Source organism: Chionomys nivalis, chromosome 2 (assembly GCF_950005125.1).
Source record: "Chionomys nivalis chromosome 2, mChiNiv1.1, whole genome shotgun sequence".
NCBI lineage: Eukaryota > Metazoa > Chordata > Mammalia > Rodentia > Cricetidae > Chionomys > Chionomys nivalis.
This window is the reverse complement of record NC_080087.1, coordinates 110,485,067-110,555,938: the sequence shown is the minus strand read 5'-3', so window position 1 is coordinate 110,555,938 and position 70,872 is coordinate 110,485,067. Positions and strand designations below refer to the sequence as shown.

The 70,872-nt window shown below is 46.6% G+C and overlaps 2 protein-coding genes and 3 non-coding genes across 5 annotated transcripts; 1 reads left to right on the top strand and 4 right to left on the bottom strand.

Annotated features, from left to right (window-relative positions):
• The first annotated feature begins 1,464 nt into the window (after window positions 1-1,464).
• On the top strand, window positions 1,465-5,409 carry B3gnt7 (UDP-GlcNAc:betaGal beta-1,3-N-acetylglucosaminyltransferase 7). The gene is made up of 2 exons (XM_057762226.1): window positions 1,465-1,762; window positions 3,226-5,409. The coding sequence occupies exons 1-2, from the start codon at window positions 1,752-1,754 to the stop codon at window positions 4,406-4,408; spliced, it is 1,194 nt and encodes a 397-aa protein (XP_057618209.1). The 5' UTR covers window positions 1,465-1,751; the 3' UTR covers window positions 4,409-5,409.
• A 38,289-nt stretch (window positions 5,410-43,698) lies between these two features.
• On the bottom strand, window positions 43,699-56,336 carry Ncl (nucleolin). The gene is made up of 14 exons (XM_057762403.1): window positions 56,154-56,336; window positions 55,085-55,204; window positions 53,144-53,636; window positions 52,766-52,948; window positions 52,582-52,671; window positions 52,253-52,394; window positions 51,774-51,898; window positions 49,847-49,970; window positions 49,119-49,276; window positions 48,490-48,613; window positions 48,147-48,280; window positions 47,544-47,670; window positions 46,793-47,019; window positions 43,699-46,692 (listed from the first exon to the last, which is right to left on the bottom strand). The coding sequence occupies exons 1-14, from the start codon at window positions 56,169-56,171 to the stop codon at window positions 46,613-46,615; spliced, it is 2,145 nt and encodes a 714-aa protein (XP_057618386.1). The 5' UTR covers window positions 56,172-56,336; the 3' UTR covers window positions 43,699-46,612.
• On the bottom strand, window positions 47,355-47,487 carry LOC130870582 (small nucleolar RNA SNORA75). The gene has a single exon (XR_009056726.1). It is a non-coding gene; the product is annotated as a small nucleolar RNA SNORA75 (small nucleolar RNA).
• On the bottom strand, window positions 47,970-48,049 carry LOC130870588 (small nucleolar RNA SNORD20). Its single transcript, XR_009056732.1, has one exon. It is a non-coding gene; the product is annotated as a small nucleolar RNA SNORD20 (small nucleolar RNA).
• Window positions 52,462-52,535, bottom strand: LOC130870586 (small nucleolar RNA SNORD82). The gene has a single exon (XR_009056730.1). It is a non-coding gene; the product is annotated as a small nucleolar RNA SNORD82 (small nucleolar RNA).
• Window positions 56,337-70,872: the final 14,536 nt, after the last annotated feature.

Here is a 70,872-nt window from a genome sequence, read left to right as displayed (position 1 = left end):
AGAGGTCACACGGGCTGTTCTTCAGCAGGGCACCTTGTGAAGAGCCGAGACAGAGCACAGGCTCTTCCTCAAAGCCACGCATATAGCAAGGGTGAGAGGAGAGAACCCCAAAGCCTGGGTAATGCCAGCTGTGTTGGCACGTCTGTAACCCCACTGTTCGCGAGGCTGAGGCAAAAGTGATCTACAGTTCAAGGCCAGCCTGGACTGCGTGCCGAGACCCTGACTCAAAACTAGCAAAACACAACTTGTTAGTTCGTGGTAGACTGACACCAGTGCCAAGCCAGGATGATGAGAACTGGGACCAGGGGACTGCAGTGACTCCTAGGGGCAGGCAGACAGGCCAGTGAGACTCAGGCTTCAGGCCAGGGCTTCTTGGGAACTTCAAGAGGGCTTTGTCCCAGGATTCTCTACTGAAATTCTGGCCAGAAGGCCCTTCATCCTTCCTGACTAGAGCTTACAACATTCCAGAAAATTCCACCGTACGTTTAAGCACACACCCTAGCCAAGGAGCACTAAGGGAAGGTCAAAAAGAATCTTCACCCTTGGGACTCACTGGAGCTCTCTAGTCTCCCTTGTATTCCCTGGGGAAGGGGGAGGCACAGAAAAGTGGTTCCCCATTCCTGCAGTTTGAAAGAAAGTCGGAGGTAGGACTCAAGGACCACCTCCTGAGCCAGGCAGACCTCCTGGGTTTGCATATTTATCCACAGTGTTAGTTCTCTCCAGCCTGCCACGGCAGAGCAGATTACATCAGCACTCCAGAGCCTGGGCCAAGACGACCCCTCCCTCCTCTACTGTGACTGGGTGTCACCCACTCCCAAGAGAAAATGGTGTACACACAGCACATTAATAAAGGCCTGGAGACAAAAAAAAGAGAGAGAGAAAAAAAAGTATGTGAGGGGGGACGTTAAGTGAAAGATTTGTTGGCAATACAATAAAGGAGGTTTTTGTTTGTTTTGAGACAGTCTGACTGGGGATCCCTGGCTGCCTGGAATTCACCATGTAGACCAGAGAGGCCTCAAACTCACAAGAGATCCACCTGCTGGGATTAAAAGCATGTGCGGACACTCTAGTAAAAGATTGGAGTTTCTGCGGAGGCAAATAGGCTTTCTGGGGGCGGGGGGACGGGTAATGGAGAAAGAGTGGGGGACCCAGAGCCTTCCTAGGTGATCTAGGCTGGCTAGGGTCTGAGACGGGGAAACCCAGCCTCCCCCTAACATCATCTTCTCTTGAGATGGCCGACAGGCCTAAGCGAGCCTGGGAAGAAGAAAAGTCGACAGGGCAGAGAGAAGGAAGCATTAGGGAAAACAGCCTTATCTGCCTCCCTCGGCTCCACACACCCAGAACTACTCCAGAAGGAAGCCGCAAGGCCGCTAGGCGCCCGGTGGGCGTGAAGGTGGGCGGCGTCCGGCGTCCCCACGTGTCCTGGAGAGGAGAGGCAGGCGACCCGTGAAGGGCCAGCGGGGAAGTCACCGCCTCAGGATGTCGGCGATCCCCAAGGTTTCTGAGATTCCGTCTCTTCCCCTCGCGATCCTGCGGGGCGTGCCTCTGGAGTGACCTGGGCTGAGCGTCCCCACGGGGAACCAGGGCGCGAAGGGTTAACGTACCTGGGCCGCCGCCCCTGCGGCCCCGCCTCCAGCCGGGAAAAGAAAGTCTCAACGGGGGCGCGGCCCGGCCCGGTCCCGCCGTCTCCAGCCACGGCGCCCAGAGCTGTGACCCGTGCGCTCCGCTCAGCCATCCTGGACCGGGCGGCCATGTCTATGTGGTGAGTCGGGGTCCATGTCGGGCGCAAGGCACCTCCGGGCTTCTCCTCCTCTCAGGACCGCAGACCGCAAGGGATGCACGCTGGAAGTCGTGGGGCAGACCTCAGTTGCCCGGGGCAGCGCGGGTGGCGGGAGATGCGGAGCGGGACGCGGCGCCGGAGCGGCAGGTGGGATGTGGGAGATGCGGGGCGCACGCTCGGCTCCCCGGCCACGGCTCGGGCAGCCGGTATGCTACGTCTCGAGGCCCCGGGATCCCATCAAGAGTTGTCCCCCGGAGACTCCTCCGGTCGTTCTTCCCTCATGCGGCCTCTCCTCCGGACGTCTTAAGCCCTCTCCCTTCCCGGCTTTGCTCTTACGCAGTGGGCTGGTGCGTGCCTGCAAGCAAGGGGCCTCGCCACCGCCGTCCGGGACTGGTCTTTACTCGGACTCCGGAATTGGGGCTTCTTTATAACTCCTAGGGCTGGAGTACTGGGTCCGGGATCCTCTGCTTTGGTTCCCTGAAGGGTTCAACCTTGGGTCTCACCACCCAGCAGGGTATCTCAAGTGATTTCTTTCTCCATCCAACCTGGTGGCCAGGAAGTCTTGGAGCCTTTGGAAAAAATCTCGCAGTATGGAGGTGGGGGGCTTAATCTTCACTCACTCTGCGCCCCCGCGGGAGTAAAACCCGGGGGGAGGGGGTATCTCTACCTGCTTCATGGCTCCCTGGCTCTTGTACCTCCTGCCACGGAGGTGAGAGCCATCTCCCTGCTGCTCCAGCCCCTGGAATGTTCTTTCCCCCAGTGTGAGCTAAGGAGGGAAGTTTTAGGGGAACGGGGCCAGGCCTCTGAAAAAGGTGTGGTGAGGTTACCTGGGCAGGGAGGGTCCCTGGGGAGTGGGTTTCCTTCCCAGGGATGAAGGGCTGGGCATCTCATTGCTCCTTGTGGGATATTTAGATGGGGGTAAGGGGTCATAATGGCCATAAGAGTGGCTCATTTCTGTTGAATCGGCTGTGTTGGGGGATACTAAACCAGAACCCACACTCAGCTGCGCTCCACAAGGGAACTCCCCAAAAGCTGTAGTGAAGGCGCTTGCACTGACTTTTCCCATTTACATTGACTGTTTCAAAGTGATATGCTGTCCACACACCTTGGTCTGAACTAGAAATGAAAACCGGGGCATGGGCAGAGGTTTCTCTTCCTGGTAAAGTGGCAGCATTTCCCTTAGTGCAAGCCTGGTATTTTATCTTGTGTTCTGTCCCATTTTGAGTGGGAAACCAGTATCTTAGAGGAGTTAAATAAACCCCTTCCCAAAGTCATTGACTTTGGAACACCAGTAGCTGTTTCTCAGTGCTTCTTGAGTTGGGAAGTTATCATGAGGAAGGAATCAGAATCCTCTGACCTTCCAGGAAGTGGAGTCCACTGGCCCATCTGTGGCCACCTAATCCTCTGGAGTGCCAGCTCACCCTCTTCTCTACCGCTCCCCCTAGGAAGAAAACCCTCTACAGGAGCGTGTGCCTGGCTCTGGCCCTCCTATTGGCTATCACCGTCTTCCAGCGCAGTGTGACCCCTGGCCAGTTTCTTGAGGATCCTCTCCCACCCACACTGGAGCCACCCAAAACTGGAAATGGGGTCAATTCCAACAGCTTCTGGAAGAGCTCAAAGGATACAGCGGCTCCCACCCCCGTAGCCCCTCGGGGACCCCAAACCTGGGATGTGATTAGTTCTAACTGTTCCGCCAATGACAACCTGACCCATCAGCCCTGGTTCCAGGGTCTCGAGCCGCACTTCCGGCAGTTTCTGGCTTATCGCCACTGCCGCTTTTTCCCCATGCTGCTGAACCACCCGGAGAAGTGCAAAGGCGATGTCTACTTGTTGGTGGTCATCAAGTCAGTCATCACACAGCACGACCGCCGGGAGGTCATCCGCCAGACCTGGGGCCGGGAGTCCGAGTCAGCAGGTCCGGGCAGGGGTGCTGTGCGTACCCTCTTCCTGCTGGGCACAGCCTCCAAGCAAGAGGAGCGGACCCACTATCAGCAGCTGCTGGCCTATGAGGACCGTCTCTACGGCGACATTTTACAGTGGGACTTCCTTGACAGCTTCTTCAACCTGACCCTCAAGGAGATCCATTTCCTTAAGTGGCTTGACATTTATTGTCCCAATGTCCCCTTCGTCTTCAAAGGGGATGATGACGTCTTCGTCAACCCCACCAACCTGCTCGAGTTTCTGTCTGACCGCCAGCCCCAGGAAAACCTATTTGTCGGCGATGTCCTGAAGCATGCTCGGCCCATCCGCAGAAAAGAGAACAAATATTACATCCCCACCGTCATGTACAGCAAGGCCACCTACCCGCCCTATGCTGGCGGAGGGGGTTTCCTTATGTCTGGCGTTCTGGCTCGGCATCTCCACCATGCCTGTGATGCGGTGGAGCTCTTCCCGATTGATGACGTCTTCCTGGGCATGTGTCTGGAGGTGCTGGGGGTGCAGCCGACCGGCCACGAGGGCTTCAAGACCTTTGGCATCTCTCGGGTCCGAAGCAGCCGGATGAACAAGGAGCCCTGCTTCTACCGTGCCATGATTGTGGTACACAAGCTGCTACCTCCCGAGCTGCTGGCCATGTGGGACCTGGTGCACAGCAATCTCACCTGTTCCCTCAAGTTCCAGGTGCTCTGATCTGGCTGGGACGCCAGCACATTTGCCCTCAAGTCTTTGGGGGTCCCGGGGCTGGAGCTACAGTACATGGTATAGTCTTTGGTCCCATGTGGGAGAGGTAAAGGGTCTGGGCCTTCTGTGCCCCTGGGTGTGGTGTGGTACAGAGAGCCAGAGAGGAACTTCCTTGACTGAAGGTCATCTGAGGACCTGGATCCCTCCTAGCCTAGGCCTGTAGCCTGGCCCCTCTATCCTGGTAGGAGACCCTGGTGGCCTCTGCAGGGACATTTGCTCAGGTACCTGGGTTAGGCCTGGCCCCCATGGGTCTGTGGCTGCCTCTTGTCATCACAGGGAAGCCTCTTCCTGTGAAGTGGCATCTGTGGGAGCTCCACCCTGTGCTGGTCCACAGGTGTCCCTGGTCCACACCCCTAGGTCTCCCTTTCAGCACAGCCCCAGGCTTGCCTGGAATCCGCTCCAGGGCCGTGACTCCTGGCTCTGTCTTCTCCTGTCCAGAAGCCTGCCTGATTGGCCACTCTGACTACCTCAGCACGCCTCTAAACCTCAGTGTGGGCTCCAGCCCCACCCTCCACCCCGACACAGGGCAAGAGAGCAGTGCTCCTGACTCCCCCCAAGGCACAGTGATACCTGACCACAGCCCAAGCCAGGTCTCACCCTTGCACCTCACCGATACTGACTTCCTGGCCAGAAACTGGCCTGTTTGGCCCTACACGTTGACATTCTTCTATTACTGTGAAGTTGTATTTATGAGGAATTGGAAGGAGATCATTCCAGGCCTTGGGAGGTGGTAGACCCCCGATCTCTTTCTACACTCCAGCAGTCTCGTTCACGGCCTACACCTTTACCATTTATCCCTTGTCTTTCTGTCCCACTCCGAGCTCTCCCCACTGACGCCCCCTACTTGTCTGGGGCCTACACAGGTTACTTTTCCTGGGAAAGATTGCCACCTCCCACCTCGGACTGGGGTTACCTGGGAAAGATGGAGGCATCATTAGTTTCTCAATAAAACTGGACTGGTTGCTGAAGGTGTCTGAGCTAGTTGGTTCCTTGGTCTTGGCTAGTAGGTGTTTAAGACCTCTAGAGGGACCCTAGAGGAAGGGGGAGAGGGGGGTGCTGATGAAGGAAGCCTGCGCTCTTCAGGTGACCACATGGATGGCGGAGGCCTTGGTTTAGGTTTAGATTTGCCAAGGTCAAGGCAGGAGCCCAGGCCCAAGGCTGGTGTTCTAGTAACCTTAGGCAGAGTATGCAGAGCCTAGTAGGCTTCCTGAAGTCCTGCACCGTCAGCCTGGAGGCATTGGGGCTGCCACGTGCAGGACCTTTGCCCAAGCTGCTGCTTCCAGAGGAGGGAGGGCAGCTACTTCCAGGACAGCATCTCTTGAGACAGAAGTAGTGAGCAGCTCAGGGAGAGCCACCATAGGCCCAGCTACCCAGATCCAAGTCTTGGGACAACGAGGACAGGGCTGCTACCATTCCTCCCTAGCAAGGGTCTTCCCATGCCTCCCTTTGTCAACTGCAAAAAGAATCAGATGTGCAGAGCTCATCGCAAAGTGCATGCCCTGGTTCCCAGAAGTTAAGAACTGTGAGATTGCGACACTACAGGACCCTTTTGTGGAACCATGGCCTGAGGAGGCCCACCTTTCAAAGGTCACAGAAACCCACTGCCCCCAGAACAGTACCAGAGAGACAATGGGAGACAGAAGGGCCAGGTGGAGGCCCAGGGGTTATTTATGTATGTAGCCACCTCCAAGGACCAGGCAGAGGCAGGGTTCAATCAGAGGGCGAGGGAGGGAGGTGGATGGTTGTTTATTCAGCAAGGAGCCAAACAGGCCTGAATCTCCAGCCTTGAGGTTTTTAGGGAAATGCCTGGAGTTGACCCTGAGAATGGGGCAACCGAGATCAGTAGTTCTGAGGCCCCTGCACACTGGCTTACTTTGTCCTGGGTCCTGGGAACACTTATGTGTCAGTAGCCCCCCCCCCCCATGGGTCTTGAGTGCTTCTGAGCCTTGCTCAACCTCAGACAGAGTGTGAGGCTTTGCTTCCGACTAGGCTCCCTCACTTGGGCCCAGGGCTGGGCAGGCAGGTGAGGGGGCCCGCATTTGCAGAGCCAGAAGGAAGGCCTAGGAACCCCTAAGGGGGTGGGGAGGGATGCTCACGTTCCCCAACCCCCAGCACTAACCCTCACTGAGCCTTGCATCTGTGGTAGACTGGAATTTGGAGGAGGCTCTGCTGGTAGATAAGGAAGAAGTGCCCTGCTGAGTTTGTTAACCAATCCCCATTCTAGGGTCCAAAAGTGATGGAAACAGCAGACCCAGGGCTACACAGGCCAGACTCTTAGGCATCCACCACAGCTCCAACCAAGAGCAGGTTGGGCCAGTGGGGCGGGACAGAATGGAGCTACTTCAATGAGAAAACCCCTCCATCAGCTCTCAACCTGCTTATCTGATAGAAGGAGGGATTCAGAACCAGAACAGGTATTGTCCAGTCTTGACTGGTCAGTGTCCAGTCCTCCAGGCAAGAGTAAGATTTTAGAAAGAATCCGGTCCCAACTGGTCAGGGGCTGAGCAGAGAGAGGCTCCTGCGGCTCACTGATTAGCTGACTCTCAGAGACAGGCACTGGCGTCTCTGGAGACAGCCTTTACCCTACATCTAAGAGAATGAAAGGTTGTGTTTCTTAGCTCGAGGCTATGTGTAGCCCCTGGGTCGCTGAGAGCACCAACCAAACAGGATCCTCCCCGGCAGCCGCATCTGGGTCTCTCTCTCTCTCTCTCTCTCTCTCTCTCTCTCTCTCTTTCTAAAACACACCAAATGAATGAAGATCCAAATCCCGCTACACCAAACCGGATAGGAATATGGAATATAGCCCAACACTATATTCTGAGATGCTCGCCATGCCCAGCCTCCTACAGCCCCTTCAGCCATTCTGCTCAGTTGCCCTTGACTTATTTTTTTTTTCAGTTTGCCTAGTAAGTCTCCATCCAGGTTGCCTCTAAAGACACCTTTATTGCTGGCCATTCGGGAAACAGGCATAAAGATAAAGGTTCTTCTGGAAGACTCAGGCCTTTTCACTAACCCCTTGTTTTCCTAGTCGAGAGGCGTGACCCATCACCAAGGTTGCATAACAAAAGACAAGAAAAGTCCTACAGGTTTAATTAAAGGGTCCTTCCCCAGAAAGCCTCAGGTACCCCAGGCTGGATTTGAACTTCCCAACGGCTGGGGTTGCAGGTGTAAAGTCGGGACTGATGGAGGCGGTGTGGAAATCAAGGGAGTCAGGCACCTCCTGAAGCAGAACTGTCTTTAGTCAAGAGCAGCTGGAGGGCTACAATCTCTTCACGGGAGGGAGACTGTGGATGTGGGTGGCCTGGGGGTCTTGAGGTTTTATGGGATGTGAAAAGGTGAGAACTGGGCTGAAGGAGGGCAGTTCCTCCCCACCCCCGCAGTCTGGAAGTGGTGGGTACCAGCCTGTTGGCCTGTGGCTTTCCTTACCAGAAGCTTCCACAGGCGTTAGCCAACTCTCCGTCCAAGTTTCTCAATCCCCCTGAGGCTTTTAGATGATTATCCCTTTAACAGGCCCGCACTTACCTTGCCAAGTTTGTCCGGTGCTGAGGTCTGAACCCAGGACTTCCTGCGTGCTTAGGCAAGCCCACTACCGACTGAACGGGGAGGCGGAGCAAGGTCCAGCTCAGACTCCTCCTAACCTACCTGGTTAGCACTCCCGTAGTGAGCCACCCCCCCCCCCAAACAGAAGGGAACAGTGACCTTTCTAGCCTTTATGGTTTACTTCAGGGAAAGAGGGCTCTACCTTCCACGTCCTTTAGTTCAGCGTGACAAAGGACCAGTGTTTACTATCTTTTTCTGGGTGGACACTAGTAATAATGATGGAGCCCCAGTCAATATGCTCGTTGCTGGGAATATTTGGCATGTATAAGTTATATGCCTTTGACTTTAGTAAATAGGTTTACATTTCTATGTAAATTCTTTTATGTACCCTTGTCGGGCATCTAAGTGCCCTCTTGGACCTTACTCCCAAAATTTCCTTTGCAAAGTCAATTCCAGCTGTTCGCCATCGCTCCACACAGGGGCGCTGCTGAGCGGGACCTGCGCGGTACGGGAGCTTCTCAGGCCACACAGGCTACAGTGAAGCCTACGCTTCAGGCTTTAAAGTATTGCATCTCTTTCACACTTATCGCAATCATCCTCCGCCAAAGAGCAGTTGGATGCTGAGGACCTGGGTCCAGGGGTTTCGGGATGAACTGTATAAACTCCTTCATAAGTAGCAACTTTCAGGCTTTTGATGGCAGTAGATTTTAGCCAGTACCCAGACTGATTTGGGACAGCAATAGATGGTGTGTGTGTGGAGGCGGCGGGGAAGGGTTTCTTTACCTAGGACAGAAGGCCTCAACAGCAAAAAGTTCCTGTCCTCAGCTAACAGCTCGGTATTCAAAGGGAACTTGAAAGGGGGCAAAAGGCCGTCCCACGGTAGCCCAGAGCCGGGCTGCCTCCTCTGGCATATTTGCATACCTAAAGGAGACCACTTAAGGAATCCTACCCTTTACAAAGGAAACCTGTTCCTAGGTGTAGTACGGGGAGTAGGGAGAAGCTTCTGGAATTCCGTTCAACACTATATTGAAAGGAAGAAATGGAGGTTTCAGAAGAATCCCACAGCTATTGTGTGACAGGGATTGCCTGGAACCCTATGCTCCCAACCCCCACTCCAAATCATCTCCCCCAGCATTCGTCCCCGCCACTTCCCTCACAGATTCTTGGTGGTAAAATGTGCTTCTGTGTGAAAGCCAAAACCTGTTATGTCCAATGAGTGATAACTCTGGAGAATCTCAGAAGCATGGAACCTTATGGGGGAGGGGGAATCGGATATTATTTAAATATCGTGATGCTTTTCTGTTCCCATGAAGCCCTGGCCCAGTCATGAAATGTCTGCACCAAGTCGCATTTACCGTCCAGAGCCTCTTTCCACGATTTAAAAAAAAAAAAAAAAAAAAATTTGCTATTATGTTTGTTTATTTATGGGACGTGGCGTGCGTGTGCCGAGATCGGAGGACAGCTTGCAGGAGCCTGTTCTGGCCTTCCAGTAGGTGGGATCTGGGGGACAGGACTCCCGTGTCAGGCTTGGTGGCAAGCACCTTCCCGTGCTCAGTCATCTGGCCCCATTTTCTAAGCTGATGACTGTGCAAACTGCCAGTGTGGGGAGCACTTAGGTTGATTTCTCCCTCCTGTGGAAAAACCAGTTTTCCTCCGTTTGCAATTCAATTCTTTAGCTCTGCAAATGTGTGCTGTTGAATGGCTCCTTTAGCTGGTCACTGCCTTGTCCCCCTTGTACCAAGTGAGGAAAGTCACTAACACATGCTCATTTCTTTGTCTGTATGAAAGACACGAATTTACCTTCCCGCAGTGACTAAACCACTGTTTTCTTATTTAAACAAAACGCTGCAACTTTTACATCTGTTTCTGATACAAAACTGGAAATGTGGGAAGATAGGCGACAATTCGTTCTTAAGTAGGCAGCTGGCTAGAGAGATAGGTCTGAGATGTGGCGGCACTGACCTGAGCACTTCCGTTTTGGAGGGAGATGGGCCCTTGCACAAAAGAAACCCCGTAGCTGAAGCTTTTTTCCACTCCCGAAGGACCTCTGAGCTAACTCCCAGCCAGCAGGATAACTCCCTGTACCGTTCCCCAACCAACCACAGATAACCCAAAGGGTGGGCTTGGCTAAGCTAACTCCATCTCCCTCCCAACCGCGGGGCTGACTGCAGATAACCTGTAGGAGGGCTTGGCCGGTTTTTAACGGTCCCCACCCCTGTCGTACTCAGTCAGGTCCCTGGAGGCCTTTAAAATGACCCAACGGACTAAGTTTATCTGTGCCTGGTCCAATTTAAAAGGAACCCACCCCTGCTCCACACCCTATTAGAAAATATATTAACCCAGACCTGGGTGTGGTGGGGCACCCTTGTAGTCCCAGTATTTGGGAGGCAGAGACAGGTTTAGCTCTGTGGTTTCAAAAAACCAACCTGGAGCCGGGTGGTGGCAGGCGGATCTCTGAGAGTTCGAGGCCAGCCTGGTACACAAGAGCTAGTTCCAGGACAGGCACCAAAGCTACAGAGAAACCTTGTCTCAAAAAAAAAAAAAAAAAAAACACCCAAAAACCAAACTGGTCTACATTGTGAGCTCCAGACCAGCCAAGGCTACATAGACCCTGTCTCAAAAAAGCAATACACAGAAAGATAAGGAAACTTGATTACCTGGGAGCAAATTGTGCTTCTCTGACACCCATCCCCACTCCCCTTGTTAGGTACCGGGTTCTGCCTCCGCAACAAACATTGTGGGGTGGACTTCAACTTTCTCGTCCTATAATTCTTTACCTGAAAGAGCAACGTCCTCGAGACAGGAGAGCTAGAGAGCAACATAAACTTGGATGTAAATTTTACATTCACTATAATCCCTTCAATGTCAGGCAAGGCGTATATTTAGTCTCTTAGATGTGGCCCGAGTACCCCTAGGAGCTTGGAGAAAATACTGGACCAGGCCTTAAACCCGGGAGATTAAAAAGGAACTGGAAGGTTAGGAGTGGGCCCGACAGGAGTCTAGTGCCGGCAGCATCCTGGCAACACCGAGGGGCAGAGATTTGCTGACCCTACAAAACAGAAGGAGACTATCTCAAATCGTCTGGAGTTCCCCGGCACGGCCCAACCTACTAGAATGCCCGGAATTCCTTCCCGGTCCTGAGCTCTGCAGGCCTGGCGCCTAAGTCACCCGCGGCATAAGGGAGCCCCAGGTCGTCAGGATCTGAGACCCTGCAGGGGACAGGTGGAAGGCCCTGAGCGTCTGCTGGCTAGGATCCCGGAGAAGAGCCGGGTCGCGGCCGTGTGTGCGCGTTCCGAGCGATTGATTGTGCTGGGCACCAGTGGTGTGGGTGGCGAGGACGCGCGATGGTCCGCATACCCCTGGGCAAGCTGGGGGCGGAGTTCCCCACGAGAACCAAGGAGCAAGGGGTAGCAGGCTTCCCTGACCACAGTAGACCGAGAAAAGGCAGGGAGCGCCCCCTGCTGACCTCCGGGACAACTGGCGCTAGAAAGCTGAGGATACTTTGGGCCATTCATTAGTAAATGCAATCTGGAATTTAGCATCATTTGAACCCCTAAATTATTAGTGTCTCAGTAAAGCATTGTGTGCTTCAGTATTGGCTTCACACCCGTAGGTAGCGGGAATTTACCTCTGACAATGAAAACGGAGGGTTCTTACTCTTTGCATAACGGGACTGTATAATAAATAAGGTCTCTCTTGTACCCAGTTTGTAAAGCAAAAGCTCCGGCTCCATCCAGTGTTTCCAGCAAGGCTCTGCCACCTGCCCCAATATACAGGTTAAGAGTTATGGTGAAAGCCGGGCGGTGGTGGCGCACGCCTTTAATCCCAGCACTCGGGAGGCAGAGGCAGGCGGATCTCTGTGAGTTCGAGACCAGCCTGGTCTATAAGAGCTAGTTCCAGGACAGGCTCCAAAACCACAGAGAAACCCTGTTTCGAAAAAAAACCAAAAAAAAAAAAAAAAAAGAGTTATGGTGAAGCCGGGCGGTGGTGGCGCACGCCTTTAATCCCAGCACTCGGGAGGCAAAGGCAGGTGGATCTCTGTGAGTTCGAGGCCAGCCTGGTCTACAAGAGCTAGTTCCAGGGCAAGCTCCAAAACTACAGAGAAATCCTGTCTCGAAAAAAAACAAACAAAAAAAAAACAAACAAAACAAAAAAAGAGTTATGGTGAAGGTGGGGGTGGCGGCTCAAGTCTGGAATCCTAGCAGTTGGAAGACTGAGGATGGAGGATTCCACACAAGTTAGAGGCCAGCCTGAGCTACAGAAGAACAGATTTATTCAATGTGGCCGCATTGGGAAGAATAAACAAAAAGGTCCGGCGAGTATTGGCATGAGATTTAGGTTTAAAGAGAAAAAAAGCTGGGAGAGAGATGGCAGAGGTGTTCCAGTTAAGCAGACCTGGTCAACCTGCGGTCTGGTGGGTTGCTGTCTCAGTTCTGGTTGTAAAAGGTGGTCCTAGATTCTGTCATGGCTTGAGGGGTTCGGTCTGGGTCCTAGACTTCTGCCCCAGGTTGCAGTCTGCCCTCCCAGCTAATCAGCCTTGTCTCAGGGCTGGTTTATTTTTACAAGTTATGTTCTTCCGGGAGAGTTTAGGGTAATTATCTTTGTGCTTCAGCCAAAGGAAACACACACGAAAGGAAGGCAGAGATGCCATGTCCCCTCCTGCTTTAGTTACCTTGTGGAACCAAATCAGAAGGCCTCACCCAGGGGAGGAGGCGTACAGGGTTCTTAGGAGCGAGGGAGCTGAGTTCGCTGTACTCACTCAGACTCCCAGGTCCTGTGAGGTCAGAACGGAGGCCTTGGATGTTAGAGAATTGTGAGCTGTTGCAGTTGCATAGGGCTGCATACAGAAGGCAAAAGTTGCAGTGCTTAAATTGGATTAGATTATCTTCATTCACAGATGTAAATATACATCAAAGACCAAAATATGCAATTAAGAAAATGAAATTTGCTGGGCAGTGGTGGTGCAAAGCGTTAGTCCCTGCACTCAGAAGGCAGAGGCAGGGGGATACCTGAGTTCAAGGCCAACCTGGTCTATAGAGCCAGTTCCAGGACAGCCAGGGCTACACAGAGAAACCCTATCATGAAGAAAAATAAAGAAAGAAAATGAGATATATATATCCTATGGATTAAAAGTATATAGCATCATTCCTGGCTTATTATGTGTCATTTTAAGAAATAGATTCTTTTTTAAAAAAACAAACAAAAAAAATTTTATAAGGTACTAGAGAGATGATGGCTCAGCACACTGGCTGCTCCTTTTTTGATGGGGGTCATTCAAGACGGGATTTCTCCATATAGTTTAGGAGACTGTCCTGGAAATCACTCTGTAGACCAGGCTGGCCTCGTCCACCTGCCTCTGCCTCCTGAGTGCTGGGATTAAAGGTATACGCCACTGCCACCCTGCACACTGTTCTTGCAGAGGACCTGAGTTCAATTCCCAACACGCACTTGAAACTCCAGTTCCAGGGTATATGGCGCCCTCTCTTGGCTTCTGAGGGCACTATGCACACTGACAGGAAACATGCCCGTAAGTATACAATAAATTAAATCTTTTTTAAAATTATCCAATTTATGCATCTTATTTTATGCATGAATGTTTTGCCTGCTGTATGTATGTCCATCACTTGCATACTTCGTGCCCTCAGAGGGCAGAAGAGGGCATCTCCTGGAACTGAAATTGTGGCTTCCGGAGCTGGGAATCAAAACTGGGTCCTCTATAAGAGCAACAAGTGTTTTTTTTTTTTGTTTGTTTTTTTTTTTTTTGGTTTTTCAAGACAGGGTTTCCCTGTGGCTTTGGAGCCTGTCCTGGAACTAGCTCTGTAGACCAGGCTGGTCTCGAACTCACAGAGATCCGCCTGCCTTTGCCTCCCGAGTGCTGGGATTAAAGGCGTGCGCCACCATCGCCCGGCGCAACAAGTGTTCTTAAGCCCTGAGCTCTCTCTAGCCTCTAAAGAAAGTTTTTAAAAGTTGTTGAGCATGGTGGTAGATACCTGTAATCCCAGCATTTAGAGGGTAAAATAGAAGCATCAGGAGTTCAAGGCCAGTCTCAGATACATAGTAATTTCAAGATCACTAGAGAGAAAGCTCAGTGGTTAAGAGTAGTGGGTGCTCTTCCAGGGCCCTGGGTTCAATATCCAGCATCCATATCGTGGCTTATAACCACCTGTAACTCCAGTCCCAGGAGATCCAATGCCCGCCTGTGGCCTCTGCAAACACTGGCATACACAGACACACCTCTTGCTGGATGTGGCGACACAGGTCTTTAATCCCAGCACTTGGGAAGCAGAGGCAGGTGGATTTCTGTGAGTTGGAGGCCAGCCTGGGCTACAGAGAGAGTTTCAGGACAAGGCTGTATAGTAAGATCACTTGAGTTTGGAACCTTCAGACCCACATCAAGCTGCCATGTAGTAGATCTGTAATCCTAACTCTCCAACCAGAAAGAGAGCAGGGATGATGGAAATGAGGGACAGCTAGCCTGGCATTCGGGGCAGAGAAGCAAAGGTCTTCTTCAAACCAAGGGGAAGGTGAAGATTAACAGTCAAGGGTGTCCTCTGCTCTCCACACACACACCATGGCACATACATGCCCATGTGTATACACACACACACACACCATGGCACATGTATGCCCATGTGTAAGCACACATACCATGGCACATATGTGCCCATGTGTACACATACATACACCATGGCATATACATGCCTATGTGTACACACACCATGGCACATACATGCCCGTGTGTACACACACACACCATGGCACATACATGCCCGTGTGTACACACACACACCATGGCACATACATGCCCGTGTATACACACACACACACACACCATGGCACATACATGCCTATGTGTACACACACACACCATGGCACATACATGCCCATGTGTATACACACACACACACACACACCATGGCACATACATGCCTATGTGTACACACACACACACCATGGCACACACATTCCCATGTGACACACACACACAGCAACAAAACTGTGTCTGTATGCCACATAAAGGTGATCCTTTCTCTTTTGCACATAAAATCTTAGCATACGTGCACATGTGAAAGAAATCACCAAGTGCACCCAAGCCAGGACGTGGATAGGCCCAGCTCCACATCACAATACAATAAGCCAGAAATGACCCACAGGAGTGAATCAAACAGCAACAGCAATGACAGCCACCCTACTCTCCTTCTTAAATATCCTTGAGTCCAAAAGGAAATAAAAAATTATAATGACCAATTGTTTTGAAACGAGGAATACCATATGATTACATGTAAGGTGATAATGCCGGTTTGCACCATGCTATACTTTAGGCCCTTGGTCCTGAGTCTTTGGCTACAAAAGTTGTGAAATTTCACAGCTTTAAATACATTTAGTATTGTAAGATAAGACAATCCAAATAAGTAAACTAATCGCCCCAACGTGTCAGGAAATGACAATGTAAAGGCTAAGAAAAGAAATTCAATGTCTATTGAGTTCAGGCTATGGCCCGCCCTAAATTATGGTGTAAAACAGTAAAATCTACATCGGGGGTGGGGTGAGGCCGCATTGGGTAAAGCACTTGCTGTGCCAGTGTGAGGGTTTGAGTTCGGGTTCTGAAGCCACAGGAAGCTGGACACAGCAGCGAGTCCGTAATCCCAGCATTCCTACCAGGTAGACCAGTGCTGAGCATGGCCCTGAGTGCCTCCATTTTACAGCAGCTTCAGGATGACTGGGGAGGACACGTGAGCAAGGTCACATCTTTGTCACCATCCGTGAAACACAGATCCATAAATAACTTATTCCGAAGTCAAAAGGTAGTCACTCTATAAATTGATCAAAGTAAACTGGGATCATCAATGGCACAGTAAAATCACATCAGGAAGAACTGGGAAGACACTTCGGCCCGGGACCCACAACCTTCCACAACTCCAGTTCCAGGGGATCTTCTGACCGTCTCAGACGCCAAACCTGCACGTGAGGCACACACATGCACAGAGGCAACACACACATGCACAGAATTAAATAATAAATACTTTAAAAAGTCATATCAGAAAAATCAGGCCAGAGAGGTTACCAAATAGATGAAAGAAGGAAGCAAGCCTGTCCCCTGAGCCCCATAAAGAGGAGGGCACTCTAAATGGTGGAGACAGCACCACAAATCTGCCATCTGATCACCCGGTTTCTGTATCAAGGGATGGAAAGGCAGAGAACTCCCAGGCTTTCCCAGCTTGGTCCCCTCTGGTGATTCAGCCTCCTCCCATGGCTGTCTGTCCATCCACTTCACACATACACACACACACACACACACACACACACACGCATCTCTCTGACCCTGATTCTACAGCTTCCGCCTCACTTCTATGGCTCAGCTTCACCCTGTGGCCTCTTGGTTTGATTCTGCCACTGTCTCCAGCGTCCTCCAGTCTGGTTCCCTGTCTAACTCCCACAGAGGTTCACATCCTGTCTACCAGCATCTACTTCTGCCTCTCAAAGGCCTGAGTGGTGCCTCTGCCCCGCATGGGTTTTAACCCTTTGTAGTCATTCTGTAACACACACGTAGAGAAAGATGCGCTGTGGCCTGCTGTGTGACGTGGGTTAGTAGTGGCAGCTGAGACCAGAGTGGGAAAGCCTGTGTTGGCCAGCAGGCGGCTATCAAGGAGACAGGACGGCTTGGTAATTGCAGCCTGCAGAAGCAATGCAGCTTGTGAGTTCCATGTCACTGGATGTCGCCGACATTGTGGAAAGATACAGATGTATCTGTTTCTGACACAGCACTTCTTGACAGGTTTTGTTTTTTGTCTTGTTTTGTTTGCTTCAGTGCCAGGGATCAAAAGCACAAACTCTTACATGCTGGGGAATGTCGTGTCAAAAGTTAAATCACAAAACGATGATGATGGTGGTGGTGGCTGGAGATGACTCGGCTGGAGAGATCACTCAGCAGGTAAGAGCACACACTGCTCTCCCAGGGGACCTGCCTCGTATTCCCAGCACCCACATCAGGCAACTCACAACCAGCTCCAGGGGGATGAGACATCTCTGGCCTCAGAGACACATATATGCAATTAAAATACAAAAATAATTGAGCTGGGCGTGGTGGTGCACATCTTTAGTCCCAGCACTCAGGAGGCAGAGGCAGGTGGATTTATGTGAGTTCAAGGCCAGCATGGTCTACAAAGTGAGTTCCAGGACAGTCAGGGCTACACAGAGAAACCCTGCCTCAATAACAACAGCAATAACAACAACAACAATAGTATAAAAATTATTGCAATGGGGGCCTGGAGAAATGGCTCAACAATTAAGAGCACTGGCTGCTCTTCTAGAGGTTCTGAGTTCAATTCCCGGCACCTACATGTGGCTCACAGCCATCTATAATAGGACCTGATGCCCTCTTCTGGCATGCAGGTAAACAGGCAGAACACTCATACATTAAAAAATACAAATAAAAAAAAACATTGCAATGTTCAGACATTTAGCAAATGAGCATAAAAAACAAATATAATTACCACGAGGCTGCAGAGATGGCTCAGTGGTTCAGAATATGGATTGTTCTCACAGAGGACCTGAACTCTAGTCCCAGTGCCTGCATCAGGCAGCTCACAACTGCTTGTAACTCCAGCTCCAGGGGATGCCTCTAACCTCAGGCTCATATACAGACATACACACATGCACACATAAATAAATAATAGTGGGAATACATTTAAACTACTGTGTTGATGTAATAAGTCAGATTAAAATGCAAAATTATTTGAATCAGAACTCCTATGAAGATGTGGATAGACTTTTAAGTACTTACAGATGGATTCCAAACACAAATCTGTGTGTTCCTTGGAGTCAGGATGGATTGGAACAAGTCATCAAGTTACCATGGAGACAGCTTTGGAGAGTCTCCAGGGGCTTTGGGGATTTAAAAATCTTTCCAGTCCCCAAGAGTCAACTTGATCCAGTCTATGGCTGCTGTGAAAAAGACTCATACATGTTCATCCTCTCTCTCCATCTCTCTGGAGAGAACCCAGGGCTTGTTCTAACTCAGTTCTGAAGTTTGTTATCATCCCAAGACCGGCAAGGGATTTTGACTAACTGCCCTTGACTCTCACAAAGTGTAAATGCTAAGCGCCGCCGGGCGGTGGTGGCACACGCCTTTAATCCCAGCATTTGGGAGGCAGAGGTAGGCGGATCTCTGTGAGTTCAAGACCAGCCTGGTCTACAGAGCTAGTTCCAGGACAGGCTCCAAAACCACAGAGAAACCCTGTCTCAAAAAAGCAAAAAAAAAAAAAAATATATGCTAAGCGCCCCCTATCTCCTTATCCTGGGTACTTGATTTATCACTGGTCCCCAAATTCTATTAATTAATATCTCCCCAACTCCACAGGCCGGAAAGGGCAAAATCAGCCGTCTCTTTTTAGAATGACCTCTGGGCGCCCATCCCCAGCTACTATACAATCCTCAAGACTGCATAAAGCACGTTTTCATGCCAAGTGGTGGGAACAGCTCATGCCTTTAATCCCAGTACTGGGGAGGCAGAGGCAGAGTTTGAGGTCAGCCTGGTCTACAGAGTGAGTTCTAGGACATCCTGGGCTACACAGAGAAACCCTATCTCAAAAACCAAGCCAAGCCAAACAAACAAACAAAACCCCACAGTTTTTGCCTCAAAGGGGAGTGAGTAAGAGCTAGTTTACTCCGGAGCCAAATATGAGTAAGCCTGGGACAGAAACACAGACTCATTATAATCTATGTTTCACTGAGGTAGCAGTTTCAGGAAACTTTTCTAGAAATAGACAAGGCTGTAAGCCTACACACTTTTCAAATCCACCGATGGAAACAGCAGGTAGGTGGTCTCAGAGAAGTGGGGACTCTTATATAGCACATAAAGTTTACCTAATGGTGACCGGATATTAGCTCACTTATACAAGAGGTCAATAAGCAGCTATTTAAGGGAGCCAAAAATAGCACTAAATAAATTGCAGTTAGACTCTACACCTGCAATCTCCTGCCTCTGCACCATCGCTGACATTCTAATCACTTAATCAAAAGCCAGTTGGGAGAACTCTGCTCAGCACCCACCATGGCTGGACCTCACTCACTGTCCTCTTGTTTCTGTCCCTGTCCTTGAACCCAGGTCTCAGGAGGTCCCCTTGGGACAGCTGCTGCACCCTGCCTCCCACTTACTCCCCAGCCTCTCCCCAGCACCCCCACATCTGCACTTGAGAGCGGCTCCTGCCTCCTAGCTGGGAAGTGGCTTCTGCACTAGTTGCTTGGGCCCTTGGGGAAATGCGAATCTGCCCATTTTAACAGACACCTGTCTTCTGCTCAGGGTGTAGTCACTGCTTCGCAGAGGCCCAGCTCTAAACCAGGTCAAACATATAAGAGTTTATTGTTTTGTTTTGTTTTTTGAGACAGGGTTTCTCTGTGTATCCCTGGTTGTCCTGGAACTTGCTCTGTAGACCAGGCTGGCCTCAAACTCAGAGATCTGCCTGTCTCTGCCTCCTGAGTGCTGGGATCAAAGGCGTGCACCACCACCGCCTGGTTAACATTTAAGAAATTTTGAAGTTTCACCAAAACCTCTCAGACTTCAGCATGTCTGATTCAGGTGTCTGTGTGGCTGTTCTTCTCCTGTCTATGTGTCTCTTCTCTGAAGCAGCTTGAGTCTCTACAGGCTGATTCCAGCTGTGGGAAAGATGATTCCAGAGGGACATGGTCCTCACAGCTGGTGACCTTAGGAGCAGAGCTGACACTCAGTTGGTAGAGTGCTTGCCTAGCAAACTGGAAACCCAGTTTTTATGAATTGATTAGAATGTCAACGTAATGTCAACGACCGTGCAAAGGTTGGAGTTATTTAGTGCTATTTTTAGCTCCTTTAATAGCCATTTACTGACCTCTTGCATAAGTGAGCTAATATCCGGTCACAGTTTTCAGTACTGTACAAGCCTTGGAAGGTAGATAAAGGAGCATTTAAGACCATCATTGACTACATAGAGTTCTGAACCAGTCTGAGCTAAAGATCCTACTTAAAAAAATCCCAGAGGCTAAGGGATGGCTTGATGGCTAAAAAGCAAGGACTGCTTTTGCAGAGAATCCAAGGAATAAAGAAACATTCTCTTGCTCGTTAATAAGCCATTTGGTCATGTGATGAAGACCCTTGCAAAAATTACAAGGAGTCCCTTTATATAAAATCCCAGAAAATGCAAATCAATCCCTAGTGCAAGCAAGTGACTGGGTGGGCTAGGGGAAGGGAAGGACTGAGGCACAGTGGGTGTGTCGCACCTGGGGGTGACAGCCATGCACTACTCACAGGTTTTATTCCTCCAAGGAAAGCTTTGCCTTTGCACACGCGCGTCTCTTGTACTAGTTAGGAATGTTTCTTAAGACGCGCTTCTCCGCCAACACAAATAATTCCAATCAGACAAAATTAGACCGAGTAAAAGATGCCCATGTTTAAAGCAGTACTCACGGGTGGCACCGGGAAAGCATGGTGATGGGGTGTGTAGGGGGGAGCAAGGGAGAACACACAAAACCCAGAGACCACGTGTTCATTTTCTGGGCGGCGGCCTAAATAGCCTGTGGGAGTGGTCTTGACCCTCCCTGGGGAGGGGCCACTGCTTGATGGGTTTTCCCAGAGGTGAAGCTTGGACCAAGGCAACTCACAGGGGAGGGAGCTTGAAATGGAGCTTCCTGCTCTGTTCCAAAGATGGTGCCGGGCCTGGGATCTCACTTCTAACCAAACATCCCAAACTCCTTAGATAGAGGGATGTCAGGGGGTTGGGGTCTCACTTCCGACCAAACATCCCAGACTCCTTGGATATAGGGGCGTCAGTTCAAGTCTTCCTGTGGGCATGGCGCTATGTAGGAGAGAGGAGAGCTGGGAGTTGGTGGGTTCACGCTCAGCGAGAGGTGTAGCTGGAGCGGCATCCGGCTTACTGTCCTCCTGGAGTCCTCAGGCAGCTGTTTCTTAAGGGAGATAAGAAGGCAGGTGGCTAGGAGAAAATAATATTGTGATTATTGGCCCTATGAATGGGACTAGCCTGGGAAGTCATTAATTGCCAGAAAGAATGGGGCAGAGATGTGCCCTGGTTGTACAGGCGAGGCTCGGGTATACAATTGGGACGCAATAGCAGATAAAACCAGTTTTAGTTTGTCCTTGATCCAGGAGAGTTGGTACCAATGGTGAAGTCCCAGGAACTGGTGCAGGTGTTGGCATTGTCTAGAGAGCGCTTTGTAAGTTGGTCTTGGCCCAGACAGCAGGAGTGACCTGTAAAATATGCTTGAAAATGGGTGAGGTCAAAATACGCTCTGGAGTCTGTTAGTTTTTATCAGAATTCTTGATAACGCAGCAGAACTTTTCCCCAGGAACCTGCAGGTGTCTGTAAGAGAACTGGAACAGACTGACATCTTGGTGTCCTAGCAAAAGGCTATTACTTTAGGTTAAAAGGCATGAACATTCTAGAAAACTATTAAAGGAAACTGGGAACTCTGAACCTCTGAAGATACTCCTGAAACCTGTTAGTCCTGGACTATGAAGCCTATTAAAGAGGCACACCTCTCTGAATTTTAGCAGGAAACTTAACCAATAAAGTAACGAGCTACCAGTACCTTACGTCATCAAATGCCATTAGACAGATCTAGGAGGGATAAATGGGCAAAAATGAGACAACTTTTTTACCTACACAGGCAATCCCCAGTTTCTCCTTAGTCCTCAGAGGACATCAGCCTAGAAGCAGAGCTTGCCGTTAGCTGCTGAGTACAAGAGGCCCAAAGATTTCCCTGTGAGGGGGGGAAGATTTGTCTACCTGTCTTGGCAGAATGAGAAGATAGATTCCCCAGGTGGCATCCAGGAAGCTGAAGGGGTGGGAGGTTGCTTTCAGCTGTGTGGGTGGCTTTGCCAAACCCAAAGGCAAGCCTGGAGGCAGAAGGTCTTCAGTAACCTTACATCTTTTTGGAGGGGCTAAAGGGTGCTGCAAGTCTCTGTGTTAGAAGCTCTTTTGTTAAATGCCATACTCTCAGACCTGTAAAGCCACTTGAGAATTGGGTACCATTACCTGTTATTTTAAACTGGGCTTATAAGCTAAATTTAGACGTGTATTTTATCCAGTTAGTTACAGCTCAACAATGCTAGTAAATGTAAGAAGATTAAGAGGGGTATTTTAATAAGTCAGAGGATACTAACACATGTGTGAACTCTTAACCAAGATGGCGGGGAGGTTAAAATGGAGGTTACCCACATGTTTGTCTTTTTCCAGATCTGTTGTAATCTGGAGTTATAAGTCTTACTTATCTTGAAATGAGCACACATATACACAGAAACATAAATCAAGCATACTATGAAAACACACCCACACACTCACATGGACATGCTGTGGCCACATTATTCTAACAGACAGTAACACAAGGACAGAGGAACTGTCTGACTTTAGAGTGGAAGAACAGGGGAAACGGATTCATTTTAGGGAATCCCAGAGTGAGACAAACAGCAAACAGCTTAGAGAAGTTGGGGGGAGGAAAGGAAGGGAGGAGCATGAGGCAGAAACCAAGGCTTTTGGAGCCTTGTTTGCTTTTATGTAGTGCTAGATAGCCCCAATTTAAAAGGATTTTTGTAAAAGGCAGCCCAAGGGCGTTTGAGAAATCGACTTTGAATCGTGAGAACCCATTTAGAAGCCCATGCCAATTGGGACTCAAGCCTGTCGCAATCCATCTATTGGACAGAACTCTTGAGTCAACATGGGGGTTGTGAGAAATGAGTGGTAGACATCTCTGGTCCACACAATTTTCACCTCAGCTAAGCCCAGCTTAGCCCCTTGGTCCGGGCTTTCTGCACGGCCGTGACTTCAACGGAAAGCCCCAAAATCGACAAACAACAACAACAACAAAAAAAACCGCGAGCCGGGTAGTGGTGGCGCACGCCTTTAATCCCAGCACTCGGGAGGCAGAGGCAGGCAGATCTCTATAAGTTCGAGACCAGCCTGGTCTACAAGAGCTAGTTCCAGGTCAGGCTCCAAAACCACAGAGAAACCCTGTCTCGGAAAACAAAAAAAAAAAAAAAAAACCCACAAATGGGTTCCCTAGCCCTACCGGCATAAAGGCAAAAAAATGGGGACTCACTGAGATGAAGCCCATCTTAGCCTGGAAGCCAACTTTAGCCTGGCAGAGAGCACACGATAAGGGCATTTTCCAGCCCTCAGCACTGGGCCTGTGGAAAAAACAGACCCCCTCTGTGGGGACCTCCATATATTAGGAATATTTCTTAAGACCAGCCTCTCCGCCAACACAAGCAGAGGGGTCACTGCTTGGTGGGCTTTCCCAGAGGTGGAAACCAGACCAAGGCAACTCCCAGAGGAGGGGGCTTGAAATGAAGCTTCCTGCTCCATTCCAAAGATGGTGCCAGGGGCTGGGGTATCACTTCCGACCAAACAGTACTTACTGTTACTTCACTTGCGACACCCATAAATACTATTTCCAATTCTGTGTTCTGTGGAGATATCCCTTGTTTGGTCCTGCTGAACAACTATGCAGCCTCCTCTGGAGTGCCTTTATGTCTTTATCAAAAATCATTTGATGGGCCGTTGAGAGGGCTCCGTCAGTAAAGGTAATCGTCACCTCATCTGATGACCTGAGTTCGTGTGGGAGGAGAGAACAGACACCCCCGAGTTGTTCTCTGTCTACACATATTCGATGGCATGTGTGTGTTCATGTATACACACACACACACAAGTAAATAAATAAAATGTAAAAAAAACAACACAGAACCAGCTGAGGACCAGGTGTGGTGATATATGCTTGTTAGCCAGCACTCAGGGGGTGGAGGCAGAAGAATCAGGAACTCAAGGTCATTCTTAGCTACGTAGTGAGTTCAAGGCCATCTGGGGTACAAGAAACCCTGTCTCAAAAAAAAAAAAAAATCAGTGGCCAGTAAGAGGGCTCGGTGGGTGTATGTACTTCCCACCAAGTCCAACCCATCAAGATGAATCCAAGGCCCAGAACTCACAAAAGGATAGGAGAGAACCAATTCTACAAAGTTGTCTTCTGCCTTCCACATTCACACCCATGTTGTGTTCACAATAATTAATAAAGAAATAAATAGAAATTGCAAAATTCCACTGGGAGACCGAGAGTGCAGATCTGTAGAGAGAACCTTCCCAGCATGCCTGAGGCCCCAAGGTCCACCAGCCAGGCACAACGGCATATGTCTATAATCCCAGCATGATAGAGACTGAAGCAGGAGGATTACCATGAGTTTAAAGCCAGCCTGGGCTACATAGCAGCCAATCCTAGGCCAGCCAGGGCGAGATAGCAACATGTGTAAACAAATAACAAAAATATCAATAGATACATTCAAACCAACTCCTGGACTCTATTTCACAGTAAATGTATTTTGTATATCTTTACACCGATACTCATTTGTTTGATAACGCCATAAAATGACCTAAATCTTCATCTTTTTTTTTTTTTAAGACAGGGGTTCAAGCATCCAGGCTAGCCTAGAACTCATAAAGACCCACCCGCCTGCCTCTGCCTGCTGAGTGCTGGGACTAAAACTGTACACCACTATGTCCGTTCTTCTCAGGCTTTTGTGACCGTCCACGTAGGCGTGCAATACAGAAGTGTGTTCAGGGGATGGAGGCAGGCTACCTGAAGGAACCCAGCAAGGCCTGTCTGTTCAGATTCTTTTGTGTCTTTCCTAGAGGGTATGAGAACGGAAACTCTCCTAGGTGAGGCTTCTGTCATCTGCTATCAGATAAGAGAAGTCCCTGCGTTTATGATTAGAGTTTTTATGATCTACCCTTGGGGGGGGGAAGAAATCCCAGCTTCTCCCACCCAGCTGCTGTGAGGACCTACAGACCCAATGGCGCCAGGCTCCCTCCTTCTCGTCCTGTGTGTGCGTAGCCTGGGGAGAGCTAACTGTAAATGATGAGGAAGGAGGGTACATTTTTATGGCCTGAAAGTCTGGAAATGCTCCACACCAGAAGAAATCGAGGGAACGAAGAAGGCTATCGTTGTCTCCAAGCCAGCAAAAGCACACAGATGTTGAAGGCAGAGAGATCTTGGTTAAAGACATTGGTGTTAGGTTGGAGAGATGGTTCAATGGTTAGGAGCACTGGCAGAGGCTCAAAGGACCCGGGTTCAATTCACAGCACCCACATGGCGGCTCATATCCGTCTGTAACTCCAGTTCTGACCCCCTCACACAGACAAACACGCAGGCAAAACACCAGTGAATCAAAAATAAAAGTAAATAAATCATTTAAAAACAAAAAGATGTTGGTATTATCACGACTGGTCATTCCAGGTGCTTTGTGGAAATGTTTTATGCCTAAGATTGGTGCTCTGCTTTGTGTGACACAAGCTTTGAAATCGAAGAGTCTAGAAAACAACAGAGCTGACGGGTTTTGTGTAGGCACCTCTGCAAAACAAGATGGTACACAAGAACAGTAAAAATACCATCATAAAGAAATGTCAAGGCATAAAGTACGAATAGCAAGCAAATGGGCCAGAAGACATCAACCTGGTTTGTGTTGCTGAGAAACCAGGTGGCTCATTGCCTGCAGCTTTCGAAGGATGCCTGGGAACGCCATCAGTCAGGAACACAAGACTGAAAGCTCCATGTTTAACACTCTCCTCTCCCTATATAAGTAAAGCAGTGATTTTAGGTCAGGATCTCACTTGGAGAGGTGTTAGTTTGTCATTTTTTTGTGATAGACTAAAAATTCTATAGAACATGTACAAACACTGCCACACTCAAACCTAGCCTCTAAAGTTTCATTGACATGGAATTTCTTAGTGGCCAAATGCCCACTTTGATGACATGAACTGTAAAGATTTTTATTAAGTGCGGGATTTTTTTTTTTTTTTTTGATTTTTCGAGACAGGGTTTCCCTGTGGTTTTGGAGCCTGTCCTGGAACTAGCTCTTGTAGATCAGGCTGGTCTTGAACTCACAGAGATCCGCCTGCCTCTGCCTCCCAAGTGCTGGGATTAAAGGCGTGCGCCACCACAGCCCGGCTTTAAGCGCAGGATTTTTTTATTTAATAATTTTAGTGTATGTGTGCGTGCGCAGGTCGGACAGCTTGCTGGAGTCTTGTCCTCTCCTTCCACACATGGATCTCAGGGATCAAACTCAGGTCATCAAGCTGAGTCTCTCTATGTAGCCCTAGTTCTCCAGGAACTCACTATAGATCAGGCTGCCTTGAACTCAGAGGTCTACCTGTGAACTCACAGAGATCCACCTGGCCCTGCCTTCTGAGTGCTGGAATTGAAGGTGTGCACCACCACACCCACTAAGCCTAGTATTTTTTGTTTTTGTTTTTGTTTTTGTTTTTTCGAGACAAGGTTTCTCTGTGGCTTTGGAGCCTGTCCTGGAACTAGCTCTTGTAGACCAGGCTGGTCTCGAACTCACGGAAATCCGCCTGCCTCTGCCTCCCGAGTGCTGGGATTAAAGGCCTGTGCCACCGCCCGGTTTAAGCCTAGTATTTTTAATAACACAGTTCACCACACAGCAGAAGGCAAGGTGAGGAGAGTGACCACATCTTGCTAACCTTGGCAGTTGTCTTTTGCTTGAAAGGGGGCTGTAATCTGTTCATAATGTTGGCCTAAAAAAAACTCTATTCTTTATTGATTCAAATAAATGATTGAATTATCTATAATATATACTAACAGTGTTAAGACTAAGCCAGTCAGTCTTAATTCTGCAACATGAGTCATGAGATCCCCACAGAACCGTGCCCCTTCCACATGCACAGTGATCCCTCAAAGCACCATCCCAAGATCGTTGCCAGAATGTGGGAAGCAGCCCTGCGCTGCCATGTGACGCTCCAGTAGGCAGGAGGCCGCTTCTCCAGTGACCTCAGGGTTCACGGGATAGTCTCGGGAGAAAGTTTAACGCCTCGTAACTGTTAGATCAGGACTGATGGAGGCGACGGACTACCGCGGTAGCAGCAGGCTGTCTGTCCTTTGCTAGCAATGAAGGGCGGCAGTCTCTCTGTGAGGAAGGAGACGCTGCGCCCAGACATGATGGCTGTGAGGGTTTTACGGGGCAGGAAAGGGGCGGAAAGTTCCTTCTGTAGCTCTGTGACCCGCAGGTGCAGGACAGTAAACGGCAGAGGCAGATGTTCTTATCCTTGTGTTGACTTCCTCCTCTGCTCATAAACACCTGCAGACGTTCTTATCGACCTGATGACTCCTGTCGGAACTTTTTCAACCCACCTAAGGCTCTCTGGTTTAGGTCACTAATCCAACAGTGACAAATTAGTTATAACTCAAATTAGGGCTCCATTATAATCCACTGTTAATGAAATAATAAATATTGACAAGCCAGAAGCTGTCAAGAGCTTTACTTCTTTTCTCCTTCGGAACTACGCTGCACCCAGTACAATAGGGTGTGGGAATGTTTGGTGTGTTTCCTCTGGGGCCTGATAGAATATAAGTTCCTAGAGTAATTTACCATCTGTGTGTGTGGAATGAGACATGGGGAGGGGCACGGGGGTTGACTGACGTTAGCATCACAGGTGAGACATCTAACAGCGTAGAGACATACCAACAGGTGAACTTAGAAGTAGCAGTACTGATTTAACATAATGAAGGAAGCATTAAGGGTGGAGCTGGAGAAGTACCTACGTGGTTAAGAGCGTTTACTGCTCTCGCAGATGACCAGGGTTTGATTCCCAGCGTCCATATGCTGGCTTGGTACTGTCTGCAGGGGATTTGATATTGTCTTTTGACTTCCACAGGTTCCTGCATGTACTTGGTATATTGTGTGTGGTGGGGAGAGATGGGGATAGAAGATAGATAGATAGATAGATAGATAGATAGATAGATAGATAGATAGATGATAGATAGACAGACAGATGGGTAGTGGATGGATAGATAGATAGATAGATAGATAGATAGATAGATGAATAGGTGGATGGGTGGGTAGGTGGGGGTGGGTGAATGGATGGATAGATAGATACATAGATACATAGATACATAGATAGATAATTTAAAGATATCCCAGTTTGGGAGTGGAGAGATGGCTCAGAGGTTAAGAGCACTGGCTGCCCTTTCAGAGGTCCTGAGTTCAATTCCCAGCAACCATATGGTGGCTCACAACCATCTGTAGTGAGATCTGGTATCCTCTTCTGGCCTGCAGGCATATATGTAGGAAGAACACTGCATATACAATAAAAAAAATAAATCTTTAAATAAAAAAAAGAAATCCCAGTTTTCATGAACTGAACTGTCTTGGGAAGAAAAAGGATCGCTCTCTGGCAGTGGACCAGAGAGACTACCACATTATCCTTGCCACTTAAGGAACAGAATTGTTTTGGTTTTTGTTTCTTTTAGCGTTTATTCATTTGTCTGGAGGCGTGTGTTCAACGCCTGTGTGCACTGCTGCCCCAGTGTGCATGTGGAGGCCAGAGGACGAGTCAGCTGTCTCCTACCGTGTGGGTCCCAGGGACAGAACCCGGTTGCCAGGTCTGGTAACAAGCTCTCCCTACTGAGTCATCTCCCAGGTCTGAGAATCTAGGAGACTTACTGCATTAGAACAGAATAGTTGTTTTTCGTCGCGCCCAAGGCAAATGTCAGGATGCAGAGTCGTTTCCCAGGAGTAGCTGCTTTGATTTTGAAGGCATCATCGTGGGCAGCAGTGATGGTTTCCTGTGATTGACGGAGCGTCTTCCTGAAGCAGCTTTATAGCCTTTGCGTGAGTTTGGTCCCAAGACTGTCCGGGCACACCTGGATATCTTGGATTATTGGGCACTGCAAACAGTACACAGTGGCAGGGGTGTGATGCTTCTCTTCAGGACATACAGATGTCCTTCTGTATGTGGAACTTGTTTTACCCAAAAACCAACAGTTCACAGAAACTGTTGCTCCCTGCTGCTAGAGGGCCTAAAATTCATCTTGGAGTGACTTTCTTTGGTCATCCGGGCAATGCAGAGCACCCGACATTTGGCGTCTAACGTCGTGGACTCAGGGAAAAGAGGGGTTCACATTCCAGGACTGGAGGTAAAGTATGCTCAGGTGTAGGCAAACTCTAGAATTTGGCAGGGACACATGGGGTTTAAATTCCCCATCTCAGCAACAGCAAAACGTACAGTTGCTAAAATTCTTAGTAAAAGGAAAAGTATTCATTGTGCAACTGCTGCAAACGTTACAGCTACAGACAGACGGACAAACATTACAGCTACAGACAGACGGATTCTGAAACAAAGGATGAATCAAGAGAAAAGGCCCTTCCTGGTAGGGAAGTGTTTAATCAAGAAGAAAGGATTTTCCCAGTGGAAGAAGGGGAAGGGTTGAATCAAGGCCTACAAACAGGAAGGCTCAAGAGGCGGTAAATGAAGGGAGGAAAAAGCCTCTTCTCAGGAGAAATAGAGGAAGGAGAAAGACTTTTCCTGATAGAAAAAAGGAATTAATGTCAACCGGAACCCAGAGCTCTCTGGCTGCAAACTGCCTGTCAGCTCTTCCAGCAAGGCCCCCAGTGCAGAGAGGCAACACCTGCATTCCAAGGGATGACGGGCAGGGCTGCAGCAGGGGCTGACGTGTCTGTCCGGCCCAGGACTTAGAATTTTCTTGCTTGATTTGGTTTAATTTTTTTTTTTTGCCAGAGTGGGAATAACCTAATATTAAAGGTTCCTTTGTAGAAAATGTTTTATATTTTTCCCTAATATTGGGAATAACTTAATATCAATGACCCCTTCGTGGGAGAAAAAAATTAAAACAAAGCCCAACTTCCAGCACAAAAATAATCTCAATCAGGGCAAAAAGTACTGAGCCAATGCTATTTATATTTCCAGAAGGTATTAGTCATTCATTGGATGGAAGACGCTATCTTCTCTCTCTCTCTCTCTCTTTTTTTTTTTTTTTTTTTTTTTTTTTTGGTTTTTGGAGACAGGGTTTCTCTGTGGCTTTGGAGCCTGTCCTGGAACTAGCTCTTGTAGACCAGGCTGGTCTCGAACTCACGGAGATCCGCCTGCCTCTGCCTCCTGAGTGCTGGGATTAAAGGCGTGCGCCACCACCGCCCGGCGACGCTATCTTCTCTTGAGTGTCTAAATGATTTTAAATTAATGTTTCGGGGCTGGAGTGATGGCTCAGTGGTTAAGAGCATTGACTGTTCTTTCAGAGGACCCGAGTTCAATTCCCAGCAACCACATGATGGCTCACAACCATCTGTAATGAGATCTGGCACCCTCTTCTGGCCTGCAGGCGTACATGGAGGCAGAATGTCGTATACATAATAAATAAATAAAAATCTTTGAAAAAAATAAAATTAATTAATTAATGTTTCATTTTCATAGTAAATAAACTGAAAAAACAAAATTCGGTATTTTGAATTATATCACTGGGCAAGCTGTTATCTGTTTACCATTACTGAGGGTTTGGCTTTGCTCTTCGGGCTGCTTTCTGGAAACTCCTGGTTAAAGTCTATAAAACAAAGCAACACCGAAAACAAAGCAGGTTATTAACTTATTAAATAACATGGCCGCTCATAAAAATAATCTCTTACTGATAAAGAGCCTACGAGATTATTTTTTTACGAAATAAAATACAGGTAAATTGTGTGTGCCACACTGTTAATAATTGGCAGGTCACATTAACATGTTTCTTGGGATCCATAAAAAGAGATCCTCTTTTTTAAGATTTTACAAAATACTCCATGGATATTGCTTCAAGTTACCTCTTCACACCCTGTAGAGATTGCTTTTAATGCTTCTATAGATGGGTCTTGGAAAAGACAATGAGCATGCATGTTTACATACAAATCCTACATGCTCCACATGTATGTTTACACACAAATCTTACATGCTCCACATGTATGTTTACACATTAATCCTACATGTTCCACATGTATGTTTACACAAAAGCCCTACATGCTCCACATGTATGTTTACACACAAATCTTACATGCTCCACATGTATGTTTACATACACATCCTACATGCTCCACAAAAACATTGTACCTACTCTGGGTTCCACAGCTCAGAAGTCTAAACTTGCTGTAACCAATCAACTTTTGTTAGATGTTTCTCAGCCACTGAACATTTGAACTGATTCTGCTGTTTATTGAAGTTTGGACGATAGTTTACTGGACAGACTAAAAAGAAGCAGAGTCTCAGTTTGCACAACCTCATACAAAAATGTTTCCTTAAGGAAAGTTCAGGCTCAGCACTGGAGACTTAATGCTGCTTTAGATTTAGCAATGGGCAAACATTTTATATGATCTCCACAAAATCCTTGTTATAAAATAGCCACTGGGGTGTATAGTCCTCTTCCCCTAGGAACAGTAGAGATAATTTTGGGAAGAAGTAGGTTATGTTTGTCTAGACAAAAAAAAGGTAAAGTTCAGTGGGAGACCCTGCCTCAAAATACAAGGTGAGGTGACAGAAGAAGACTTCCTGACTTCTACCTCTGACTGCCTCGCGTTTGTCCTGAGCATCCTGCATACTCAAACATGGACATTACATGTATGTGCACGTGCACATGCGTGCGCATGCGCACACACACACACACACACAAAGCCAATTGAAAGAATAAATCTCAGATCCAGTTAAGAACATTTGAAAAGGCTAATGGCTATTATGGCAATTGAGTGTAAAACATCCTTTGTTGTTGGTTTTTTTTTTTTTTTTTTTTTTTTTTTTGGTTTTTCGAGACAGGGTTTCTCTGTGGCTTTGGAGCCTGTCCTGGAACTAGCTCTTGTAGACCAGGCTGGCTTCGAACTCACAAAGATCCGCCTGTCTCTGCCTCCCGAGTGCTGGGATTAAAGGCATGTGCCACCACCTCCTGGCTAAAACATCCTTTGCAGGTGCAGGCATTTAAACACTTGGTCCCCAGTTGATTGCACTGTTTGGGGAAGCTTAAGAAGTACAGCTTTGATGGGACTGGGTGTAATCCAGTCCCATAGTCATTTCTAAAATAATTACTCAAAGACTTAATATTAGTTATAAATATTTGCCTGATGGCTCGGGCTTATTACTAGCTAGCTCTTACATTTAAATTAACCTATATTTCTTGTTGTTGTTGTTGTTGTTTTTATTTTTTTGATTTTTTTGAGACAGGCTTTCTCTGTATAACAGCCCTGGCTGAAAAAAAAAAATGCCGGGCGGTGGTGGTGCACGCCTTTAATTCCAGCACTCGGGAGGCAGAGGCAGGCCGATCTCTGTGAGTTAAGTTCTAGGCCAGCCTGGTCTACAAGAGCTAGTTCCAGGACAGGCTCCAAAACCACAGAGAAACCCTGTCTTGAAAAACCAAAAAAAAAAAAAAAAAAAAAAAAAAAAAACCAAAAAAAAAAACCCAGCCCTGGCTGTCCTGGAACTCGCTCTTGTAGACCTCAAACTCACAGAGATCCGACTGTCTCTGCCTCCCAAGTGAGAATTAAAAGCATGCACCACCACCGCCATATTTCTTATCTATGCTTTGCCATGTGGCTTGTTACCTTATTTTTTTTTTTTACATGTCTTGCTTTCTCAGTGGCTGGCTGGTAATCCCCCATACTCTGCCCTTCTTGGCCTGTATCTCTGCTTGAATTTCCCACTATCCTGCCTTGCCATAGGCCATAGCAGATTTATTTATCAACCAATGAGAGCAACACATATTTCCAGCGTACAAAAAGATTCCAGAGCAGCTGGGGATGGGCTTTGAAGTTTGATAGCCTCAGTCCTCCACCCCTTCTCTCACACACTCACATGCTTCCCTGTGTCTTTGTCTCTCTGTGTCTCACTCTCTGTCTCTTTCCTTTCTCTGCTTCAGGCTTATAGTAGATGTGATCTCTCAGCTTCCTTTTCCTGATGCCCTGTCTACTGCTTGGTTGTCTGCTTCCCTGCCATGACGGACTCCTCCTTTAGAACATGGGCTAAATAAGGTCTTCCTTTCATAAGCTGCCTTAGCCATGGTATTCATGGCATCAAAAGGAAAGGCAGAAACACTAGCCTTTGTGAGGTTAAAATCCACTGCAAACATTAGTCAATGGAAGTCAGTAGTTACGTTAATATGGTCTGGGAGAGCAAGGCAGGGTCAGACTCATGATACTCAACAGCTCAGGAATTAGCCCTGGGGTCATCAGGACTGTCATCCATAACAAAGAAAGAACCAAAGACTGGTAGACAAGTTCATGCTAGAAATAGGTGCTATCTGAAAAATAATGAAACAAGTATATAACACAGTGAACTTTGTTAAAGAATGATAAATCGGGGCTGGAGAGATGGCTCAGTGGTTAAGAGCACTGCCTGCTCTTTCAGAGGTCCTGAGTTCAATTCCCAGCAACCACATGTGGCTCACAACCATCTGTAATGAGATCTGCTGCCCTCTTCTGGCCTGCAGGCATACATGCAGACAGAATACTGAGACTATTGTATACATAATAAATAAATCTTGAAAAAAAGAATGATAAATCATCTTTATCATTCTTTGATAAAGAATGGATCACGATACTGGAATCACAAAACAACAGGACCTGGACATAAATATGTATGCACGTGTGTTCTCTGCATAAAGCAATGGAGAAAGTCACAAAAAAACAAAGTGCCAAACCAGAAACATGCTCACATCTCAACCTTTTGGGTTGCTGAAGTTTGGGGGCACTGCACCAAGTAGGTGACGTGTAGTCAGGGAGACCTGGGGAGGGAGCCAAAAACTGGGGCAATCAGGAGTGAGGAAGGGCAGGGGAAGAAGGCTCCTGGGGCTCTGATCCTGAAGTCGAAGACCCCTGGCCTCTCAGCTGGAAGACGCTTCGTGCTCCTGTGGCCTTTGATCGCCGGCCAAGATGAGCAATTTGGCACAGAGAAAACCAGGCCTTTGGCTATGAAAAAGATGAAAGGTAAAATTCCCCAAGGGCTGAAAATGTTTAAAGATGTACAAAAGATGGGAAAGCAAAATAATTAAGAAAGTTATTCGATAGCCAGAGAAAGATCAGCCAGTTTCTGAGAAAAGCTTGCTGAAGTCACCCAGAAGAGTAAGTTCCCCTAGGTAAGGCGATGTCTGTCTGTGATGAGTATTCCTTTCTTAGCAGACTTAATTAGGTAATTAAATCTGACACAGGGGATCAATTATGTAGCCCTGACTGGCCTCGAACCCACAGAGATCCACCTACCTTTGCCTTCCAGGTGCTGGAATTAAAGGTGTGCACCATGTAAGTGTCTGACTTCTACAGAGCCCGGAAAGGGCATAGATGCCCTGGGTCTGCAGTTGCAGATGGTTGTGAGCCATGTGGGTGCTGGGAATTAAACCTGGGTCCTTTGGAAGAGCAGACATCTCTCCAGTCTGGTTCTTCTTTCGTTTCTCCCTCCCTCTGTTCCTCCGTCCGTCCCTTCCTCCCCCTCTCTCTTCCCCACTTTTCTTTCTTTTTTTCCAAGACAGGATCTTTTTTTTTTTTTTTTTTTTTTTTTTTTGGTTTTTCGAGACAGGGTTTCTCTGTGGTTTTGGAGCCTGTCCTGGAACTAGCTCTTGTAGACCAGGCTGGTCTCGAACTCACAGAGATCGGCCTGCCTCTGCCTCCCGAGTGCTGGGATTAAAGGCGTGCGCCACCACCGCCCGGCAAGACAGGATCTTTTTAAAAAGATTTATGTATTTATTTATTTTAAATTATTTATTTATTTGTTTGTTTGTTTATTATGTATACAGTGTTCTGCCTGCAGGCCGGAAGAGAGCACCAGATTTCATTACAGATGGTTGTGAGCCACCCTGTGGTCGCTGGGAACTGAACTCAGGACTTCTGGAAGAACAGTCAGTGCCCTTAACCTCTGAGCCATCTCTCCAGCCCCCCAAGACAGGATCTTACCATGTAACTTTGTGTGACTTTGAACTTGCTCTATAGACCAGACTGGACTCAGATGCAGAGAGATCCACTTACCTATGCACCCTGAGCACCACCACCATGACTACTAGTAGTAGTAATTTAGCGGTTTTTGTTGGTTTGTTGTTGTTGGGTTGTGTGTGTGTGTGTGCATGTGTGTGCCATAGTGCATGTGTGGAGATCAGAGAACAATTTTGAGTGACAGTTCTCAGCTTCCACTTTTTGTTTGTTTGTTTGTTTTTGTTTTGGGATCCTGGAATTCACTCTTTAGAACAAATCAGCCTCAAATTCAAAGAGATCACCTTTCTCGGGGGTGCTGGGATTAAAGGCATGGGCTTCCACGTTTTTAAGGCTGTTTCTGCCTCCGCACTTTGTACTCCACACTAATTGGTTCCCCAGCGTCTAGGCAATTCTCACATCTCTACCTCCCATCTTGCAGACGGTTCTGGGATTACAGATGTGTGCCACCTGATCCAGCTTTTTTTTCCCCACATGGATTCTGAGGATTGTTTTTGGGTTGTCAAGCTCTTACAACTGGCACTTTTACCCACTGAGCCAGGGAGCCATCTTCCTAGACCAGCATTTATTTTGTGCTTCTGCTCCCCTGACCCTGGTGACTGAGAAGTAAATACCATCACAAGTCGACGGGAATTGTCTTGTCCCTTGGGCAGGGCAGGGCTCCACTCTCAAAACCTTCCCCAGCTTGGGGGATGGTGGCACATGCCTTTAATCCCAGCACTCAGGAGGCAGAGACAGATGGATTGCTGTGAGTTCGAGGCCAGCCTGGTCTACAGAGCGAGTTCCAGGACAGGCTCCAAAGCTACAAAGAAACCCTGTCTCGAAAAACAAACAAACAAACAAACAACCTTTCCCAGGTTTTCATAGATTCTGTGGGCTCCCCTTTTAATCTCCAGGGCTATTAAGAGTCACTGAATGGAGAAAAACAAATAAACAAAACAAAAACAACAACAACCCCCTCCCCCCCCCAAAAAAAAAAAAAAAAAAAGCACTGCTAAGTCCCTGGGCCAAGGAACCATCTGCCAAAGTCTGTTCAGGCTGCACTATGATGATCTGCTGTCTGGTTCCACTCTGCCTCTTTGGAAATAAATAATCTCCCTAGTTGGCCCCAGTTTGAATTCTGACCATAAATGGAAACGCTATTACCAGATTTAGAATAGAGAAGTAGAAACTAGCACTTTCCAGCCATACACTGGGATGAGCAGAGAAAATCTTTGCTGGCATCTGTCTCTTGGTGTCTGGACAGTGAGCAGGTTCCCTATAGCTCCAGGTCTCCCCCTAGTGGTCACCTGTTTTACAACCTCGGCTGCCCATGATCATCAGTAATCTCTCTCCATTGTTTCTTCTCTCCTAGAATCTCCCTGACTTTTCCTTTCCCACACCCTCTAATTCTTCTGCAAATCTATACTCTCCTGCATTGACTCTCTTCCTCCTCAAATACCTAGACTGACAGGGTCGTGTGGGTGAAGTGTGGAGTCCCTGTAGCGCCGAAGTCCCTGTCTCCAAGCTAAACGGAGAACCAGGTGTGATGTTTGATTCTGAGTGTCAACTTGACTGGATTGGGATGCCTAGATGATGGGTAAATTACTCTGAGCTGTGTAAGCGTGCTTCTGTAACACACTGGCCTGTGAGTCTCAGTATGTAGCCCAGGCCGTGCTTCTGCCTACCCCCTCAAGTCATGGGATTACAGGGGTGCACCATTCTACAATTAATCTGTGTTTCTGTTTAAAGACACCTTGCTGGGGCAGGAGGGGTAAAGATAAAGATACCTTACTTAGTGTACACTTTTGGTTCCTTAGCATTGAACTTATGGCCAGCGGCACCATAGTTCATGCTGAATTTCCCCTGAAAGGCAGGCCACGGTCTTTTTGCATTAGAAACACAAATGGTTTTTGGAAACTGCACATGAGGCTGCTGAGTATTGGTGGTACAGCCTCTAATCCCAGCGCTCAGGAGGCAGAAGCAGATGAGTTCTGTGAGTTCGAGACCAGTCTGGTCTACGGAGCTAGCTCTAGGACAGCTGGTGTTGTTGCACAGAGAAACCCTGTCTTAGAGAGAGAGAGAGAGAGAGAGAGAGAGAGAGAGAGAGAGAGAGAGAGAGAGAGAGAGATTATAGTATGAGAAAGGAAATAAAACAGTAGGAAATCACTGCCTAGGATCAAAGGTTTTGCCACTCTGTGTGCCTATGTGTAGGGTAAAAGAGCCAGTGAAAGAAACACGCCCTGGAGCTGGGCAGTGGTGGCGCACGCCTTTAATCCCAGCACTCGGGAGGCAGAGGCAGGCGGATCTCTGTGAGTTCGAGACCAGCCTGGTCTACAAGAGCTAGTTCCAGGACAGGCTCCAAAACCACAGAGAAACCCTGTCTCGAAAAACCAAAAAAAAACACGCCCTGGCCCAGAAACTAGAGCCAAAGGCTAAAAAGGGCCAAATAAATAAATAAATAAATAAATAAATAAATAAATACACACACACACACACTTTGATCCTCAAACCAGAGCAAAGAAACACACTCTGCCCCTGACCATCTCAGCACAAAAACCCAACCAATCCCTGAGCAGGAAAACCAACCAATCCCTGAGCAGAAAATACAGACAAGCTCAGAGTTTGAAATTCAACCAATTCCACCTGAAAATCTGCACCGTGGAAAAACTCTTCCCCTAAGAAGCCCTGTGTAAGTGCTGTAGCTGTTGAGCTGGGAGCTGCCTTTTCCCACCATGGCAGAGGCAGCCACCCTCATGGATTCTTCCCTCCCAATAAGTCTATTGAATGAGGTATGGCAAGACCTTTATTTGCTGGAGCGGAGTGGAGCAGAAAAGTAACAACTTTTTGCTGGAGTCTGAGCTGAGCAGAACTGCTAGACTTTTGCTGAGGAAACCCTCCCCTAGAGGAGCAGAGTGGTTACACTTGGGGGGGTTCTGGGCAGAACTGTAATAACTTCACTGGGGAAACCCTCCCCTGCTAGAGCAGAGTTGTTACCCTGGAGAAACCTTTCCCTGGAGAAGGGCTGTAAGCTGCTGTGCTTATGTCATGTTGACTTTGAGGTATTCCCTGGCTCCTGACTGCCAGGATCCCTTTCCATCTGAGCTGTAATGCTTACCTATGAATGGGCAATATAATTAATTAATTAGAATGTTTTTTGTTGTTCACTCTGTAGCCCTCAAACTCATTAAAAAAGAAATCTACCTGCCTCCGCCTCCCAAGTTCTGGAATGAAAGGCATGTGCCACCAAGCCAGGCAAATTTATTTTTATTTATGTATCTCATGTTTGTCTGCTTATCGGAATATACACTATGTATGGGGAGGTATCCATGGAGGCCAAAAGTGGGTATCAGAACTCCTGGAACTGGAATTAATAGGCACTTGTGAGCCAACATGTAGATCTTGCAAACTGAACCTGGGTCCTCTAGGATAGCCTGTGCTCTTAACCATTGAATCATCTCCACAGCTCCTCAAGTACTGATTTTTGAGCCACATATTTTAGCAAATAAATTTGTAAATATGAAGTCTGTGGATAATGTGGACTGAGTTTATGCTTGGTTTTTAGATCTAGAATGTTTCTCCAAAGGCTCACATATTGAAGGCTTGATTCCCCAGTCCCTGGTGTTACAAGGGGCCATGGTGGAACCCTTAAGAGGAAGAGCCTTGCTGGGCAGTGGTGGCACATGCCTTTAATCCTAACACTGGGGAGCCAGAGGCAAGTGGATCTCCGATTTCAAGGCCAGCCTGGTCTACAGAACAAGTTCCAAGGCAACTAGGTCTACACAGAGAAACTCTGTCTTAAAAAATGAAAAAGGGCCGGGCGATGGTGGCACACGCCTTTAATCCCAGCACTTGGGAGGCAGAGGCATATTGTGTATATTTGAAATATACACAATGTTTGAGAAAAACAAGTATCTGCGCAGAAGGATGCTGCCAGGGGCAGTTCACCAGAGATTCATGCACCGCAATCCCACTATGTCTCAGAAATGCACAGAACAACCCATGTGTCCTAAGTAACAAGGTGAGGTCATGGAGAGCAGTGACCTCACAGTGCAAACAGCAAATCTCCATGCTGGAAATAGCCAGCATAGGACCCATGGGATCAGACCCTACCTGACTCAGGCACAGACCCCTCGTAGAGTCAGAAATTGCCCGGTGCCTGTTTTGTCTCTGTTCATAATGCCACCTTCCTCTTGATATCCAAGGGTTTCTTGAAGGGGCCTGAGGGTGACAGGAGCTCAGTAGAGTCAGGGAATAATGCCGTGTTAGAGAAAGGTCCAGGGAGTTGGGAGTAGTGGGTACTCTGGGGATGGAACAGAGTTCCCATCCCAGACCTAAGGACAGGAAGAGTTCAGCTGCCGAGAATCCCAGTGACTGAAAAGAGGAGAAAGCTGGGATCTAGAGAGCACTGGTTCAGCACAGGCAGAAACCAGGGCTCAGGCTCCAGGCAGGCACAGCACCTGTCTGCTTTAAAGGCAACCAAGACCCTGCCTTGCAGCCCTAGTAATTGTAGCTATTCCTGGAAATGTGACCTGCAACAACAATTCTCAGCCCATAGGTCACAAACTGACTGACAAACCTTTATCTCCAAAAGTATTTACATTACAATTAATAAAAATTGGTTATGACATAGCAATGAGAATAATTTTATGGTTGGGAGTCACAACATGAGGAACCATAGTAAATGGTTGCAGTGTTAGGAAGGTTGAGAACCACTGGTCTAGATTATTTATCCCCTGGTTTCTGAACCACATCTGCACTTGGTGCTCTTTCAAGTTGTGTCTTTCTGCAAGGCCATTAGACACTGCTTGCTCAGGTACTTGTCCACCTTGAATTATTTTCCCAGTTGCTGTTATAGCGTGTCCTTGCTCAGGAGCCAGGTTTGATCCTGGCTCTTGCCCTGTTCTAGCATGGAGCCACCCCTTACCCCCTCTTAACACTGGAATTGGGGATGACCCCAGGACCTCACTGGTGAGCTATATTCTTAAACCTTTTCTTTTTTTTCTTTTCTCTTTTTTCTTTTTTTTGAATTTTCGAGACAGGGTTTCTCCGTAGCTTTTGGTTCCTGTCCTGGAACTAGCTCTTGTAGACCAGGCTGGCCTCGAACTTAACTCAGAGATCTGCCTGCCTCTGCCTCCTGAGTGCTGGGATTAAAGGTGTGTGCCACCACCGCCCGGTTTCTTAAACCTTTTAAAACTTTTCTTGAGCCAGAGTCTCACAAAGTTGCTCAGGCTGGCTTTCAACCAACTCTGTAGTTCCAATAAGCCTTTAACTTGTGATTCTCCTGCCTCAGCCTGCTAAGAAGCTGAGCTAATAGGCCTGCCTGTATCACCAACCCAGTATTAGTGCTAGAATTTCTTTTGTGTGATGCTTGTATGTGTCCTTGTGTATGTGGAGGGTGCACATATGCATACAAAGGACACAGGTTGCATTAAGTGTCTTCCTCAACCATTCTCTACCTGATTTTTTTTTAAGATTTATTTATTATGTATACAATATTCTGCCTGCATATATGCCCTCATGCCAGAAGAGGGTGCCGGATCTCATTACAGATGGTTGTGAGCCACCATGTGGTTGCTGGGAATTGAACTCAGGACCTTTGGAAGAGCAGGCAATGCTCTTAACCTCTGAGCTCAGCTGCTAAGAGCACTGCCTGCTCTTCCAGAGGTCCTGAGTTCAATTCCCAGCAACCATATGGTGGCTCACAACCATCTGTAATGGGGTCTGGTGCCCTCTTCTGGCCTGCAGGCATACAGACAGAATATTGTATACATAATAAATAGCCGGGCCGGCAGTGGTGGCGCACGCCTTGCCTTTAATCCGAGCACTCAGGAGGCAGAGGTAGGCAGAGCTCTGTGAGTTAAGTTTGAGGCCAGCCTGGTCTACAAGAGCTAGTTCCAGGACAGGAACCAAAAGCTACGGAGAAACCCTGTCTCGAAAATCCAAAAAAATAAAAAATAATAACAAATATTAAAAAAAAGTCCTTGGGGCCTTTCAATTAACGGATGTAAGCTTTTGTGATCATTTAAAATAATCTCCTTTAGTCAGGTTCACAACAGAGTTGCGGACTGCTGCCTGGGTAGACTAACATGTTAAAAGGCCTTTACGGTCCTTGAAAGAAATCCCAGATGCTTTCCTACACACGACAGTAGCCCTATTGAAGAAGCTGTGATTACCTCCTATCTAGTTTCTCTTCCAGTCACAAACACAATAGGACACAAGAGCCATGGTGTTTCCTTTGCTAAAGAATGTTTGTGGCTGTTAGCATGAACCAGGAAGACTGAAAAGATGACTCTCAGAAATACATTTGAAGATATACATATTTAGCCAGGCATGGTAGCACATGTCTGAAATCCCAGGACTAGAGAGGCAGAGGCAGAAATAGGAGCACCTGTTGCAGATTCAAGGCCACCCTGGTTTAGTTCCCGGCCAGAGCTACAAACTGTAAAATTCATAAAAGCAAGCCTATTTGTGTTTTAAATTCAATTTGTGTGATGTGGGATGGATGAGAACATTTATGTGGAGGTCAGAGTACTTTTGGGAGTTGGTTCTTTTCTACCAGAGGCTCCCCTCGAATCGTTTATCTTGAGCAGTAAGCGTTTCCACTGAGCCATCTTATTTTTTTTTTTTGAGAAGGGTCTCACTTTGTAGCCCAAGCTTGCCTGTCACTCAAGATCCTTCTGTCTCAGCCTCCCAAGTGTTAAGATCATAGGCTTGCATTATCATTCCTAGTTTGCAAGGGAGTGTTGTACAAGAAAAGCTCAGTCCAAAAAATTAGAGGCCTGCAGATAAGAGTTCAATGGTAAAATGCTTACAGGGTATGACAAGTCTTGGACTTGGAGGTCAGATACAGTGGCTGTACACATGTAATTGCAGTGCCTGGGAGGCAGGGACAGGAGAAAAGGCAACCCTTGCCCACATCAAGATACATTCTTGGTTTGCTGTACCAGTGTTTACTTATTGGTTTTTCAAGACAGGATTTCTCTGTAGCTTTGGAGCCTGTCCTGGAACTCACTCTTGTAGAACCAATTGACTGAGATCCACCTGCCTCTGCCTCTGAAGTGCTGGGATCAAAAGCATGTGCCACCACCACTCGGCCATTTTTTTTTTTTTTAAATTTTACTTAGGGTTTTTTTTTTTTCCAGACAGGGTTTTCTCTGTGTAGCCCTTGCTGTCTTTGACCTCTCTGTAGACCAGGCTGGCCTCAAACTCACTGAGATCTCCCTGATCTGCCTCTCAAATGTTGGGATTGAGAGTGCAGCACCAACACCTGGTTCTTTGGACTGATTTTTGATTGGAGTCAAAACACAAGAAGCAGTTTCTTCTGGTGATATACTATAGAAGAGGTTAAGGGGAGCTGGCTTTGCTGGGGAGCATACTGCTGAATGGCCACACATATACCCTCACTGTAGGCATCAACTTGGAGCTTGCATCCTCCTGTCTCCATGCCTGAGTGCTGGGCTTATATAGGTGATTTCATTGTCGTTTTGGCAATGGAACCCAGGAGCCTTACCTTGCGGGCATTAGGAAAGCTTTCTACCAACTGAGCTGTACCCTTTTACTGATGCCCAGACTTTCCCACTCTATGAAGAAATGCTGCCCGTACAGCCTCTTCCCAATCTACAAAGGCCGTGGGTGTCTGGGAAACAGTAAAAACTCATCTAAAAATTTTTCTTGGAAAACAATTTCATTGTCTCCAAGCCATAATTTTTCCATCTGTGCTTAATAGTTCTCAACGTTGACAGGATTTCACCTATGCCCTTATGTTCTATCAAGCTACATGTCCAGCCCTTCTGCGCTTTTCACAAAGTGCTTCCTGCCTTCAAGATTTCTGACCCCATCGCTGATGTCACCAGTCTTATCACTGTCTCGCAGCTGTATCCATAAACCTTGTGGGGAAACTGCGAGTTTCTTTCTGTATTTCAACAAGTCCCAAAGTGTCTCCTCAAACTGTCAGCAACAAATTATATTTCCTGGAGAAGGAAAAAACCCAGATCTAGAAAACCTATTGGGTTTGCTTTCCCATGGCTTCCCTTGTGGGTACATATTAAATACTTATAATTACTGTGTGATATGCGTATGCTGGTACCACTTTTTATAGATGTTACCATTTATGGTGTCCCTAAAAACTTGAAAGCTTTTTTTTTGATATGGAAGAAAATAGAGATGGCATCTTTCCAGGTGACCAACACTGTATTCTTTATCAGTTTCTTTATAAAGAAATACGCAAACACTCAGAAACTTCACCTCTCAAAGCTATTTCAAAGTTGAGTCATGTACCCACCCCCCACTTACATCTAAACTATGACCCAGCTAAACGTGAACTTCACATTTGTAGGAGTCACATTAAACTTAAGCCTCATCAAATTCGAAGAAAAACAAACTCAGATTGTTAGCTACCTGTCACCATAATAACATTCAAGTTGTAACTTTAAGGGAAGAGACATTTTAGCTCAAGGTTTCAGAATCAGTTTTATCATGGCCAGGAAGGTCAAAGAGCTGCTCATAGCTGGAGCATAAGGCTGCTTGCTCACATTAGGGCAGACCAGAGAGATGAAGCAAGGCACTCTAGCTGCTCTTCCTTCCAGAGAACCCAGGTTCAGTTCCCAGCACCTGCTTTTCACTGAAAGGCAGATATTGGAAGGATCACAGCTTAGGTAAAAGGACTAAAAGCAAAATGCCAACACAAAATGTACCTAAGCTAGCAAGACTAAACCTAAGCCCCAGCATAATCAAGATGGCTTCTGTAGTACCAGAGTAGTTTAGACATGCAATGTAAAACAATGGCACACAACCTCACTCTTTTAGACATCCTGGGTTCAATTCCCAGCACCCACACGGCAGCTCACAACTGTCTACAATGCAAAGGATCTGACTCCCTCACTCAGACATATATGCAGGCCAAACACCAAGATAAATTTTAAATTTACAAGTAAGGACTTCCATCACTGTAGATGTTTCAAAGAAATTTTCATGAAAAGATGGAGATATTAAATGACAAATATGAGGGTTTTGTGAACTGGGAATTAAAAGCCTAGAAAATACTCCAGGGATTTAGAGACAGTTCAGCTGTTAGGAGTCCAGGGAACCTCATCTGTAACTCCAATACTGGGGGATCCACCCTCTTCTGGCCTCCAGTGGCACTGTATACATAGTGAAAACACAGGAAAAACACCCACATAAATAAAATCCATGTTGTTTAAATTAAAAGAAAATAAATTGGGTGTTGGTGATGCACACCTTTAATCCCAGTACTTGGGAGGCAAGAGTCAGGCGGCTCTCCGAGTTTGAGGCCAGGCTGGTCTACAAGATAGACTCCCAATGCTACATAGAAACCCCGTCTCCAGTGAACTAGAAAACAGATCAATAGAAAGTATCCAAATTAATGTTCAAAGAAAAAGATAGGGGAGAAAAGCTACTGACAGCACCAGGTTACTTTGTCCATCATTTTTGGGGTGTTGGGATTTAAGTTGCTTGTCATCACCACCTGACTCATCCTTTTGACAAAATATATCATAGTTGGGCAAGGTGACACATGCTTTTAATCCCAGCACAGGGACAGGTAGATCTGAATTTGAGCCCAGCCTTGTCTACAGCTAGTTCCAGGACACACTCCAAAGCTAGAGAAACCCTGCCTTAAAAACCAAATTTCCTCTGGTAGCCACTAACTAAATAGTGCACTGTATTTAAACATATATGGTGGGTATTCGTTAGTGTTCTATCTCTTGCTGAACACTTATGAGCATTTGTTTTGGTTTCTAGAGGACTGCAAACAAGAGCAGATTCCTGTCTTTAAGAGAGCGTTTTTCTTATGCCATTGTAGTTTGCCATTAGCTGGATGCAAAATGTCAAAATCCAGACGTGGTGGTGGTAGTGGTACATGCCTTTAATTCAGGACTGCAAAAATAGTTCGGCAGATAGGAGTGCTTGCTGTTCCTTCCATGAATGGACTCAGGGTAAACTTCCAGCACCCAGTGTCTAAAAAACTTACTTGTGCGTTCCAGGTCAACCTGAGCCCTCAATCTCCTGGCCTCTATGGGCAGAAATCATACAGAGACACACACCAACAATAGATGCAGGAAAAAACCAACATACAAGAAATGGGAGAAAAAAAATCCTGATCCTCAGGATTTTGCTTTTTCTTTCCCTTTAACACCTTAAGTCAGTCACCATCCTCTATCTTGCCTATCTTTTTGAGGTTCAGGAAATAATCTGAGAACTAGTAGACTTGGCAATCTCTAGTCACTATCATTCCTAGATAGGAAACAAACCACACTACTAGGCTAGTATGGTCAAAAGCAGATGGAAAACTCAAGTTTAGAGTTTATCTGCGGACCTCCCTCAGTTTTCATGTACACTTATATATTGCCACCAGCTGGAGAATGAGAAAGGAAGCTTACCGCTCCTCTAAAATGGCTGCAAGGTTTTCCAATTTAGAATGGGGGGAGGCATCCTATAGTAAGGCAGAGCAACTTTTGACAACTCTGCAAGGTAACTATCATGAATTCTTACTCCACAAGAAATTAGCACATGCCTGCCCTGCTAGCACCGAAACATACATCACCATTGTCTGGCTTTCTTTTTGCTTTTCAGGTAAGGATTTGTGAAGCCCTTGGCTGCTCTGGAACTTGTTCTGTACAGGATAGTCTCAAGCTGAAGATGTGCCTGCTTCTGCCTCCTGTTCCTCTTTGACTACCACCAGTTTTACCATTTGTTTCTCTCCCCTGAAGTACCTCCAGTTTTAAGTTAATTTTTCTTTTTCCTAGAAATGCCAGCAGAGTCCAGGGCTCCCCTCCCCAGAGCAAAAGAACCCACCAAACTGATCCACATTATACAAATCCAGTGTGTATAGCATCCTAATTATTTTCTACACAGGGTAAATACTTTAAACCTTTAAAATATTTGAGGGCCACACCACATACCCAATCTGAAAGGTTCTAAGAGCAGAGGGCCTTTGGGTTTGTTCAAGACAAGTTAGCTCTGCCTGATCTTTTAAAAAAGCCAATAGTGAGGGCAGGTTATTAAAAACAGAGGATGGATGATGGACCACTGAGATAAGTTGTATATCCCATTCTAAACACACAGGCCAAGGGCCACTGTACTTCTAAATATATTGGAGGGAGCACCTTTCCTTTAGCTACACAAACTTCCAGTCAGGTTCTCTCTACACAGGATCTATACAGTTGCCACGTATAACCTTGTGGTTTTCCAAGGGTTCTGTAAGACATGCTATTTTTTTTGTTTTTAACAGGAGTTTTAGCCTAACCTGGAAGTCAAAAACTGTGATTAAAATTACATATGACACAAGGTCTTGTATGGCTTTACTTTACTGCCATCTCAGCAATGATCCATGTGTTTCTCACCACCAATTGTCCAGTACACCCACCATCTGAGGTGCAAATGCATCATCTTCAACAAACCTTCCAGTTCAGAAACTGCTGTGCTTCCTCCCCTCAAACTAATTTTCACTTTTTTTAGCCGGAATTCTTGAAAGCAGTAGAACACACCTCAAATCCCCACTACTCAGAATCTGTCTGAATAGAAGAGTTGGTCTTGCTGAGCTCTTAAGCATCATTCCAAAAGGAACATTTAGGAAGGTACAAATCTGGCACCAGAGCTTAGGACTTTTAATTTGTCCTAAAGTCACTGAAGCAAAAAAAAAAAAAAAAAAAAAAAAGACAAAAAACAAACAAAAAAACATGATAAACATTCTTTTACAACCCCAACGCAAAAAGAAAAAAAAAGACTGTAGGAAAAAAAACCTCTGGAAATGTCCTTAAAAGGCTCTGTCATTTTTAACAGGTAACAGTGTAAAACCCCAGAGTCCTTTCTTTAAAATGAATCGGGAAAGATTAGGATGGAAGGAATTATTCAAACTTCGTCTTCTTTCCTTGTGGCTTGAAGTCTCCCCCTCCTCCTCCTCTGCCACCTCGGAAGCCTCCTCGACCTATAGGAAGGCAAAACATCATGAAGAATGCATAATACTTGGAATTGACATTCCCAAGGATGGTTAGGACACAAAGTTAGGAATCAGAGGTCCAACTTACCTCCAAAGCCTCCCCGGCCTCCTCTGCCGCCAAATCCGCCTCTTCCTCCTCTGCCACCACCGCGGCCTCCGAAACCTCCTCTGCCTCCTCCTCGGCCACCAAAGCCACCCTCACCCTTAGGTTTGGCCCAGTCCAAAGTAACTTTGTTTCCATCAATTTCTCCATCTTCCATGGCCTCCTTGGCAGCTTTGGCATCTTCCTCACTATTGAAATCTACAAAACCAAACCTAAAATAGAATAAAAACCGACATTTTAAAATAAGCACATTCATATACACCAGAACCAAGTCATCCATACATAATAATTATACAAAAAGCACTTTTACTTGAGGTCAAGAAAGACACAAATGTGCCGGGCGGTGGTGGCGCACGCCTTTAATCCCAGCACTCGGGAGGCAGAGGCAGGCGGATCTCTGAGTTCGAGCCCAGCCTGGTCTATAAGAGCTAGTTCCAGGACAGGCTCCAAAGCCACAGAGAAACCCTGTCTCGAAAAACCAAAAAAAAAAAAAAAAAAAGAAAGACACAAATGTGATAAATTCTGATTGGTCTGAATTTAGATCTCAGAATGTCTCACACGATAGCCAAATATACCTCTGTAAAAACAGAAGCTAAGAGCTAGTTCTGTGAATTCTCTCTTCTTCTCTTGCGAATCCATAATCTGCCACCAGTAGACAGAAAGGAGCTCAATGAGAAGACACTGAAGAGCTAAACTGTCCATGAAGAATACAAAGAAAAGCAGCATTATGTCCTACCCTTTAGAGGAACCTGTTTCCCGATCTGTAACGATTCTTGCACGAACAGAGCCCTCAAATGATTCTTTTAAGGTCTCCTCAGTGGTATCTTCAGAAAGACCTTTGACAAACAGAGTTTTGGATGGCTCTAGAAGAGAAAAATGATGTTTGTTTTACAAGGTTTCACTATGTAGTCTTGGCTGGTCTCGAACTCTGATCCATTCATTCTGCCTTGACTGCTAGAATACTACCACATTCAGCCGAAGTAAATTCTTAATGACAGTGACTTTGTATGTAAAATGTATACAATACTTGTTTTTAATCAGAAAAAAAGCAATTAATTACAAGTAAAGGTAAAGAGACTACACTGGATTTGACATATCAACCTCAAGAGAACCAGAGGGCAATCAAATCCACAAGTTGCTGCTTTGAGCTGACATGACACAGCTGGATCAGAACTTGACTATCTAGAGGAATTTTCTTGAGATTTCATCAATTATTTCTCAGGTAATCAGTCATCATATCCAGTTGTCAATTACTCAGCAGCAACTTAAAGCAACCAGCCCCACACTAGCTCAAAAAATTGCCACCCAAACCCAGCTATACCATGCCAAGGGGACTTACGACTTCTTGCATTAGCTGATCCCCTGGGTCCTTGTAACTCCAGCCTGATTGTTCTGCCCTCGATTTCCATTTTATTACAGGAGCTTAAAGCTTCTTTAGCATCTTCAAATGAAGCAAATTCTATAAATGCATACCTGAGGATTGAAAGTCTATACTCAGAATAAAGCTTACAAACACGTGGCACCAGCACCAATACTATTACTACCAACATTTATTGTAACTTGCATAGCTAAAAAGGTCTTACTTTTTTAAGCTAACAGGATAGTGTTTTGGTTTACCCTTATTAGCTGTGTAAAGAATATGTCCAGCTCACATCTAGCAACATTAAAAATAATTATTTTACCCTTTAGATTTGCCTTGTTGGTTCTGGGGCACTTTGATAAAAGTTGCTTTCTCAAATACCTCCTGAAGAGTTTCTTCTGTTGCACTGTAGGAAAGGTTACTTAAAACCAAAGTTTTTGATTCACCTGCAAGTACAAAGATGACGTTATTAACAAGGCATGTTAAATTAAGTCTATAAATTAAAGCACTCGGACAAGAAGGCCACGGTGGGCTACATAACAAGTTTGTTTCAAACTACCCCACAAAAGAGTGTTAAATGAAAACATTGATACTTCAACCATAGGCCCTATATCATATAATCCTAAGAATCACCAGCACACTTGACTCAAAAGACTGAGCATCCACCATACACAGTAATGCCTTCCTCGATTGTTTCTTTCATTTTCAGTCTAACTAGATGACTGAAATGATGTCCTAGAATATTATTTCTTAAGTCATTTCAAATAAGACACACCTAACAAGGAAAGCAGTAACTGCCTTCTCTGAAATTAAACTGTAATTTAAAGTCTCTCATTCATGATACTAAGCATTATAAACAAAAAGTGAATCAATTCTGGCTAACATAAAGTACTTAAAGTATGAAAACAAGTGACTTCCATCCCTGTTGTAGAATGAACCCCTTTAACTTACCACTCCAAGTGCTATTCTTTCCAGGTCTTTCTTGCCTTTGTTGTCCTTTCTCCCCAGTGTAGTAGAGTGAAACAGATCGCCCATCAATTTCTGTCCCCTGCTTCTCTTCAAGGTTTTTCTGTGCATCAGCTTCAGACTTAAATTCAATGTAAGCAATCCTACAATTTTGATACAAAGTACCCATAGCTCTAAGATCAAAAAACCACCTTATGTCAAAGAGTCACATAGTACTATGCTTAACTGCCCAGAACCACATTCTCATAAAATATGGAAGGTTCATCTGATGTTACCAGGAGCCTGAGGCAACAGATATTGATTTGGATATAAGGCCAGCATGTAACAGCAATCACAGCTTCTAAAGCAATCAGCTGGTCTTGATGCCATACTCCTGACCTCAGCACCTTAGGTGGTAAAGGCTAGAGAACATGGCTACAAATTAAGTCTGAGATCAAGATGTACTGCATGTAGCCCTGTTTTGGGGAAGATGTAGGGCTGGAGAGATGGCTCAGTGGTTAAGAGCACTGGCTATTCTTCCAGAGGTTCTAAGTTCAATTTCCAGCAACCATATGGTGGCTCACAACCACCTGTAATGAGATCTGGTGCCCTCTTCTGGCATTTGGGCAGAACACTGCATACATAATCAAGTTTCTAAAAAGGAGAGGGACACTAAACTATCAACTCAAACACCTATTGATGAATAAAAGTTTATCATTCAGATACAAACATACCCTTTACACCTCCCATCTTGGGTAACCATTCTGATCTCCACAGCATCTTCAAATGCTTCTTTTAAATCATCCTCAGTGATGTTGAATGAAAGGTTTTTTGCTAAAAGTGTTCTTGCAGCTCGAACTAGAATTAAAAAAAAAAATCCAAGCACATCATTTAACAAGTCACTAGAGAATGAAACAAAAAGCTCCTATAAAGGACAAGGTTCTATACTAAGAAGAAATACGGGATAGAGATGGTTAAGAGTACTTTGCACAAAGAGCCATGTTCAATCCTTAACACTCATACACTAGGCACACATGTTGTCTAAGTATATACAAACTTGCAGGTGTGTGTGTGTGTGGGAAATCCCACCCAACCCATTTAATATGTACAAATACAGAAAAAAGCAAGGGCACAAATTTAGGAGTCTGATATAATTTAAGAACATTTACTAATCTCATTGCTAATGAAAAACCAAATTTCATGGCTGAAAGACCTGAAAGTACAAATCTAAATACTTTTTGAGCAATCACATTAACAAAGATAGAGGACAATATCTGAGCTATTATTAGCCTGTCAAAATGCAAACCCACTAAAAACATTGTATATAGTGTCCTGGTGGTTGTATATATTTTAATGTTCCATCCCTAAGATATCTCATCACAAATATGGATTTTTTTTAATATTTATTTATTATGTATACAATATTCTGTCTGTGTGCACGTCTGCAGGCCAGAAGAGGGCACCAGACCTCTTTACAGATGGTTGTGAGCCACCATGTGGTTGCTGGGAATTGAACTCAGGACCTTTGGAAGAGCAGGCAATGCTCTTAGCCACTGAGCCATCTCACCAGCCCCTGGATTTTTTTTTTTTTTTTTTTGGTTTTCGAGACAGGGTTTCTCTGTGGTTTTGGAGCCTGTCATGGAACTAGCTCTTGTAGACCAGGTTGGTCTCGAACCCACAGAGATCCTCCCACACAAATATGGATTACGACAATCAGTGACATTGTGTCTTTATGCAGTAAGTTCATGACCTGTATAAACTACAAAATGAGTTCATAGCCACCTTCTCAAATGTTTGAAAGGGGAGTGAGGATATGTAGCACAGGGTTAATGAGTGCTTGCCTAGTATGCAGAGGGCCTAAGTTCAGTTTCCAGAACTGTCAACTAAAGAGAAAACCAACACTTCAAAATCCTAATTCTAAAATATGAAATCCTTTGAGTATCCAGAATTCATTCTAAGAGATAGTTCACTTATAATTCTTTATTGTTTAAGCATGATGCAAGCTGAGATCACAGCATGAAAACACATATGTTCAGGACAACTCTGGAGTTTCTCTCCTACTTTGTGCTGCTTCTAGAGAGGATCAAAATCAGGTCAAGCTTCACAGTAAGCACTTTTACTCAAAAGTTATCTATTCTGCCAGCTAACAATACAATTTCCTGAGTAAGACAATCCCTGCTGAGTGTAACACACTACTAATACCAGCCTGGTTTACCTAGTGAGCCTTATAATTGTCAGTGCCACACAGGTTAAGACTCAGAAAACCTAAAATTATACTCCCCCTTTTCTTTTTTTCCTTTAATATTTGTATTTATTTATTTATTTATTTATTTATTATGTATACAATATTCTGTCTGTGTGTATGACTGCAGGCCAGAAGAGGGCACCAGACCTCATTACAGATGGTTGTGAGCCACCATGTGGTTGCTGAGAATTGAACTCAGGACCTTTGGAAGAGCAGGCAATGCTCTTAACCTCTGAGCCATCTCCAGCCCTTATACTCCCTACTCCCTTTCGAATTCATAAATTTTAGCAGTCGAAGGCAGCGACACACCAAGAACTTGTCAGCCTTCTCACCATGAACCTCACCTGTATCAATCTTATAGGGTTTTAAGGGAGAATGGGCAAAGCATACCTACCAGACCCTTTTCTTTTACATACCTTTCTTACTATCTCTTCCTTTTGGTTTTTCTAGTTTAATTTCATTGCCAAACACTTTTAAACCAGTGAGTTCCAAGGCCTTTTCTTGGTCTTCAGCAGATTCAAAGTCCACATAGCCAAATTTCCTTGAAGATGAAAAGGACAAAATTACAGGCTTGAGAGTGAGCATCTCCCACAGAATCAAGTCTATGTACCAAGATGACAGCAGACCCAGATTTCTTCACTTACTGCACTGTTAACTGATAGTACTACCTGGAAAAGGAACCTGCTCTAAAAGCATTCAGTATGACTATAAAGGTCCAAAATGCCAATTTTTAAACTTGCTGTTACCTGACATAACCAGAAGTCATATATTGAAACTTTAAATCTGTGGGTTCTATGATTTGATGACTTAGTTCTTTAATGGCTAATCTTCATTAAATTATACATCTTCATGTTTAACGGTATCTGCTAATCCACACATACAATAAAAAACTTACCTATTTGTACCAGTTCTGACATCCACAACAGCAAGATCATTTTTAGCAAAAAGTTCACTGATGGCATCTTTTAATTCTGCAACAGACTTGTTTGGATTAAGGTTTCCAATGAAGAGATTGTAAGGTGTTGTTGATTCCGAGCCTACACAGAAAAAACTTAGTTCTCTTATAAGATTACTACACAAACTTCAGCATACAATATTTATGAAGCACATCAGCATACATAGTGAATCTCAACACCAGGTTTCAGTATTAAGTCCCTTTGTTATTCATCACCTGTGCTATTGCTACTTTTATCTCCTTTCACACTCCCCAATTTTGTAGGTTACCTTCCACTACTTTCTGTTTCTTGGCTTCGGGGACTTCTTTCTGCTTGGTCATTTCCTTCTTCCTTTTTCCAGGTGCTACTTTAACAGGCTCTGGATAAGATTTTTAGAGACAATCATGAGTAAGCAGACAGCTAAAGCAATTCCATTAAACATTGAGGTCCACTTTAGAACTTAATTTGATTACCTTCCTCCTCTTCTTCATCTTCATCATCCTCTTCTTCATCTTCCTCCTCTTCATCATCATCCTCATCATCTTCATCATCCTCATCATCCTCTTCAGCCACAGCCTTGGTTTTCACAGGAACAACTTTTGCAGGAGCTTTCTTTCCTTTAGCAGGTGTGATCTCCATAGCTTCTTCCTCAGAGTCTAAAATAAAGATGGCTCAGCAAAGACAGCCAATCTTGGTAATGAAATCCTGACAACATGCTCAGTTATGTTACAGAAAGAACTATGAGCAAAAAATGTGACTTTCTAATCTAACCATAAAGTTATCAGGGTTAAGTATACTGTATTGTTAGCAAAACCTAGGTCTTAACAATCATGCACCTGAAATCTACTTACCATCATCTTCTTCTTCATCATCATCATCATCGTCCTCATCATCTTCCTCATCTTCATCCTCTGAAGCAGGAGCAGCAGCAGCTACTTTTGCTGGCTTCCCTCCTTTCACTACTGGAGGTTCAAATTCATCCTCTTCTTCCTCATCTTCATCCTCATCACTGTCGTCATCGTCCTCGTCATCGTCCTCATCTTCATCACTCTCTTCCTTCTTCGCATTCTTACCATTCTTAGCGCCCTTGGCTGGTGTGACAGCTCCCTTTTTACCAGAGGCTGCTACCAATGCTTTTCCTTGTGCGATTCCCTTCTTACCAGGTGTTGCAACTGCTTTGGCTGGTGTGACTGCCTTCTTGGCTGGTGTGGCTGCTGCCTTTTTACCTGGGGTAACAGCAGCTTTCTTAGCTGGTGTGGGAACTGCAACCTTTTTTGTTTGTGAAACAACTACCTTCTTTGCTGGAGTTGTAGCCTTCTTGCCTTTTTTCTGAGGGATGACAACCTTAAACGCAAACAAATCATTAGCATTTTCCTATATCCAATGCTATGTTAATATATTGCCTGCCACTAACTTTGAGTTCAAGAACCCTGGCATTAGTGTTAAGTCTTGGAGTCAATCGACTACAGATATGGCACAGCAGTTAAGAAGTACTTGTTACTGTAGTAGGACTCAAGGTCAGTATTCAGCATGGATCCACATGATGGCTCTAAACCCAATTCCAGGGGAACCAAGAGCATTCTTCTATGCCAAGGGCACTAGGCATGCTTAGTACAATTATACACACACCAATAAGCTAACAGAAAAATAAATCTTAAACCCTGGAGTCAGGGTACATGGCTTTCTATATGCTCATAGTTGCAGACACTTATCAGACAAACACCCAAGTTTAAGAAACCCTCACAAACAAGACCAGCTTTTAAATCCACCCCTACACCTCAGCCTAACTACTAGAGTTACAAAGTATTTTTACTTTCATTCTAAAAAAGTTCCACCCAAACCACACTGTTAATTACTAGTATACCTCTTCTAAACAAGAAATCTGAACATGATCATTATATAGCCCCAACTTAACTCAAATTCAAGAATATCCCTACTTCTACCTCCTAAATGATGGGATTAATTAAATTACCATGTCTTTAAAGAACCAACAAATAAGAGTGCTAATGAGTACCAGATCCATATCAGATGTACTTTAAACATTTATTGGCTTTATATAGCTTACACAAAGGCTGAAACTTGGTGATAGGATAAATATTGCTTTAAGAATTAAAAGATTACACTCACATCTAACATGTTCAGTTTAGTTTATTGAAATACAGAAAAAATAAACCCATACACATAGGAGTAAGACAAATATGGTACCACCTGACTATGAGACCCTTATTCTTATTTAAATCAAAGTTCTAGGTTTCTTAATAAATTTTCTGTCATAAGCTGCATGCAGTAATTAACGACTTTATTCTGTAGACTGAAGTCAGCCTGGTCTACATATTGAGTTCTAGAACTGCTAGGGTCATAGGGTGACCCTGATTCAAAACAAAAATGGGAATTTTGTGTCATAATGTCTTTCCAAAATGCATGAAGCCATGTGATCATGGTCAGAAGAAAAATAAGTTGGAAAAATTCTGTCTTCCAAAAAAGGAGGGAAAATAACCTGTTAGGAAATCTATTTATTACAGCACATGAAGCCTGACTAGTGAAATGGACATCCCTCCCACATCGTCTATATTTAAATACTCAAATGATTATTAATGGCACTAAAGTACTTGTCACTCAACCACTAACTGCATACAATACTGTATTTCTGATAAACATTTAATTCCTTCGGTTTCATTGCTGCATCTTAAGCTTATCCACCTGCCCCTGCCTCCCAGTGTGCTGGAATTAAGGCGCCAGCACAGCCCATCGTATCTTAAGCATTTAATATGACTTTTCAATTAGCTGTATACCTCCTCTTCTCCACTGCTGTCATCTTCTTCATCTTCTGACATTTCTTCATCCTCACTATCTTCTTCCACTTCCTTTGGGGGAGGAGCCATTTTCTTGGATTCACCGTGGGTTTTGCCGGCCTGCAAGTGCACATAAAATCATGCCCCTGCCCCATTTTGGGCTTTGCCATTATCTTCTTTCTTTATGCCCACTGTCTCTACTGTTAAAGTGCACAAGCAGAAAAGACATCCTTTTGACAATGTATGACAGTATCATAGCATATTTTGCTCAGAACCATCTATAATTTCTTTCCTTTTCAGATAGCTGAGATCTCTACCATTAATTACCAACGCATTTTGAAAGTCTACTTACTAGTCCTTGCCTTTTATGTTCCAGCACCTTCGCCTAAATTCGACTGAGGGTTAGCCCTCTCCATTAATTGCTTGGGCAGTCCCTTTTTAGAAGGAGCACCTCTCTAAGAGATCTACTTCCGACTTTCTCGTGCCGGAGGCGGGCCACGTGGGGGGACCAAGCAGGCCACCACGCGTTCCCTCCGGAGTCCACCACGTGCTGGTCGGCCCGTCACGGACAGATCGGGGATCGCTAGGTTCCCCACCTAGATCAATCCCCCCGAACCCCCTTACGAGTGTACCGACACACCCGGACCCCGAGGCGCGCGACACGCGCGGAGCGCCAAAACCCACGTGGCGGGCCGCGCACCTGAGCACGTGGGCCAGGAGGCGGGGCCCAGCGAGCGCCGGTCGCACGAGTTTGGTCCCATCTCCAACCGGCGGCCCTGGGGCCTTCTCACGCTCGGTGCCTCCGATCTCGGCTCCCCCCCACCCGCGCCGCGACCCCCGCCGCACACCACAGCCGCCTCCCGGAACCCGCCTCGGCCCTTCTCACCATCAAGTCAAGAGGCCAAACGCCGCGAGACCTCCCGCTAGTCGCGCGAGACTTCCCCCCCAGCATGGCGCCCTCGAACGCGCCCGGGATTGCGCTCAGGCCCTCCTCCCCTCCGCGGCGCGCGCGCGCGCCCCTTAGGCAGCAGGCCTAGCGGCCCGTGTCCGCACGCGCAGGGCCTCTCACCTTTGCGAGCTTCACCATGGTGGCGGATGACGGCGGCGGCGCGTGCGGTAGAGTGGGCAGCTCAGAAGAGCCCGGGAGAACCGACGCGAACTCGACGGCAGCGGCGGGCACTGAAGACACGGGAGCACGTACGACTGACTGCCAGCTACAGCTAGCGTCTGAGGCAAAAGACTGAGCCTGCCCAGTAATCGCCTCTGGAAAGGCGACGACGGTGTCCTCGTGACCCCGCCTCCGCCAACCAGAGCCCGCGCCCGTTCCCCGAGCCAACCGCGAGCCTTTAAGCCAGGCCGGAGCGGGGCGGGACTACGGCGTCGCTGGGCGGTGCTTGTGTGGGCGGGGCCTGGCGCCAGCGCCCTGAAGGCGGAACTTATTTTGCGCTAAGTGGACGTTGACTGGTTAGCGTGCCGGTCCGTTTAGCGGCCCGCTCTCGCTGCGCCTGCGCCGTGGGACGCGCGAGTTTGGCGCTGCTTGCGCGAGGGCTGTGGGGGTGGCGATATGGCCGGGATGCTCTCATGTGCTCGAACGCTCCATGCACCACTAGGCTCGCGTGGCCGGGGGTGTTCCGCGGGGATATCCCCCGTGCTGCGGAAGCCAGCAACCCACGGTGGACATCGCTGCGGCCTAAAGGGTTCGCCGTGCGTCCCTGCCGAGGAGCCGGAGAGCGCCGGAAGTCCAGGGCCTAGAGCCCACTTGGGCCAGCTCGCAGCCCTCGGCCTGCCCTCAGTGGAGCCGAGCACATCCCCTTGGCTATAGTGGTGTGCCTAGGGTCACCGTTCTCCTGAGCTCCTAATAAAGGCTGCGTGTGTGTTTGTGTGTGCGTGCGTGCACGTGTGTGTGCGTGCGTGCACGTGTGTGTGCAGTGCACAAACAGCTCAATGTCTAACCTCGCGCGGTAGGTAGGTTTACCTCCTATGGGGACAGGCTCGGAGAGGTGACTTCCTGGTGTGTGGTGGCCGGCCCGTGGCCACTCACGGGTTCCCCCGATGGCGGGGAGGACAGAGTTCTCTTGGGTTGTTTAAGTGGATTGCCCCGTGTGTGGGACTTTGGTTCCAAGCGTGGCATACTGGAGTGTTTCTATTTTAAGGGTGTTTTCTGGACATCTAAAACCTAACTTGCTACAGAGTCAGGGTTCCATCATCTGACAATCTTGGTTGAAAATTACCTGTGGAGATTTTGCCCCGGTTGTTGAAGCAGGCTCTAACTGTTTGCTCTTGCTGTCCTGGAGCTCACTGTGTAGACGGGCTAACCTCGACCTGCCTCACGTGTGGCCACCACGCCTCGGGAGGTTTTAATGCAAGCGGCATGTGGTTGGGTCTCTCTCAAACTTTCTGAGCACAGGCCTTTGGAGATAAGTAGGAGTAGTTATTAGGTGACTAAGGCCTTCCCAGCTCAACTCCACACTAGTGCACTACTGTCAGGGCATGGGGTGGAGACCAGCGCTGTGGTGTGGGGGCTTTGTCTTTAAAGAGAGGCCGGTGACAAGGGTCACTAAGCATTGCAGCTCGGATGAAAAGGGATGCTGACAAGATTGGGAGCCAAGGAGTACCACAAAGCCACCGTAAGCGTCAGGGAAAGGTTTTGCTGTGATCCAGCTAGTTGAAACAAGGTCTCACCCAAACCTTGTTCAAGAGATTGAGTGGGAGGGAAGAATCCAGGAGGGTGGCTGCCTCTGCCATGGTGGGAAAAGGCTGTCTCAGCTGAACAGGTACAGGGCTTCTTAGGGGCAGTGTTTTTTCAGTGTGGAAATTGGTTGGATTTCAGTCCCTGAGCTTGGCTGGATTTTGTGCTCAGGAACTGGTTGGTTTTCATGCTGAGTTCGTGAGGGCCAAAGTGTGTTTCTTTGACTCTGGCTTCAGGGCCAAGGTAGGTTTCTTTCACTGGCCCTTTAATCTTGAGCTCTATGGTGTGGAGCCTAGAGAGACTCCTGGTAGAGGGAGGGAAGCATGGTGTGAGCCAAGGCCCTGGGTATTTCCAAGCAGAGCAGGCTAAAGCCACTTGAGAGGAGACAGATGAGCTCTGAGTGTGAAATGATAGGAAGATCCCAGCAACACGGGCATGGCGCCTCTTCTTTGATCCCATCTGTCTGTATGGGGTCTTCCTCAGCCCTCTAGTGTAAAGTGCCACTAGGAGACTCTCTAAGTAACACACAGGTGTTATCTCTTATTAGTATTTTTCTTGGCCGTTTATTATTAACTTGCCTCTTCCCCATACAGAACACAAACTCTTGTCTGCCTTATTCCTGGTGCCTAAAGTATTACCTGGTACATTATAGTGTTGAAAATTACTTGCTAACTGTAGTTATGGATATAACTTAGTGGTAGGCGCACACATGGCCCTAACACCACAGGAGGAAATGTGAACTTAAGAATACATTTTTTTGTGTGTGTGGGGGGTGTGCTCAGGACAGGTTTTCTCTGTACATTTGGATCCTGTTCTGGAACTTACCCTGTAGACCAGGCTGGCCTCAAACTCACAGAGATCCGTCTATCTCTGCCTCCCGAGTGCTGGGATTAAAGGTGTGCGCCACCAATGCACATCAGGAACACAAGTATTTAAGGGAGGCTGCAGAGGCAGGGACAGTAGTACAGTTTGGTGTCAAGTGGTGTTACTGTGGAATCAATCTGGGTCAACAACACCTAATACATATGTGATGCTTGCCAGGTACCAGACTCTATTCCAGCTCTTTGGAAATTTTAAATTCAGAAACTTATCCGAAATTGGCTAAAAACATCACTGCTCACAGACATGAGGACAGAGTTAATTTGTCCAGTCACAGACCTAGTAAGGAGGCAGGACTGGGGGCGGGGCCTAGGCCTGCGTGCTTTCTCCTGCTCTACAGATTTTTTTGAGGCCGGGTCTCCTGTTCCCAAGCCATCCTTGAACTTCTGATCCTCTTGTGCCTTCTTCCCAAGTGCTAAGTCTCCCAAGTGTGCGCTGCCTCTGGTGGTTTTATGTGGCTCTGGGGATTGAGCCTGGATTTTTGTTTGTTTGTTATGTTTTTGGATTTTTTGTTTGAAATTTTGAGATTGGGTTTCCCTGTAGCTTTTGGAGCCTGTCTTGGAACCAGCTCTTGTAGACCAGGCTGGCCTCGAACTCACAGAGATCCGCCTGCCTCTGCCTCCCGAGTGCTGGGCTTAAAGGCCACCACTGCCCAGCTGATCTTGGTTTTGTATGTGCCAAGCAGGCGCTTAACAACGGAGCTACCTCCCCAGCCCATCTTTATCTGATTTTTTGAGCAGGGTTTCTGTAACTGAATCTCGCCTTTTATAGACAGGCTGGGTAGTAGAGGCCAGGGATCCCCCTGTGTCTGCTCCCTCCACCCACAACCATGGTGCTAGGATCACAGGAATGGCCAGCCCATGCTTCTGACAGGGATGTTGGGGATCTGAACTTGAGCCCTCATGTTTCTGCCGCAAGCACTTTATCCACTTATTATTCCAAGGTGACAGGACTGAAGTCAAGACCAAAGGCAGAAGAATAATGTTTCTGTGTCGGTTTGGTTTCCCCACGTTAAAGGCCCTGCCTTTTGTTCACTGTGCTTATCTCGCTTAGTTCCAATATCTCATAGCACGTCTTATCATTTTTTTTTCGTTTTGCGATGGCCTTGTTAGGTAGCCCAGGTTAGCCTGGAAATTGTGTTTCTGGCCTTGTTAGGTAGGCCAGGTTGGCCTGGAAATTGGGTTTCTGCCTCTGCCTTCTGAGCTTTATGGGTGTGTTTCTCCACACCTGGATTTCAGCAAATACTAAATGAAAAAACTCAGTTATACCACATAAGGTATAAAAGAGCTAGGCACAGTCGCTGATGCCTATAGTCACAGCATTTGAAAGGCTGAAGCGGGAGAATTACCATGAATTTGAGGTCTGAATTTATAACATGAGTTACTGGGTTCCAGATCAGGCTGAGCTACAAAAATAGACCCTATCATCAGCATGAATAAATAAGATTCAAAACAACCAATTATGGTGGCATATGTCTATAATCCCAGTTCTTTTTGAGGGTTGCCAGTACAGAGCTACACCAAAAAATGTAAAAGAATAAAAACCATCCTTCCAGTTTCTTGGACTAAATAGCAGGCATGGTAGTACCACCATTGGAGTACTACAGAAGACACCAATTTCTTTTTTTTTTTAATAATTTATTTAACTTTATTTTATGTGGGTTGGTGTGAAGGTATCGGATCCCCAGAAACTGGAATTACAGACAGTTGCTAGCTGTCATGTGGGTGCTGGGAATTGAACCCAGGTCCTCTGGAAGAACAGCCAGTCCTCTTAACCGCTGAGCCATCTCTCCAGCCCCAGAAGACACCAATTTCATTTGTTTGTTTTTGTTTTGAGGACACATGAGCCCTGGGAGGAACTGATATAGAGTCTGTCGTAAAGGAGCCAATAGTTGGCCAGAGAATTGAGATGTGTGAGAAAAGGTCTTTTTTGTTGTTGTTGTTGTTGTTTGTTCCTTTCAGACAATGGCTTATGCTGCAGTCTAGCCTGGTCTAGAACTTACTGCCCAGTGCGGCCTTGAGCTGATCTCCTGCCACAGCCTCCCTAATACAGTGATTATGTAGATGAACCAGCAGGCCTGATTTAGGAAGAAACCTTGGATGAAGGACCACTTCCTGGGCAAGAGCAGCTAGGAAACAAAGATATGGATGGATTTCCTGTAGCCGTGTATAAATGCCCACATGTCAGTTGTGGAGGGCAGGTCTTCTCGCTGACTAGATCAGTGCCTGGTTAGTGAGTGGAGCATGGCTATGAATTAAGGATTGCCCTGTCTGCTGGTGTCTTGGGGGAGTAAGCTGTCCTAGAAAGAAAGGAAAGGAAATCCAGGTGGGTAGTAGGCACAGAGAGGCAGGAAAAGAGGGATGCTGTCTCGCTCTCTTGCTCTCTCTCTCTTTTGTTGTTGTTGTTGTTTGGTTGGTTGGTTTTTCGAGACAGGGTTTCTCTGTGTAGCCTTGGAGCCTGTCCTGGAACTCACTCTATAGACCAGGCTGGCCTTGGGATTGAAAGCATGCGTCAGCACCGCCAGCGGAGGGGTGCTCTCAAACTGCATAGGATTGTCCAGTGCAGTGATAAGTGCCTTAATCTTGCAGTTGGGTATCTTTGGGAGTTTGAGGCCAGTCTGGTCTACATAGTGAATTCCAGGGCAGGCAGAGCAGCATAGACCCTGTCCCAAAAACAAATAGCTTGCCAAGAAAGCATCAGAGTTGGCCATATAATTATAGTTCATGACAGTTTATCCATCTGTATACATGACCTTGAACCTCCATCCTTTCCGTCTTTAAATGAAGGCAGTAATTACTATTCCTTTGCAAGGGAATGCCTAAGTACTAACAGTAAGAGAAATCTGATCCATATGCGTTAGGGTTTTAACTTCCAGGTCTAAGATCATGGAAAGGAAACCAGAAGGAAGCTGCCTAAGTACCTAGAAACTGGAAGAAGGCTCTGTCCCTCCTCCCCAATCTGTAACCAGGACCACGATACACACCATGATAGAATAGGTGAACATAGTTAGTTTATTTATTTTCCTTATAATTTGTTTATTTTTATTTTGTGCGCATTGGCATTTTGCCTGCATGCATGTCTGTGTGAGGGTATCAGATCTTGAAGTTATACTATGTGCATTGTTCTGAATTCTCCTGTTTTTTATTAACTACATCTCATAATCCCACTTATATCTGCTGCTATATTAATAGTTACAGGCTCTTCCTTATATAGAAAGGTCATTTACTTAACCAATTGCTGTTATTAAACATTGTAGGGAGAACTGTGTTTAACTATTATTACAAACTAGTAAGTAGCCAGATGGTGGCGCACACCTTTAATCCCAGCACTTGGAGGCAGAGGCAAGTGAATCTCTGTGAGTTCAAGGCCAGCCTGTTCTACAAAGCGAGTTCCAGGACTGGCTCCATAGCTATTGAGAAATGGTAGCTTGAAAACCAAAAAAAGCCAGGTGGCCAGGTGGTGGCGGCATGCACCTTTAATCCCAGCACTTGGGAGGCAGAGACAGGCAGATCTCTATGAGTTACAAGGCCAACCTGGCCTACAGAGTGAGTTTCTGAACAGCCAGGACTGTTACACAGAGAAATCCTATCTCAAAGCCAAACCAAAGCAAACTAAAACAAAACAAAAACCTATCAAACAAACTAGCAAGCAATCCTTTTATGTACTTTGTCTTACACATGTACAAATACACATCTGGACAATCTTACTAAAGCAGCTGGATCTGACAAGTGCTCTCACATGCAGAGCCTGGAGACAGTCCCAAGCTTTGCTTTGGCGCTTGCTCGCTCTCTCTCTCTCTCTCCTCTTTCCCGTTACTCTTGTCCCCAGGGACCTTTGCTCCCTTTTCTGCCCCTTCTCTCTCCTCTTCCAATAAACCTCCAATGTGACTCCTTTCTGCCATTTTTTAAAATTGCAATACTGGTTCCCTGACCAGGAAAGGTTCTCCTAGCACCTCCTCCTGCCAGCAGGCAGTTTGAGGCACGCTGGAACCCTGGAATGGGCCCACATACGACAACCTTGCTTCTCTGGGATCACTGGGTCCCTTCATCCAGCACCAGCATGATTGGTGAGCCACTCCCTCTTCCCCACCTCTGGCTATTTCCCATGAGTGAAGACTCATCTCTGAGCGCAATTTCTCGACTTTCGGTTCATTAAGCCCTGGTACCAGGCAACCACAGCTCTCTTGGGCTCAGAGCCCTAGGTCCCCCTGCACTTTGCATGATGACTCACTGGTCCCTGGGGTCCTTCTGGCTTTGCTCTTCAGCCCCTTGCTCCTTGAGTGACAACTCTGGGCAGCTTGTGCCTCTCTCTCTCTCTCTCTCTCTCTCTCTCTCTCTCTCTCTCGCTCTCAAAGATTTATTTATTATGTATACATTTTTTTTTCAGTATTTCTTAGTATTCTGTCTGCATGTATGCTGCAGGCCAAAAGAGGGCAGAGGACCTCGTTACAGAAGATTGTGAGCCACCATGTGGTTGCTGGGAATTGAACTCAGGACCTTTGGAAGAGCAGGCAGTGCTCTTAACCACTGAGCTATCTCTCCAGCCCCAAAAGCTCTTTTTTTTTCTTCTTCTTTTTTATTTTTGGTTTTTCTAAACATGATTTCTCTGTGGCTTTAGAGCCTGTCCTGGAACTAGCTCCTGTAGACCAGGCTGGTCTCGAACTCACAGAGATCTGCTTGCCTCTGCCTCCCAAGTGCTGGGATGAAAGGCGTGCGCCACCACCACCCGGCCTTTTTTTCTCTCTTGATAAAAGCCATGGATCTTTTTCTGCTTCACTCATGGGGAAAAAGCCTACCACAATCTGCTTCCCGGCACTTTATATCCTGACATTTTACGGGACCTTTGCAACGTTCTGCCAGGGATCGTGATAGATGATGAAAAGAGGTATCACCCCCTCACCCTTTTCCTCTCCTGCTTTCCCCTTCCCCATTACATCTTACATTAACTCTGTTGTGTGCAGCATGTTTGCTTGGTGACAGAGTCTACCAAAATGTAGTCACTACCCAGCTGCGCCACCCTCAACAGATCTGTTCTCCACCTGCAACAACCTGCTTTTGTGTTCACTGGTGGCTTCGTCTTCTATTCAGTATTGACAGCTGTGTCTCTTGCATGGCTACCCACCTCTGACCACCTCCCTGGATGTGAGATTTCATTTCTCAAGCACAGTCCTCTCCTCGATTTCTGGCTTTTCTTTAAGTACTAGTACCAGGTGACTGTGTCTCTCTTGGGCTCAGAGCCCTTGGCCCCTGCTCTGTGTTTGATGAATCGCTGAGCAGCCTGTGCTGTCTCAAAATCGACCCTCTCTGAATTCCTGGGACACTAGGAATTGCAGCCCCTTGAGTCTTACTTCTCTGTCTTGCTCATGGGAACTGTGTTGTCCTTTATACCTCCTCGCTCCCACTGGGATGGTTTTGGAGCCCCACTGACCGTTCCTAACTAGCTATTGTTGCAGGACTACCAGCTGTTGGCCATAGAGCTGGAGGTGCAAGACGACCAAACCTGTCTGGGTGGTGAGAACCAGCACACCCCAGAGGTACTAACTCTACAATGACTGCCCTCAGCACTCAACCACCTGTGTTTCCTGGTCGATTGGTTAGAGGAGAGTGTCTGGGTGTCACTGTGCTGATGGGAAAGGATCAGGTGCTTTAAGCCCTAGGAAGTCGACTCGGATCCACAGCATTTTGCCAGATCTGAGCGGAGCCTGGCGGTTCCACAGAGCCTGAACAGTGAAGCAAAACAGCCAGCTACTCCAGACATGGCCAGTTCCCCAAAGATGAATGATGCCCCCCAGGTCAGCAGGAAGTAATCTTGAGAATGCAGAGTCCTTACCCCTGCCTCACCTGCTCCCCCTTTCTAACAATAAAAAAAAAAAAAAAAAAAAAGGGGGGGAGGAGTGTTACTGTTCAGGCATCTGTCCTGGCCTGCCCTGGGGGTCCTGGCAGGTACCTCCTCAGCTGCAGCCACTAAGAACCACCTGTGCACCTTGCCCACCTCCCATCTCTGTTTATGTTTCTCGCCCATTACTCTTGTCCCCAGGGACCAGTCCCTGTCCCCTTCTTTGTCCCTTTCTCTCTCCTCTTCCAATAAACTTGTGTGAGCCCTGTTGCATGGTGTGACTCCTTCCCGCTGTTTTTGAAATTACAACAACTAACTCATGAGTGTGATCAGTCTCTGACACCAGGTCAGATGCTCCGAAGGCACTACCCTGAATGGCTCGCCACTGTCACCTCCAAATTTGCATAAACCTAGCCCAACTCTACCCTGTCCCCGCTGACGTGTACTGAACTGCTCACTGTCCACTGTTCCCACTCAGGGACCTAGCAGCCCATTGGACGAAGTCTGGAGGATTTGAGGATAAGAGCCCACAAATCCCAGATAGATGCCTCTAGGAATGGATTGTCTCAGGTTCCAACCAAATAAGAAAGTCATATCAAATATTTAAAACAAGTTTCACACAGGGAATTGTTTATGTGAGTAACAGGATCACTGAGAAGACTAAGCAGCTGCTGCCCTCTCCCCGTGGGTTCTTCCCACTGAAAGTAGAACCATAATAAAGGAAAGATGCCTAACTGGCTCTAAAGAGATGAAGGACCTGTCTTCTGAGTGCCAGGTCTCCATCCAGCCTAGCCTGGAGAGCACCTAGCTAAGAAAGACTGCAGTGAGTTCACAACCAACCTGAGCACAGCCTGGATGCCTGCTGTGAAGATGGGCAGAGCTGAGTTCCCCCTTCGCTTATTCTCTGAGACCTTTATATGCCGTGCAGAATTTTAGCCAGATGCCTACATCATAAGCCCACCGCCAGGCTGTGGCATTTTGAATGTAATCGGCCCCCATAATCTCACAGGGAGTGGCACCCTCAGGAGGTGTGGCTTTGTTGGAAGAAGTGTGTCGCAATGGGGGCTGGCTTTGGGGTTTCATATACTCAGGATACCACCCAGTCAGTTCAAATTCCAGAGCCTGCAAGATGTAGGATGCTCAGCTCCTCTAGTACCATGTCTGCCCACATGCTGCCATGCTCCCCAACATGTTGATAATGGACTGAATACCTGAAACTGTAAGCAAGCCACCCTCGATTAAATGTTTTCTTGATAAGAGTTGCCATGGTCATGGTGTCTCTTCACAGCAATAGTAAACTCTAGGACACAGGCTTTTCTTGGTACATTAACCCATCTGATTAAAAAATTACTACCAATGGTGGTAATCTCAACACTTGGGAAGCAGAGTTAGGCAGGTCTCTGAGGTCAAAGCCAGTTTGGTCTACAGAGTGAGTCCAGGACGACATAGAGAAATCTTGTCTTTAAAAAAAACCCAAAGATTGTTAATATTATGTATGTAATTTTGTTTTGAGGTAGGCCCTCATATATACAGACCATGCTGACTTCAAACTCCTGCTCCTCCTGCCTCCGCTTATGAACGCTGTGACTGTGGTGTGTATCACTATACATTTATGTTTTGTGTGATAAATGTTTTTTTTTTTTGACAAACATTTGATAAATGTTATATTTAGTTTGGATAAAATCGCCCCGTAGACTCACAGGGAATGACCTTGTTGGAGTAGTGTGGCTTTGTTGGGGTGGGTGTGGCTTTATTGGAGTAGGTGTGTCACTAGGGGTTAGGCTTTTCGGTCTTAGATGCTCAAGCCTGGCCAGTGTGTCATAGTCTCTTCCTGCTGCCTTAGTATCAAGATGTAAAACTCTCAGCTTCCTCAGAACTATGTCTGCCTGCACACCAATATGTTCCTGCCGTGACGAAAATGAACTAAACCTCTGATCTGTAAGCCAACCCTAACTAAATGTTTTCCTTTATAAGAATTGCTGTGGCCGGGCGATAGTGGCACACGCCTTTAATCCCAGCACTCGGGAGGCAGAGGCAGGCGGATCTCTGTGAGTTCGAGACCAGCCTGGTCTACAGAGCTAGTTCCAGGACAGGCTCCAAAGCCACAGAAACCCTGTCTCGAAAAACAAAAAAAAAAAAAAGAGTTGCTGTGGTAGCAGGGGGGCAGTGGTGCACACTCTTAATCCCAGCACTGGGGAGGTAGAGGCAGGCAGATCTCTGTGAGTCTGAGGCCAGCCTGGTCTGGAGAGTAAGTTCCAGGACAGCCAGGGCTACACAGAGAAATCCTGTCTTGGGAGAAAAAAGAAAAGAGTTGCCGTGGTCATGGTGGCTGTCTAGTCACAGCCATAGAAACCTAAGATATTTTGTTTTCAAGATTTTTATTTTGGACCACATCTCTAGTTCTCCCCCCCCCCTTCTCTCTCTTTCTCTCTCTCTCTCTCTCTCTTGCTCTCTCTCGCTCTCTCGCTCTCTCTCTCTCTCTTTAGGCAAGGTCTAACTGTAGTCCAGGCTGTCCTGGAACTCACATCCATGGCAACCGTCCTACCTCCGCCCTCTAAGTATCAGAACTACTGACTTGAGCTGCCACACCCCACAAGCCATGCTTGCTTTGTGTGAGCAGCCTGTTCATGCTGTTTGACCCAGAGTGGGAGTCAGCACAGCCCCCACCTTCCCTGAGTCTCCCTGAGGCAGCCCAAGAGCAGATCCCCAGCTACCTCGATAGCAGCACTATAGCGGCCCAGCCACAGGCCTGGATGGGCTTCCCGGCCTCTGACTCCTTTATTCCCCACCCAGTGGCTGTTCCAAGCCTTCTACCCCTCCGGGCCATTCACTTCTGTCCTGTCAGTTGCCAACCTCATTCTGCTGGACAGGGAAGGGCAGACTTCCCTGAGATGCTCCCACTTCTGGTTTACAGAGAGCCCCAGGCAGCCTTGGCTTCCCATCATGGCCTCAATGTCCCAGAGAAGCCAGAATGGTCCTCTACAACACAGTTCCTGTGGGTGGTTTCAGTCTGTCGATCACAGCCACCTGCTGTGCGAGTGTCTCCTTCTTTTCTGTCACCCTGCCAAAGAGCTAGCTTGTATTTATGTTTTGGTAGCCTTGAACTTGAGATCCTCCTGCCTCCCGACTAGAGTGCTGAGATTGTAGGCATGTATAACACCAAACCCCACCACTATCCTCGTTGCTGGCCTGAAGGGCAGTTTGTAAATCTCTCCTCATCACTGTGCAACTCTGAGAGTTGAAAGCTGCCAAGTGGGTGCTAGGAATCGAACCCTGGCCCTCTGGAGGTCCGTGTTCTTCATCGCCGGGCCATCTCTCCGGCCTCCTTCTTCAACATTCTTTCTCTTGGTAAAACCATTTGCCATGTAAAACCATAGTAAAACCATAGTCCCCATGTGTTGCCCTCTGCTTAGGTTTCCTTTTCGTTGTTATTTTTCATTTCTCCCTCTTGGCAATACTGGGGATTGAACCTAGGGTCTCATGCATTCAAGGCAAGCATTTTTTCCACTAAACTCTAATCCCAGCTCTTCTCTCTAGGGACAGTTTCTTTGGTGACAATTGAAGCTCCTTCACAGTGGCTCCCCTTCCATATGATGGTGTCACCGTAGCTCCTTTCTTCCCAAGCTCCAGACTCTGCGCAGCCCAGCAGACGTCTCCCTCCATGTTCAGCATCTGGCCCTTGAAGAGTCCAAGAATAAGAATATAGAAATGTAGATTCCATAAGTAAGAATGTAGAAATAAAAAAATATAAAGCTGTAAGCCTAGGAGAATGAGAGCAGACTGTCGGCAGCTTTCTCAGCAGTTTATGGATTAACTATTAACAGTGGGTTACTTTGTTTTACAACAAATAGCTCTGCCTGCAAGGCTGAAGTGCCCTCTGCAAACTGAGGGTCAGCTCTGCAAACAGAGTTAGCCCTAAGGTAAGAACCTGGCCACCTGTGATCAACAAGGATATGAACTGAGTTTTTTTTTTTTTTTTCTTTTTTTAGGTTTTTCAAGACAGGGTTTCCTCTGTAGTTTTGGAGCCTGGAGTTAGACCAGGCTGGCCTTGAACTCACAGAGATCCACCTCCCTCTGCCTCCCGAGTACTGGGATTAAAGGAGTGCACCACCACCGCCTGGCTCTGAGTTAACTTTTTAAAGTTTTTTTTTTTTAATATGTATTTATTTTGTATACAATATTCTGTCTGTCTATATGCCTGCAGGGCAGAAGAGGGCACCAGACCCCATTACAGATGGTTGTGAGCCACCATGTGGTTGCTGGGAATTGAACTCAGGACCTTTGGAAGAGCAGGCAATGCTCTCAACCTCTGAGCCATCTCTCCAGCCCCTCTGAGTTAACTTTTAAATGATGAGGTGTACCTGACTTTTTGGTTGTGCATTCTCCCATACCCTTCCCTGCTGTGTGAAACCGGCAGTATCGGGGGAGGTGCAGAGCTTTGATAAACACTGGCAGGGAGCGCCAGGGACAAACACTGGACTAAATACAAACACTAGTTTACCTGAAAAACTCTGTTAATGGAAACTGTAGAGGACAATTTGTATCTGGGTTTTACCTCAAAGCTGTAAAAACCCCTTTGTTATTGCCTAATGCTTGTTGCTTCTTGCTATAAAAAGGGGGAGTTCGGAAACCATCCTTTGCCATAGCCTTTTTTTTTTTTAATATATACTTATTTATTTATTATGTATACAATATTCTGTGTGTATGCCTGCAGGCCAGAAGAGGGCACCAGACCACCTTACAGATGGTTGTGAGCCACCATGTGGTTGCTGGGAATTGAACTCAGGACCTTTGGAAGAGCAGTCAGTGCTCTTAACCTCTGAGCCATCTCTCCAGCCCCTTTGCCATAGCCTTACAAGTCCATCTTTGACTGTGGTCTCAGCTAGCTGATAGGCTTTTTGTGCCCCATGGAGATTTGTTTTTCTTTAATTTTTTGATTTTTTTTTTTTTTTTTGCAAATGAAAACCATTATTAAGAATTTTACATGTTTCCAGGCAGTGGTGGCACAGGCCTTTAATCCCAGCACTCAGAAGGCAGAGGCAGGTGGATCTCTGTGAGTTCAAGGCCAGCCTTGTCTACAGAGTAAGTTCTAGATAGCCAAGGCTATACAGAGAAACCCTGTCTCAAAAAAAAAAAAGAAAGAAAGAAAAAAAGAAAGAAAAGAATTTTACATGTTCTGTAATCTGAAGAGATTTCTCAGTGGTTAAAAGCACTTGTTCTTTTTTTTTAATATTTCTTATAGTTTATTTAACTTTATTTTATGTTTTATATGAAGGTGTCAGATCCCCTGGAACTGGATCTACAGACAGTTGTGAGCTGCCATGTGGGTGCTGGGAATTGAACCCAGGTCCTCTGGAATAGCAGTCAGTGCTCTTAACCGCTGAGCCGTCTCTCCAGCCCCCAAGAGCACTTGTCCTTGTAGAAGACCTGGGTTCACTTCCCAGCACCAACATGGTAGCTCGTAACTGTCCTTAGCTCTAGTTCAGGGAATTTGATGCCCCTTTTGGCCTCCACAGGCTCTTGCATGTGTATGATACACATACATACATACACTCACACATACACACACACACACAAAATTAATCAACATTTTTAAAATTTTTAAAAATTTTATATGCATTGATGTTTTGCCTGCATGTGTGCCTGGGGGAAGGTGTTGGGTCCCCTGGAACTGGAGTTATAGACAGCTGTGAGTCGCCATATGGGTGCTGGAAATTGAACCGACGTCCTCTGGTAGAGCAGTCAGTGCTCTTAAATGCTGAACCGACTCTCCAGTCCCTCTAGAAATGTTTTACAAGTGGGAGTTGTCTCAGTGCCAACTGTTTAATTAGCACTGAAACACTCATGTTGCCATTAGCATTCTGGGGAAACTTAAATATTACTTTAGGAATAACTTATTTGTATTTTCAAAACTTTATCACTCTCCATGAGACTAAATATATATTGACTAGTTTTGAAATAGGGTTGCCCAGGTTATCCACAAATTCAAATCCCCTTGCCTCCTGAGTAGCTGGAATTAAAAGTGTGTGCCAGTGTACCAGGCTAGACCTAAAGATTTAGACAGGGGAGATCACTGTGAGTTCAAGGTTAGTCTGGTCTATTTAGGGAGTTCCAGGCCAACTACAGCTACATAGTTCTATAGTCTAAAATTAAGAAATTAGGCAGACATCCTCTAGATATGCTTTCTCTGAGCCACTGTCAATATGTTAATGCCTTAAAATTATGGTGCCATAAAACAGTGTAATTAATTATAACATATTCTCATATGTGTATATGTGTGTGAGTGGGTGCACATGTGTATGCTTGTGGGGGGGGGGGGTGGCGCATGGCTGCATTCAGAGTCAGCAGATAACCAGACACGTTGTCATCAGGAATGCCTCTCACC

Bases quoted from the DNA above. Each gene is read 5' to 3' on its own strand.
- Ncl (XM_057762403.1), bottom strand. The intron at 53,637-55,084 runs GTATACAGCTAA...TTTGCGTTTAAG, and splicing joins ACAGCAGTGGAGAAGAGGAG to GTTGTCATCCCTCAGAAAAA. The intron at 52,395-52,581 runs GTAACCTACAAA...TTTTCTGTGTAG, and splicing joins GAAACAGAAAGTAGTGGAAG to GCTCGGAATCAACAACACCT.